This window comes from Lytechinus variegatus, chromosome 11 (assembly GCF_018143015.1).
Source record: "Lytechinus variegatus isolate NC3 chromosome 11, Lvar_3.0, whole genome shotgun sequence".
Lineage (NCBI taxonomy): Eukaryota > Metazoa > Echinodermata > Echinoidea > Temnopleuroida > Toxopneustidae > Lytechinus > Lytechinus variegatus.
The window spans coordinates 22,003,133-22,058,915 of NC_054750.1; the positions used below are offsets into that span (position 1 = coordinate 22,003,133).

At 36.3% G+C, this 55,783-nt stretch overlaps 2 protein-coding genes across 2 annotated transcripts; both read right to left on the reverse strand.

Annotated features, from left to right (window-relative positions):
- Positions 1-446: 446 nt before the first annotated feature.
- Positions 447-20,038, reverse strand: LOC121423903 (NADH dehydrogenase [ubiquinone] 1 alpha subcomplex assembly factor 2-like). Its single transcript, XM_041619437.1, has 5 exons — positions 19,859-20,038; positions 15,919-16,005; positions 14,966-15,081; positions 1,727-1,787; positions 447-1,100 (listed from the first exon to the last, which is right to left on the reverse strand). Exons 1-5 carry the CDS (start codon positions 19,971-19,973, stop codon positions 997-999), a joined length of 483 nt encoding a protein of 160 aa, XP_041475371.1. The 5' UTR covers positions 19,974-20,038; the 3' UTR covers positions 447-996.
- Positions 20,039-29,795: 9,757 nt separating this feature from the next.
- On the reverse strand, positions 29,796-45,542 carry LOC121423695 (splicing regulatory glutamine/lysine-rich protein 1-like). Its single transcript, XM_041619121.1, is given in 12 exon segments — positions 29,796-31,323; positions 32,076-32,300; positions 33,002-33,076; positions 34,005-34,323; positions 36,052-36,084; positions 36,522-36,652; positions 37,430-37,608; positions 38,654-38,827; positions 39,998-40,170; positions 42,505-42,638; positions 45,298-45,368; positions 45,371-45,542. Coding segments are annotated over 12 exon segments (1,890 nt in total). The 5' UTR covers positions 45,422-45,542; the 3' UTR covers positions 29,796-30,998.
- Between the last annotated feature and the right edge of the window lie 10,241 nt (positions 45,543-55,783).

Genomic DNA, 55,783 nt, shown 5'->3' on the forward strand with positions numbered 1-55,783 from the left:
GACTGATTTCTCTTTACTCAAATCCAGTTAGACTTGATCCTAGACAGCTCTCCAAAGTTAACAACAATATCCTTGTCATCTGTTCGAGTAGGCAAGTCACTATTGTTTAGTAGGAGGGTGGAATCCACAGTATGATAGAATCCTGTAATATTGTTTTCTTCAAAATGCACTTGGCGCTTTCATGTGGAGTGGATGATAATTAGCCAACACCAGACTTTATGGGAAGCTCTGGAAATATATGTGACATAGCTGTATCTTTCGGGTTCAGCCAAATAGCATTTCCCATCACAGACAGTCCTTAGCATGATCTCGGTATTGCTGGGCAAGACAAAGTGGGAATTTAACGATTTTACCATATTAGGTAATGGGTGGAGTCAATATAGAGCATAAAACAGGCACAAAATGGTCCTAAAACTGAATTCCCTCTAGATTTGCTCAAAGAGCCCTGGTGGGTGTTTCATAAAGCTGTTCGTAAGTTAAGAGCAACTTTAAGAACGACTGGTAATCTTTTCTTGTGGTAAATATGCACCATTCATTGTTCATTGGTGATAGCTTTTCGCGTATAAGGTTCAGCAGTCATTTTGAAAGTCGCTCTTAACTTACGAACAGCTTTATGAAACACCCTCCTGGAAAATAGAAAGATACGCAGAAAATCTCCATTCACTCCAATGTCAAAGCTTTCCAATGTTCCAAATTTAGGCAGTAGGTTGTGAAAAGTAGCCAGGCTCAATAATGAAACATTACTCTCCAGCCTCAGTGTTCTCTAGATGATGAACAACAGTTGTTTGTAACTGGGTAAATGGTGTCCAAATTCCAACGGGAGCTGATGCTGAAGACAATTTTAATCAGAATTTGATTCTTTCAACCTTTTCAACGTTCAGAAACAATTCCTTGCCATTTGTTCGAAGGTATTAATTCAGATAAAATCTCAGTCAAGAAGGTGTTCATGCAAACCCTTCCCTGTTCGAAGGTAGAAGCCAGATCATAGAATCTGGGTCAAGTTTTGGATGGCTTCCAAGCCGCTGGTTCAAACTCCTTACCGGTACTGACTGCCTCCGATCCAGAATCGATCTTCTCGTACACAGGCGCTGAGGCATGGCCTGATTTTTAAACAACCGAAAAAAATGGTGAAAGACATTGACAATACACATGTAACATCCATTTGTCCCTAAAAACTACAGTTTCAATGTCCTAGTGCAGTTGCTGCTATGAATATATATCACTAGCTCTAACACACTGAGACATGCCTGGGCCCATTGCATAAAAGTAACTTTGCTATTCAATCAATGCTAATTGATTATATGCTAATAATAACTTGCAAACTAAATCTACTTTTAGGGTATCCTTTAGTGGTATACCAGTAGCTCTCAGTAAGTAGAGATTTGATCTGCTTTGTTCATAAAATGAAAATATCATTAAATAAAGTTCCTAAACATGAATTGCTAATTTTCATTTCCTAAACAAGTATTTATTGGTTTCTGTCGCATTGCCAATGTAGTGTATGTAACGATAAGCTGTAGGTTAACTGCTTTAATTCAGTAAATGTGCCATATCAGGTCTGGCAATGACATCAGCAAAAGGAAAATGGAGATACAGTACGTCTATAGGTTTTGGACTGCTTTTCCTGGTTCAATGATACTAGAAGTTACAAACAGATAGGTAAAATATCAATCAAGTTCATTTTTATGCGTGTAGAAAGAAAGGAAAAAGTGTATACAATAGCTACCTTTAGCAGTAACTTGTACTGGCTTGGCAACCAACCCTTCTTCATACTCCTTTTCTTGTCTCTGCAAAAGAAAATGTGAAAGTAAGAATAAATAAGTATCGAAAATATGTGGATTCAAATTTCAGGCTTTCTATAATATTTGAGAATCTTTTCCCTACTGTGCCACAGCTGAACTTAAATACACCTTTATCTTAATTTGGGGTTTCTTTTCACTATTTCTACAGATTTTACGTCAAGCTTGTTACCAGACAAATATTTATATTTTATCCAGGGGCCTCGGCCATTGCCTTGCCATGGTTTCCTGTCCTTGGACGCAACACTGGAATGTGATAATTATTTTCTTTTCGGTCTTGACCTTTTCTTTTTTAACTCATCAGGGATATTCTTTTCAAGGGGGGCTACTGTTGGGGGCACATCACAATGCACAAAGTTAAAGGCATTTGACCCTTATACATGTATATAACTGAATAAAATTTTTCTTGGACTTTATTAGGTAACAGAATACAAAGAATAGAAATAACAGATTTTTGTGGCAAATTTAGGGTGAATTTGAAGAAAATGTTTTTTTTTAAAGATTTAAATATCTAAGGGCAATTCATGCTTTAAAGGCAATGACTAACGTTGTAGACATGTAATTTAAAAAAAATCAAGTGAGAGATGAAACATGTATATGAATGCCTTTCTATCAACCTAAAAACTCTGAAACCAACAAAAACATCGAAAGAAATGCTTTTGATAGGTTATAATTGAAGATTTTGTATAATTTCTATCGTGCCGATAATAATTCAAAACAGTTCCAACGGCTTAATTTAAAAATCGTTGTCTGTCTCCCTCTGTGTTAAGAGACCGTGTAGGTCTGCCAATCAAACTCGCAGTTCCGTCCATATATGGGCATGCATGATACATGCGATTGCGACGTGATCGCTCTGTGCCTGTGTGAAACTGTGGAACAGCTGCAGCACATGCAGTCAATGGATTACGCAACTATATACTGCCACGTTTATAGTACCGGCGTGTATTTGTACATAGTACATACAGTCTACCGTACGTGAGATGCGCTATAGTTGGTTCATTGGTTTGCTGCAGTGTTGTGTGCTCAACTCGAAAGGTAGAAAGTTAAAAAATAAACCCGAAATGGACGAAGGTAGGGAGAAGGGAGGTACCAGTCGCGGTCGTGGAAGACCTCGAAGCTACACAGAGTCCGCTAAAAAAAGACGGAAGAAGGAAGCAGACATGAAGTTTTTTTTTAAACCGAGTATAAAAGACGTAGAAACAACCATCTGATGTTTGTTTTTTTTGCATGGTCAGCCCCCCCCCCCCGGCCCCGCACTTTTTTTTTCTAGACGTAAAAAACCAATCTGACTCTTGGCATGGTCAGCCCCCCCCCCCCTCTCCACTTTCAAAACCATTCCACGGCCCCTGTATACAATTTGATGGTTATAATCAATACTATAAATGGTCTTCATTCATATGTCTAAAAGACCCCTTGGTGAATTACGTCGACCACTTGTTCAAATCACCGATTTGTCTATCATGCATGCAGTCTGAGTATTAGGTCGAATAAGAAATGAACAAAATGGTAGTTAATCCTCTAATGTAGAAAAAAAGGAAGGGTAATTTGATAGCATTGCAGACGAATGGAATTAGACCAATTGAAACAAGTCAAAGTGGGGTTGACCAAGTAGCAGCGCCCATGTAATTACATTCAACTTATTCTTCTAAAATTGAGTCCCGGAATTGAGTACAACTGTGCTTGTCGAAAACGTCTGATCAACACGGTTTAGATGCATGGACTCAGCTCTGCTCCATGTGTTGCTCCATTCTACTGTAATGCGCATGTTCCATCAATTATTTTGCTCTAATTGAATTATATAATAACAAGTGGAATGCCTCTGGCCGTCTCACCTGCATCACGCGGTTCAATATAGCAGCAGTGCTGACTTTGCATACTACTCTAACTCGCACAAGATGTTCAGTGATACATGGTTACTCTTATGTCCTCTTTTTATGAACTAGACCAATAAACTTACAGAGATATGATGGTTATTCAACAAAAAACCCCAACATGGCCAAAGTTCATTGACCTTACATGACCTTTGACCTTGATCATGTGACCTGAAACTGGAACAGGATGTTCAGTGATACTTGATTACTCTTATGTACAAGTTTCATGAATCAGATCCATAAACTTTCAAAGTTATGATGGTAATTCAACAGATACACCCAATTCGGCTAAAGTTCATTGACCTTTGACCTTGGACATGTGACCTGAAACACGCACAGGATGTTCAGTGATACTTGGTTACTCTAATGTCCAAGTTTAACGAACTAGACCAATAAACTTTCAAAGTTATGATGGTAATTCAACAGATACCCCCGATTCGGCCAAAGTTCATTGACCCTAAATGACCTTTGACCTTAATCATGAGACCTGAAACTTGCACAAAATGTTCAGTGATGCTTGATTACTATTATGTCCAAGTTTCATGAATCAGATCCATAAACTTTCAAAGTTATGATGGGAATTCAACAGATATCCCCAATTCGTCCAAAGTTCATTGACCCTAAATGACCTTTGACCTTGGTCATGTGACGTGAAACTCATGCAGGATGTTCAGTGATACTTGATTAACCTTATGTCCAAGTTTCATGAACTAGGTCCATATATTTTCTAAGTTATGATGACATTTCAAAAACTTAACCTCAGGTTAAGATTTCGATGTTGATTCCTCCAACATGGTCTAAGTTCATTGACCCTAAATGACCTTTGACCTTGGTCATGTGACATGAAACTCTAATAGGATGTTCAGTAATACTTGATTGACCTTATGGCCAAGTTTTATTGACTAGGTCCATATACTTTCTAAGTTATGATGTCATTTCAAAAACTTAACCTCAGGTTAAGATTTGATGTTGACGCCGCCGCCGCCGCCGCCGCCGTCGGAAAAGCGGCGCCTATAGTCTCACTTTGCTTCGCAGGTGAGACAAAAACGAGATAATTACCACCGCTTCATCTTCAGAGGGACAAAAATAACGAGGCAAATAAGCGTTGATCCCTTCTTCATCACTCGAACTTGAATCAAAGTCCATGATGTCCTGCTCCTCAAACTTTGAACGATGACGAAAAAAACTTTCTTTAGATGTGTGGTTTCATTGATCTGACCAATGCCACTGGAAGAAGGAAAGTGCCGCACAGATACTTCCGATAATGCACTTCAGATACCCTTCCTTATGTAAGCATGGCTATCCAAAAGACGCATGTTTCGCACTTTGGGACTGATAGGCATAGGCGGATCCAGGGGGGGGCCGAGGGGCCCGGGCCCCCCACCCCCCCCCCCCTATTGGCGGAGCAAAAAGAAGAAAAAAAGGGAAAAAGAAAGCAAAAAAGAGAAGGAAGGAAAAAGAGAGGAGAAAATAAGAAAGGCAAACATAAGAGGAGGAACATGATTGAATAAAATAACATGAGGGGAAGAATTTGAAAATATTTTTTTGAAAAATCTATTTGTTAGGATATAAAATTTTCGCTCGCGCTTCGCGCTCGCATTGTCTTTTAGGGGATTTGCATATTTTGCTCAATATGAAGCATGAAATATCAAACTTTGAAGTCAATATACAAAACATATTTCAGCTGGGAAATTGAACTCTCATTATTTTGTTTGATTTACGAATTGATTTTTAAAAAGTGCTCTGTAAAAATGTCTGTGTTATGGTCTGAATATTATCATTTTGATTTGTCAGGTACCTATTATTTTCCTGTATTCCATAAAGTTATCAAAATATCCCGCTGTTCAGGTCAGATTGTCAAAACGTATCAGCTAGCGCTGCACGCATTTTTAATTAGTGAGTTATGTACATCCCAAAGATAATTCTAAATCAAACTACTTTGATGACAGTTTATCAAAAATTTCGGCTCGCGATTTCCGCTAGCATTGATAGATATTGTCATGCATCTTATGCATAATTACAAAAGTGTTTTAAATGTCCAGTTTTCAGGCCATAATATTAACAGATTTCGCGCTCTCATGCTTAGGAGGAGAAATAGGAAGATAGTCATCATTTTCATGATGACATAATGCCCTTATAGAATATGTCCCGGTCCTACGTAAAAACTCAAAGTAATAATAATAAAATACATCAGCTCTTTTTTAACTGTGATCCATCACAATTCAAAATTTTCCCGCAAAGTGTTTGCAATACAGAGCTTAAATTGACCGTTTGTTAGATCGGAATATATATATTTTTAGCTCGCGCTTTGCGCTCGCTTTATTGATTTTCATGATAAGAAAAGTACTTAGAATACCCAAATTCTAGTTGGAAATCTAAAACACACGTTTATTCAGATACGCAGATTGTTCTCTCTTTAAATCATTATCCAGTTTCAGATCACGATATCAAAAAGTGTCTGCTCGCATTATTAATGTATGAAAATTGATAATAACTTATCCTTTTCATGATTTACAAAACATGATTAGAGTGTCCAGAATTTTTCCGCTCGCGCTTCGCGCTCGTATCAATAAAGTTTAGTTTATATACATAGAGTCCTTCCAAGATTACAAAAAGTGCTTAGAATTTCCATTATTTAGGTAAAAAAGGTCACAAATTTTCAGCTCGCGCTTCGCGCTCGCAATAAAAAGCAAGCAGTCCATAACAGGTACAATTTCAAGCAGTTCAAAACGTATACAAAAATTTTCTGCTCGCGCTCTGCGCTCGCATTATTAATGTAAGGAAGATCCCCACTTACTCATCCTTTTCATGATTTACAAAACTGTGGGCTTGGAATTTAAGAGTGTCTTGTTCATTAGATCTAAATATTGACATTTTTTGCTTACGCTTCGTGCTCGCATGTTTAATTATATACCTATTCTGTTAAGTTACAAAAAGTGCTAAGAATTCCCAATCCTTCGGTAAAAATGTCAAAAACTTTCGGCTCCCACTTCGCGCTCGCATTATTTGATTTTTAAAAATATGTAACGTCTTCATGGCTAATTGCAAGCAAGTATTTAACAGTACCTTTTCCATCACTTCATTTCTGCTCACTCTTTACGTTCGTATATGCATACACATTTTTTTTCCAGGAAAACAAACATTTCTGAGAATATTCAAAATTTTATGAAAAAGTACATAAGATTTCCCAAAAATTTAGCTCGCGCTTCTCGCTCGCATTATATAGATAAGGGTTATTGTATTACAAATTTATGTTTCATAAGAATAAAGCTAAAAAGTGACCATTAGGACTACCTCTTCAAAGAAACAAAAATCCCGCAAAAATCATATTCGAGCGGCCGATCAGGGAAAATAAGGCTGAAAAAATTCCGGGCCCCCCCCCCTATTGACGAAGGCTGGATCCGCCCCTGCTGATAGGTATGCAAATAAGGGATGCACATAATCCCTCCAATCCCCTAACCCTACCATACGCGCCGCGTTTAGGAGGGGGGGGGGTGTTGCCACTGTTTTTACAATATAGACCTACTACAATCTGGCTTTATTTGTCGATCGAACGAAATCACAATTATATTTCTTCAAAAGCATATTTACAAAATATGTTATAATTTCGGCCTCTGTTACAGCATTGTTTCCCTATTGTAGGTCTACATATTTTTGTGATTTTTTTTGTTCTGTAAACATTCATGGTAAAACTTGCCTGATACTTACAATCTGCAATTGTAATACATTTTATTTAGAGGGTACTTCAATCTGAAATTCATATGATTTGAAGAGATAAAGGAAAATCAGAAAAACAAAACACTGAAAATCTGATCAAAATCGGCCAGGACAAGGTATAACATACTTTACGACATTTTAAAGATTGCATTATCTGGTGAAACACATCTTCATTTATTTTGTATTTTATTGCATGTAATTATGTTTATTCACATTTTTCCCTCCAAGAACTAAAAGAAAATGGATTGCCAACTGATTTAGTATGCCATTAGATATTGCGGCAAGAAGAAAAGATCATAATAAAAGAGCAAGTGGGGATCTGACATGAGACCAGCTAATGCATATTCATGACGACTAGTTTCAAAAAATATTGCTAAACTTTCAAATTTAATAATTTTGCTGTTATCAGAATTTATAAAATTTTAGTGAATTCTACTGTAGAGATTTTCAGCCCGCTGTAACGTCTGCAGCCATAAAACTAATATCTATATCTGGTCGCTGCGTTTTCCTCCTTTTGACAAGCACTTTTTGGCACAAAAGCATATAAAGCCTTTTTTTTAAATATATGGTTTCATAAAGTCGTTCAGTGACGGGGTCTGATCACTAGGTGATGTAAGAATCTTCTCCTTTAAAATAGATATGTTAGACAACTCTTCGGTTGTGAAATCTATATAATATAGGCAGCAGGGGCGTCGATCCATTTTTCAGATTGGGGGGGGCGAAATCATTAATCAACGTTCCAAAGGCGCATCACACAAAACAAGCAAACTCACACCACACACACACACATATGCCTATATATATATGGTCATTTTCAAACAAAAGTGGACATGGGGGTGAAAATTAAAACTTGCTAGAAATCATTAGGCATCAATGTTTTTTTAAACTAGACATCTTAAAGTATATTTTTCCATTTCATTTACATAAAAGTATTAATTATGTCTTGAGATACAGTGAATTTTATGCAAGGGAAATTAAATGTTACAAAATGTTGATTTTTGCATTAAAATTCACATATTGCCTATCACAATATAAAATTTGTATTAGAAGCACATTTGTTGGCAAGATACAAGCTGTGTATTGTATCTAACTCCTAAATAGCAAAAAAAATTCTGTGAAGTGTTTTTCTGAAAAAAATTGGGTTTCGAAGTTTTCAAAACTGGTTGTCGTGTCACTCACGTTTTAAATGCAAAAAGTTTTCTAGAGCTGTGTATTCTGAAAATTAATTTATCCCAGTACTGGAGCAAATACAGTTTATCTGTACCTTATTGTATATAAAGTAACTTGGTCCAATGTGTTAAGGTAAAGCTAAAATTAACTGTTGAAGTTGTGTCGTGTCACTCACAATGTCGTGTCACTCACGAAATGTTGTGTCACTCACGGTATTATATTGTGTATAAAAAAGGACATCCAGTAATTTTTGAAGCGTTTTACCAGGGATACAGTCAAAATGTTGTTCCTGACATCATTTAGGCCTATTTTAGGCTAATAATTTCCTCCATCTTCCTAATTTTACTCCTTTTTATGGAAATATTGAATTTGACATTGAGTTCATCTATTTTCTCTCCTCTCCGTGGTTGCCTTGGTTTAAAAAATCCTAACAATTTTCCATTGGTTTGAAGACTCGGATCCTAATTCATATTTTGGTGAATGTACTGTGATTAAGAATATAACAACATAATCAATCAACACAAAATTATGAATGTATCAAGAGAAAAACCACTATACTTTAGCAATGGACATATTTACAATGCATAAAGGGTTGGTGATGGTGATGTTTCAAATCATACCTAGGTATTACTCGAACATTCACTGTCTCCATTTACAGAAATGAGCAGAAAGTTCACCTTTCTTTTGAGCAATGTTATTTCTTTGTTATACTCATAGAGCTTTAGAAAAGTCAGGGATCCTTTTTTGAAATTTGCAGAAATTTAGTGGTAAAGTAGTGTACATGAGATATAAGAGATCACCATGAACACCAAACATTTTTTCAAATTCAGAAAAGAAAATATTTTTCTTTTCCTTCTGATTGATTAAATCAACCTTTTCATTTGCCATCAAGCTTGTATTCCAGGACATGAAATAAACAAATTTGCAAGAAAACAAACATTTCAGGTGAGAATGTACTGAGATTTGATAGAACATTTTGGATATTGCTTGAAGCAGCTACATGCCAAGTTCAAAATCATTATTTGTTCGGCCACCATTCATACCGCTAGTGATTAACTACATGTAGGGTCTGAACAGCAAACTACCATAAGTGGGCCGATGTGTGTTCAGAGCAGATTTGCAGTTACACATATTCATAATTACAACAAAATGATGCATGTTCATGTAGGTCCCAACAAGTCCAAACCGAGACCGCATTTTGATTTGAGCAACTTTGGATGGGTTGCCATGTACCAGTAGATCAATTTTTGTTTTGGGGTACCCTGATTAGAACAGAGCTGGACCTCGAGGGGGAAAAGCTATTCAGGTATAAAGGGACCATGCCAGATGATGTTAGCGACTATTGAGAATACCTTTCTGACAAGGAAAAATTATTCCATCCGTTGTGGATGCTGAATTGTAGGAACCTGTAAACTTCATATACAGATAGGGAGAAAGAGTTAAAGTTTTGAATGATATCAGGCCACAAAAAGAATGTTTGAGTTGATGTCAATGCCAAGACCTTATAACACCTCCTTCAAGTGCCCCCTCCTCTAAAGAGGAGAGTGGTAGAAGCCCTAGTGTGACAATGTGGTATGGTATAGGGAATGTGAGTTGATGGGCAAATATGACCATAAACCAAGAATAAAACATCAGGATGACATATTATGAACTTTAAAGAAAGCAGTTATTATGTAATTAAGCTTGTTTTTTTATTAATGGTATTTTACTTTTCTAGATCATGCAAAAAATACTTTCAATGTTGAGATAAATGTTGTATTTTTGCACTTGTCGTGTCACTCACGTTTTGGATGTCGTGTCACTCACGGTATATAGGAGGGTACCATTTTCCATAGAGAAGGTTTGATTGATTTTGACTATATGTGTTAGATAGGTACACTATTTATGTCCATTTACTGGTACTCACAGTACTCCATGACAATTACTTGGGCACGAATCCAACCATATGTGTTAGTGGTCAGAAACCCATGTCCAAAATTTGTCGTGTCACTCACGCACCGTTTTTTAATCATATCTACTAAACAAATTGTTGAATTCAAATCAAACTCGCAGTGGCCCATGCCAGTCCTACATTGTATATAATATAGTAGTCATGATTGATTCATAACCTTTAAGTTTGAAGATATGAGCCCTTAAACCTCTCCGATTGTCGTGTCACTCACGTTTGAAAATGACCATATATATATATATATGTATATATATATATATGTATATATATATATATATATATATATAATTATATGTATAATTATATATACATGTATGAGAAAGAGACACATATCTCACCAACAAATTAATGCGAGTGCGAAGCGCGAGCTGAAATACTATACTGACCTGAAAACAGGAAAAGGGTACCTGTTTAGGACTGTTTTTAGTAACTCATGAGGATCCAAATCTCACTACACAGATAATGCGAGTGCCGAGAGCGAGCTGAATTTTTTTATATATTCTGAAGAGCATTTTTGGTACCAATGATTAAGGTGGGTATCTAAAATAACAATAGATGCGAGCCGAAAAAAAATGATATTTTGATCTGAAAAAAAAATGAAAGTTTAATGGACGTTTTTGATAAATAACAGGATTGATATCCAACAAAAGATTATTGCAAATCGAAGCGGGAGTTCTTTTGAGGTTTAGAACTGAAAACGAGACATTCTTTTCACCTATTTAATCATGAAAAGTATGGGTTTTTGCTACAGAAATGATGCGAGCGCGAAGTGCGAGCTGAAAATTTTTAAATTCCAATCTGAATAGAGGACATTCTGAGCACGATTTTAAATAAAATACGAGTTGTGTATCTCAATATCGCTTGCTGATTTCTGTATAACATATTACAATCTTATTTTATTTTTGCACATGCGGAATTATTGGGGGGGGGCAAAACGATATGTTTGCCCCCCCCCCAATATTTTCATTGGTGGGGCGATCACCCCCCCCCTTCCCCCCCCATGATCGACGCCTCTGATAGGCAGTGGCGTACCGTGGGTCACGGCATTGGGGGGCACCAGCAAAATTTTTGAGTCACTAAGTGAGCGCGCTTCGCTAAGTTGCTTAAAGCTTTAAACGGATATATATGTCACTGATCAAATAATGCGAGCGTGAAGCGCGAGCTGAAAACTTTTGATATTCAGACCTAAAAAAGGACATTATAAGCAAATTTTTGGAATCATGAGACATAACTGCCTCGCTAAACCAACAATGCGAGCACGAATCGCGAGCTGAAATTTTTGCCAAAATTGAACCCAAACATAGACATTTTAAGGGCTATATTTTAGTAATCCATTAAGAGTATACATATCTCACCAAGGTCATCTAATGCGAGTGCCAAGCGCTTGCTGATTTTGTTAGAATTATATCTAAGCACATGAAGCACTTGAAGTGATAATGATCATGATTAACATACGCATCTCACTAATCCAATGTTGCGAGCGCGAAGCGCGAGCTGAAAATGTAGGAAATTCAGATCTGAAGAGCGGCATTCTAAGGCTTGTTTGTAGGAATTCACTAAGACCGTATAGGTATAATTTCACTAACCAAATGATGCGAGCGCGAGCTAAAATTTTTTTATATTCAGATCAGAAAAAGAGATTTTCGAAATTCATGAAGAGCAGACGTATATAGCAACTAATCTACTAATGCGAACGTAAGCACGGACAGGAAATGTTTTATATCAAAACCTTAAAATTGCGCAATCACTTTTAAGTAGTCATGAAAAAGAAGCATATGTCATTACTTAAATTAAAACAAGAATAACACTAAGTGCGAGGAAATCATTTGGTGTATAATGACTTGAAACCCAGAGGTTTTGGTACAACAGGATTATATATCTCGTTAAACAGACAATGTGAGCACCGGAACAATGAAGACATATATTGTAGGCCCTGAGCAAATTATGTTTCATAAAGTTATGAAAAAAACTTCTCTTATGTAATATAACATAATTATAATTAAAACTATAATGAACAATGATTTCTTCTTTCCCACTGCGTCTCTATTCTTTCTCCCTCTTTTTCTCCTTTTCCCCGTTTTTTTTGCCAGCTGATGGGGGCACGCACGTGCCCCCCCCCCCCCCCCCCGTAGTTACGCCACTGAATATAGGCTAGGCCTGTAAATCATGTCAAGTGCGCTGGGCAAGACTATATACCTAACACCCCAGAAAAAAGTTGTTTGATAGAGAAATCAAACAAACAAAACTAACGCTGAAAACTTCATCAAAATCGGATGTAAAATAAGAAATTTATGACTAAAAAAAAAGTTATATGCTCAATACTATGATATGCAAAATGAGAGTCAATTATGTCACTCACTAATTTCATTTTTTTTGTTTTTATTGCTTGAATTATATATCATTTTAGCTTTTACAGATTTGAAAATTAGGACCCTATATTGTTTGAACCAGATAATGATAAAACAATATAGTAGGAGAGCAACTTTATTTCAAATGAAAATGGGGAGAAAATGAGAATATTTCATATTTCATAATAATAAAGTATATAGTGACTGGTTTGTGTCATCAGTCACCCCATTTGCATGCCAACTAAGATGTGCATAAAACTGTTTTGTGAAATTTAGCGAAACTTTAAAGTATCATAATTATGTTAGCTCCGATTTTGCTGAACTTTTTTAGTGATATGCTTGTTTGATTTTTCTCTTTCTAATCAATCAGTTTTTTGTTTGGGTGGACTTGTTCTTGAACGGTGCATGGCTCAGGGGAAGTTTGCACACTTGGGATATAATTACATACCATTTTGATAGGGGTGCATGGGCACGGGCAAGATGTGCCCCCTGGATCCGCCAGTGATTCGTAAGCTCCAACCACAATATAATAAATCACACACAAACCAGAATAGGGGTACAAAATTCAATCAACATTATAGGATTACACAATTCATAAAATGAAAGATGTAATCCAAGGCTATAATGAATACTATTGTAGACTCATAAGTAGACCTAAGCTGTAAGCCCATGAAAAACTACCGCGTCTTGTCGTATAAGCGAAAAAAAATCATAAGCATAAAACAAAGTCATAATTACATAAATTACAATTGTTTGGACAATAAAAGGCCTAGGCATAGGCCTATACAAACTATAACAGTCCCGTTGAGTAAACAAATTCAATTGCAAATTTTACACTTCTAACATGCAGGGGCCGCGGAACCGAGTTGGCGTCATCACATCAGCCCCCCCTTCCAAAACCGTGTACAAATACGTAAAATTGACCATAATATTGTCATTATGATTGTGATTTCTAGCCAATGATGGTCAGCCCCCCCCACAAGTTGTCTCAGCTAGCCACCCCCCCCCTTTGAAAAACGTTCTGCGGCCCCTGGTACTTTGATTGTTGCAAAAATACTTGGGGATTTCAGAATCATTCATTTTGGTCTTATCATGGACCTAAAAACATGCAAACATAATAAAAAACAAAGTCATCATTACAAAAAAGTTCTGTTTGTTTTACATAAATTTACAGTTGGTATACTAAAAAATAACCATTACCGTTTGTAACAATTTTGTAGAATAAATACTCGAGAGCAAACCAAAGAACTCACACTCCGCACCCACCCCCCCCCCCCTTCATCAGTTTGAGTATATAGCCAAAAAAAAGAGTAGAAAACGATACATGGAGCAGCGACACGGCATGAGAAAAAGCATTGACCTACAGTGTACATAGGTTATGCACGGAGGGAGTTAGAACATGCAGGCATGCTACGTAATAAATCCAAATGGTGTTGGGATTTCTATAAATAGTCACACAGACACACTAGACTGGCCTTTGACCTCTGCGACCACATGACCGTATCATAACACAATCAGCGCTCATTATCAGTGCGAGGACATGGCGGCAGTGGAAACGTGGGGATTCTTTGTAAACACAAGACACGCTGGTCGGCCGAACTGCAACGGCACTTCGCAAACGCCGATGTGTATATGGGAACGTACTTCCTAGAAGCAAAACACTTGTTCCTCATCGCTCGTTGCCCCGCCTCCACACATCAGTGCACCAATCAACGATCATGTATGAGCATTGCACACTCTCATCGAAAGAGGGCGCTACTAATAAATACATGGCACAATTTTGAAATGCAACGAACTCTCTGTAACAACGGACTCCTGCAACTGAAAGAAGGTCACTTATATTTCATATCTTTATAATACATCCAATGATTTTTGTGTTGTGAGATTTTCATGACGGCATTTTAATACTGTAACTTTTATATCCATACTATTTTCAGGTATCAACATTGATTTTTTTTAAACAGGGAGCGATGTTTTGTTTTGCCTTTAATAAGTACATATGGTAATTGGGGCAAAACTGCCTGTCAAAGGGGGATATCTAGTATTCTGACAGCTACATGTAGGCTGCAATGATATCTCTTTGTCCCTTTGGATAGCATGTTTCAAACATACCTCTTTATCCTTGAGTTCCACATCTGCTGCCCTGAGTTTGATAATCCGAGTCTGTTCTTCTCTCCTTGCAATTTCTTCTGCAGTCGGGGGTAACTCCCTTTTCCCTCTCACCCAAGCTACAATTGGCAACAACAACAAAGAAAAGTACCGATTAATTTGCATTATTCCAGTGAAACAGTTCTTGGCATGTCTTCATGAATACTACATTAGGTGGGCTGATGATGTCATGTCCCCACTTGTTCTTTTGTATTTTATTATATGAGAATAGGTTTATTCCATATTTTTCTATCAATAACTAAAACAATGGGATTGACAACTGATTAGGTGCATTGGTTATATTTTTCTGCAACTTATTTCATCATAAGGGAGACACATCATTTACATATGTATGAAAGAATGAAACAATAAAGATTTCATGTAATAACATATAAAGGAAAAGGAATGTGACAACATCAGCCCACCTAATGAATAATGATGATGACTTGCATAATTATAACTGTTTTCACAAATATTGCTAAACTTTAAAATTTGATAACTTTATTTGTTATACGATTTTGATGAAATTTTTAACATTTTTCTCTGTGAATTTTACTCTGTTTTACATGTATTCAAATACAAATAATTTCAGCCTGGAGTACCCCTTTAAGTACAAGAAAGGCGTTACTATAAAAAGTTGGAGAATGTGAATTATGCATGCCAGGTGAACAAATGAATGAATGGAAATATGAATTGATAGATGGAATTATGTGTAATTGATGAATGAAAGGACAAATACAAAATTCAATAAATAAATGTGCAAATAAATAAATATAATTCAAGAAATACATAATGAATTATTAGATATAAAAACAATTACTAATATTCATATGATACATAAATTAATGAATGGATAAATGAATATAATAAATAAACTACTCCAGTCATAAATGAGTAAATAAACAAGTGCACCTTACCTTCCCATTCAATGGGTACCATTCCTGCTTCGTACTCATAATGACTAACAACTGCTTCCACACTTCTCTTGGGTTTGATTACTCGACCTGAAATAAATGTAGTGTAGAAGGGATAAAGAATGACCCATAAATTCTTTGAGCGTAGAGGCTTGTCAAGCTTTAATGTAACCCCTGATACTCATTCTAGGGAGTTCGGTTAAAATGCCACTTTCATAATTTTTATCTGTCTGTGCACCCTTGTATAAAACAAGTATGAAGCCATTAGAGAAGGAAAAACCCTATACAAACCTATATCATGAGAAACTTTGAAGTTTTATGAATAAAATGATGTACAGTTCAAGGGCATGCCTTGCCTCGCATAGCAGCGCATTACACAGTGCCATTCATTGCATTTTTGGTAAGTTATGAAAATCTACTTTTGCGGTAAAAAAAAATCTGCACATTCTCCCCTTTAAAAAGAAAATTTTTGTCAACATTTGACATCATGAGTTGATTTGCACCATTCTTTTTCTTATTTCACAAGCTTTCCAATAGTACCAAATTTGTTGGGATTCCTTCAAGATTTCAAAAAGCAACTGTCTCCCCCACTCAAACAAGCCTTTAATATTTATTTTGGACAGAACAAACTCTGCATATTTTTCCCTGTAAATTGGAATATCTCTGTCAATATATCAGACAATGACTTGATTGAAGCACCATTAATTTTCTATTTCACAAGCTTTCCAATGATACCAAATTTGTTGGGATTCTTCAAGATTTCAAAAAGTCATCGAACTCCCTACTCATTCATATCATTTCCATTCGAATCACAAATTTGAATATTAGTTGGTCTCAAACTATTATAAGACACATACAGGTAAGTTGGCACACTCAACTCCTTTGGACTTTCTACACACACACAAAGCGAGCACACACTTGAGAAAAGTGAAAAATTTCAAAAGGCAGATAGTCCAGACACTTCTCTTTTTCAATTAAAAGCATAATGAAGTGTGACTGTGTCTAAAATAATTCTCAAGCACAGAGTCAGTATTATTGCCCAGTTCCAACTACTAATAAAACTGTTCTAAACTGATCAAAACACACACATTACACAATTTAAATTAACATTTCAATAAATATGATATTGACAAATTATATAAATGAATGTTAATATCAATTATGGGATTTCCCTTTCATAGATATTTGTACTTTTTTGCAGCCTTAGGCAATAAAGTCATATGAAAGAGCCTTAAATAAAAAAAAAGTTCACAACTCAAGAATGAAAAGCTTCAGTCTCTGTTTCTTTCTATGAAGACTTGATATTAGGAAAAAGTTTTAAAGGGAAAGGTCACTGTGAAGAAAAGTTCATTGTAAAAATAGCAGAAAAAATAATTAAAAAAAATATTGAAGGTGTATCTTAAGGAAAATCCATTAAAAGATTAAGAAAGTTATTAGATTTTGAAGTTTTCGATTTCCACAAATCAGTGGAATATTTTCCCTAACTCTTAGAATATTTCTGGTATTTTCTGAGCCATCCAATATATAAATATTCATACTATTTACCTGCGACCGATCGATGCAATGTTTTGAAATCGGCCTTGTATACATGTATTTTAGGAAACTCTCCTAACGGGTTGAATACTAGTGCCCTTACGGTAGTTCTGCGGAACAACCAAAACAGAGACCTAAGCTTTTGGTCTACCTAGTAGACTAGTACTACTACTACAGTGCGTATAAAAAAAAACGGGACAAATTTGAAAAGTCTATAAAATTTTAGTTTCAAATTATTATGTCTATATTTTGGTGTTAATAGGTGCTCTGAGGTCTTGTCTTTCCAATGCTATTAAAAAAAAATTAGTTTTGTTCATGCTTGAGCGAACAAGGGACGTTTTCGTTGGGGGTTCAAAAAGAGGCTTGCGCCAGAATTGCAGAATATGAGTAATATGATGATCAGACTTCTTGCTAATTAGCAGACTTCCTCTTAACCTTTTCATCATCTTTGCAATAATTTTCAAACCATGCGGTCAAAATTCATTTTCAGATATATTTATTTGCTTGAATTATTCTTTTATTTCTTTTTTATATGCTCTCTGTTAGCTTTGAATATTCCTTCAAGCTAAAATAATTTTTTTCAACCGAATTATGGGAGAGCATGGATTTTTTGTTCAAATCCTTTCATTATGTGCTACAAAGGTTATGGTGCCTTTTGAACAAAGCCACACAGATGGGCGGGCGCTCGGGTTGCTCCCCCCCCCCTCAATTAAAAAAAATCATGACCAAGAAAAAAAGTGGACGGGAAATAAAAGGAAAGATAGAAAGTAAAATATGATATTATTTTCTGAATATTATGTCAAAATCTATCACAAAATTTGATATTGTAATTAAAAAAAGTGGGAATATTTGCGTGCTCACTTCGCTCGCTCACCACTTTTTAATACATTTTACCCGATCTGCCATAACTAGCTCCTTCAAAATTGACTCAATACACCATTGTCATTGAAAGACATGAATCCCTTCCTGTGTTTCATGTCAAGCAATTAAACTTGGTCAAGGAATTAATGACCCATTGAAAAATAGATTCATGTCTTTTAAAGGTACGTTACATAATTTGTTTCGCATAATAAAACGATTTGAATAATCACAAGTTTTCCCAATTAATAATTCAAATCTTCTTGCTTGGCTGGGTTGACAAAAAAATCTTCTTTTCTCAGTTACTTATGAAGGAAAATTAAAAGGTAAGAGAAGTTTAAATGAAAAAACAAAATAATTCAATTAAATAAATAACTTTGTAAATGAAATTTGACAGCATATACTAATTCGAAAATTGTGGCACAGATAATGAAAAGGTCTAGAGGAAGTCTCCAAAGGCCGATTGCACGAAAGGGTCTTTCCAAGGACCGTCTTTCGTGTCGCCCATATTTTATGATACGCTATAAGCGAGGTGTTTCTGAAATTTATGATAAAGAATAAGATTCGTTAGCTTGCTTTTAAATCAAATTTTATAATTATACAATTTCAGGATATATCACATCATTTTAATATAAAAAAATAATTCATTTTAATGGACGAATGAAATATGTTTGCAGATGATTTATTCAAAATGCAATTTACATGGCGGCTGCAAAGACCCTTTCGTGCAATCGCCCCCTGATTAGCAAGAAGTCTGATCATTGTATTAATACACATATTCTTCAATTCTGGCGCAAGCCTCTTTTTGAACCCCCAACAAAAACGTCCTGTGTTCGCTCAAGCATGAATAAAGTTTATTTTTTTTAATTGCATTTCAAAGATAAGACCTTAGAGCATCTATTAACACCAAAATATACACATCATTATTTGAAACAAAAATTTTATAGACTTTTCAAATCTGTCCCGTTTTTTTATTTGATACGCACTGTACCGGTACATGACGATATGCACAGGTCCGCCCGTAGACCAAAAGCTTCGGTCTCTGTTTTGTTGGTTGTTCAGCTGAACTCCGTTGGCTTCACTCACCAAATACAGAGACCGAAGTTCTAGCGCGATCTGTACAGGGGACTCAATGGCCATATGTTTATGTACTTAAGATCGGATAAAACGGGAAAGTGAATTTGCGCGACAGCCGAGGTAAGTCACTGTTTTTGTTCCTTTCAACTTCATTTTTCTCCGTTTTGGGGCAATTAATGCCAAGAGGGAATATAAATTTGCATTTTGGTCGCGTTAATTTTCAAAATTTTTATTCATTAAAGACAAAAATTGAAGAGCCCCGACGGGGGGATTTTGCATTGCAAGTCCCCTAATGGTGGCTGCACGATAGCGAGCCGTCTGTGTACGAGGAGAATTAAAAAAAATTGTTAAAAAACTCCTCGAAACAGACGGCTGCCAGCTGTCTAAAGCGCCTGCTGTGACAGTGAGTCGAGTGTGAGCTGTCGGTGATCACCTTAGGCTTTACACAACATCATCAGTTACCGGTAATATTCACCTTGTTTATTTGTGTGTCCAGGTATTTCATAATACTTATTTCCCAAATCATCAGTACCAACAAGCACTCTACGGATTTGTTTCGAAGATCTGAAAAGTCCACGGAGAAAACTCATTTTCCTGTGAGGAGGGTCGGTAGAGCCGAGGATCGTCGTCGAGATCGCGTACGTACGTGAGTCGAGCTAGCGCACATCGGCACAATTCACGAATGAACGTAGATGGCGTAAACACCTCTCTAACTTTTCAGAGCGTGTAGGGCACACATAAGTATTACAGACCCCCATTCACTCACGTGTTTCATAGCTCATCAAAAAACCATTAAAAATCAATCCCTCGATAGATTTTGCTTTAAATCACTGACATTAGTCACAATTAACAGTACATTAAGACTTGATATGTTAATCAGGTACTTGCCCAGCTCAATCAAAAGTTAAATGGCCTGAAATAAGACTAACCATAATTTCGGCCAGGCGTTGTGGCGTGCGCCTGTAATCCAAGCTGTGGGGAAGTTACAAATTGATGCAGAGGTTCGAGCCCTGGTCACGTCTTTCGGATGGTGACGTTAAAGGTCGGTCCCAGACGTAAATAATCATATCTGATTGATACACGTCTGACAAAACTCAAATACATACATACATACATACAGTACCAGTTCTTTGCCAGAAAAACCAGAACTGCATTGTGGGTAATAATAATTAAAATGAAATACAAAAATGCAGTCTAGCCTCCCCAAACACCTTAATTATGAAAGAGTATGAACGTAGCATTTTCTCTATCGTTTTTCTTTTGATATACAAACATTTAATCTATTTTTAATGAATTATTTTAATCAATAAAGTCATGTGATCTTTACTTACGCCTGTCCGGCATGCTTTGCGCGCAGATGAATTAATCTCGTGTGCCCTATACTGAGGGTCAAATGACAAAAAGTCAAAAATGTTGGTCTCAAAAGAAAGAGTGTGTTCTCCTGAAGAGATTTCATGATACCTTGCATTCAATACCTTATCTGACTAAACGTGTTAAAAGAAAATGAAACGTCTCATTAGACACCTCTCATTTTAATGTAAGAATGCAGTGTTCCATTCATATATTTTGTGCACTTCCTAATCCTATGGTATTGCAGCTACAAGTTCTACTTGCTTGATGTCCATCAATGGGCTAAATATGTATTGTGTGGATTTACAACTTTTTGTTTACATGTTTAATTTCGTTCAAGGTGATTTATTACCTATGTATTCGCATAAGAATAAACAAAGTAAATAAAAGAAAATTGATAACAAAGAGTGTAAGCATTTCTTTTGCTCATTTCTTCTCTCTTCCCTATTATAACCGTTAATTTGGAGGAAGAAGGGGGGGTGTCATAGGCATCAACCCCGCCCTTCTTATACGCCAGGATGGGAGTATGTACCCCGACTCAGCACCACCCCCCCCCTCCTGTAGCTTTCAACGAAGTGAATAGTAATTAAGTGCGCAATCTATGATGTTTTACATCTGACTGAGACAAGTTTATGTATTTTAATGTTTTGTTCATCTTTCTTTCTCTGCGTGCTCTATATATTGAAAATAGGAATCCTGATGATAATTAGATGTTATTTATCATTTTGAAGTTCCTACTTGTTTCATTTCACACTCTCAAACCAACCAGATCTGATCTCCTATTGGCAGTAGAAACTCGCATTTCTGCATGATAAATGATAATAAGCATTGAATATACATTTGAAAGCGTCATTTCAGCATCGTAGTCGATAAATGCACTAAATGCCGAGTTACATACTCATCAAATGTTGTTAAACATAACCTATCACTTTGCATGAAACTGTTTGAAGCATTCTCACCACCGATTTCTAGCAGTCGACGCCCAGCCATAGCAACGACAGTGTAGAAGTGTAGTAGCGCTATAGGGCACACATGAGTATTACAGACCCCCATTCACTCACGTGTTATATCATAGCTCATCAAAAAATCATTAAAAATCAATCCCTCGATAGATTTTGCTTTAATTCACTGACATTAGTTACAATTAACAGTACATTAAGACTTGATATGTTAATCAGGTACTTGCCCAGCTCAATCAAAAGTTAAATGGCCTGAAATAAGACTAACCATAATTTCGGCCAGTTCGTTTGAGATCACTAATACTATGGAGATTTCGGGAGGAAATTATTATTATTATTATTTATTATTACTTATCATTTGTACTGCGCTTTTCCCATTAGGCCCAAAGCGCTTACAATGTAATATTTCAAAAACTACAAAGTATTAAACAGATAAGTTTTTAATGACTTTTTGAAGATTGCTAATGATGGAGACTGTCTAATTATTAGTGGCAGGTTGTTCCAGGATTTTGAAGCCGACACTGTAAAAGTTCTGTCACCAGCTAATGTACGAGTCATTGAATATGTGAGGCGAAGGTGATCACTGGCCGATCTAAGAGCTCTAGTTGGTGTATACAGATTCAAGCAGTTACTTAAATACTGTGGAGCCTGTTTATTCAGTGTTTTGTAGACAATCACGAGTAATTTGAACGTAATTCTCTGTTTGAAAGGAAGCCAGTGAAGAGAGTTAAAGAGTGGTTGGGAAGGATGATCCCGGGAAACCTGTAAAATTAATCGTGCTGCCCAATTTTGTAGTCGTTGAACACGGGCTAATTGATTAGAGGGAATTGTAGAAAGGAGCCCATTGCAATAATCAATACGAGACAGAACCAATGAACGAACAGCATTGTGACAGGCAGACTGGTCAATATACCTTCTGATTCTAGAAATGTTCCTTAAATAAAAAGTGACTGTGCTACAGATATGAGAGATATGGTACGTCATTGACATGCGGGAATCAAATATGACACCAAGGTTTCGTATTTTTTCTGATGGTCTAATGAGTGTACCATCAACATCAAGTTGAACATTTGGAAGATTGCGCAAGTTATAAGTAGAGGCAACAACAAAAAATTCAGTTTTATTATCATTAAGTTTTAGTTTATTCACTATCATCCACTGTCTTATATCTGATATACAATTCTGGAGTTTAACCAGTGCATTATTGAGAGCTCCAGGAGTCTTCGGATCAAAAGAAACATATAACTGTATGTCATCAGCATAAAAATGATAATTGATACAGTGATTTCGGATGATATCACCAACTGGAAGAGTATATATTGAATAGCCTATGGGTCCGACTATTGACCCCTGAGGGAGTCCAAATTCTAGAGTTATGGGATTTGACAATGTGCCATCAATATCAACTTGCGAAGTCCATCCAGACAGGTATGATTGAAACCAGGATAAGACTGTGGACCTAATGCCTATTCTATTGAATAACCGGGATATGAAAATGTTATGATCTATTGTATCAAACGCGGCAGATAAATCTAACAGCACCATGAAAACTACATTATTAGAGTCGAGAGAAAACATGATATCATTTTTTACTTTGATCAGAGCAGACTCGGTGCTATGACCTGGCCTATAGGCAGATTGGAGAGGATCAAGAATATTATTAGATTCAATATGATCAGCTAGTTGAGTACATGCCGCCTTCTCGATGAGTTTACCTAGAAATGATAAGTTTGAGACCGGTCTATAATTACTGATATCATTTACGTCCAACCCTGATTTCTTCAAAAAAGGTTTGATGATTGCTGAATGTGCTTGATCAGGGAAAATACCTGTGGAAAGAGATTGATTGATTAAATTTGTGAGCAATGGTAATAAATGAACGATGTTTTCTTTCAAAATCCATGTAGGAATGGGGTCAAGACGTGAGGATTTAGTAGCAGAAGACATAATGATTCTGGATACATTTGACTGAGAAAGCACCTGAAATTCTGTGAAAAGTGGAATAGTTTGGTTTTCAATATCAGTAAAATGAATGTTAACAGGTACAGTACATGCATCAAGTTCAGCTCTTATTCTCCTTATCTTGTTAACAAAAAACGAAGAGAATTGATGAGCTAATCTGGCTGCAGATTCATATAAGGGAAGTTGATTCGACTTCTTGTTCAAAAGTGAATGAATGATCTGATATACCTCCTTGACAGAACACGAGCCTAACTTATCTTTCAAAAAATCTTCTTTAGCGGTATCAATGATTTGGCATACATTCCTATTAGCTTCTATGAACAATGTGCGATCTGAGTCTAGTCGTGTTTTACGCCATTTACGTTCTGCTTTACGTCGGTGCTGGCGAGCAACAAGTACAGACTGATTAAACCAGGGTCTACGTCGCTTCAGAGGGCGGGAATTGGCAACTTGGTAAGTAAATTATGACAAGGGGAAAGGACAACTTTCCCATAGGCCATGTACTTTATCATCAGGGATTTGTGGTTTTCTCCTGAGTACCCATTCCCCTGGGGCAGCAATCTAAATATAACCCAGGTAGTTTATTGTTTTATGTCCTCATAAATAAAAATATCATTTGAAATAATACTTTTAGGAAAAATGACATTTTAGCTATGACATGTATTGGAGTACATGGAAGAGTAGTCCTTGCCTTACATCACTATGACATCCCATATGCGGCCAATTTGAAGTCTCCATGGGTATAGTGGTTACCAATATTTACAACTTTTAAAAATTCATAACTTTCTTGTTGTTTGTCCAATATTGTTCAAACTTTCACCTATCAACTTTCCTGATTTTTCTTTTCCTTTTAAAAACAAGTTTTTATTTGGGTTGGATTCCCCTTTAAAATACAGTTTTGTGGATCACAGAATGAAGCTTGGTTTTGAGGTTTGTGTGGGCAGATTCCTTACTTTTGTTTGGAATGTCTTTTCGCATTGCGCAAGGTTGGCAGATCCGATTATTTATCATTCATCGTTTCATGTTCAAAATTTAGCATTTTGTTATGCTTAAATCAATTAGAGTCATTCTCTTTTAATAATAAATGAAGAATATTGTTTCAACAGGTCAAAAGAAAAAAAACATCACCCTGGATGGTCATAGCTCTAATACTTTATTGTATTAGCATTCCTTCTTCATTGTAACAATAGAAGTATGAATTTGTATTCCCTAGGTCAACTGAGCTCTGAGGATATGTACACTGATGGCACAACCAAGAAAAGAAGATTGACATATGAGAGGGTGCCAGGATCTAAAGGAGGACAGACCAGACTAGCTTTTTTGTAGATCACCAGGATGTGAAAGTCACTGTGATACCTCAACAAGAGCAAGCCAAGTCTTGCTGATTGTCAGGGAAAATCTTAGAATATCTACACTGATTGCCCTATCAAGAGAAGAAGACTCGATATATGGAGTTCCAGGATCTGAAGGAAGACAGACATGAATTGCTGTCAGGTAGAAATAGCGTGTGAAAATCACTTTGATACCTCAACCAGAGCAACTGATTATTGGGGATCATCAGACCTTGCCAGTTATTCAATAATGATAATAATAATTGGCATTTATATAGTGCTTTATCAATCTACGACTGTTCAAAGCGCTTCACAATTATTATTACCCGGTCACTGGATTCATAGCATTTCAAGCAGCCTGTTAGGCGCAAACATGCTAAACCAACCACAATGACTGTTGTTTCCTACCGGTACCCAATTAGCACCTGGGTGAGAGTGACAATGTGTGGATTGACGCCTTGCCAAAGGTCGCTAGGCCATGGTGGGATTCGAACACACGACCCTCTGATTACAAGGCGAGAGTCAGAACCGCTACACCACGGCGCTTCCACACATATTCAATGATTTCAGGGTGACAAAATATGCAGAATGTTTAACTGGTTGCCTAGTGGAACCAAATAGTCCCTCTACAAGGCATATGAAATTTGTTAATTGGTTGTCACAGGGTTAAAATATCTCCTTAATGGAGATTTATCTAAAATTTATTTCCAAAATGTAATTATTGAAATTGGCAGTGCAGTTCTGTCTCAAAGCAATTTGTACTTTATCTTGTCTGAGCGAGGGAGGTTGGATTGACCTGCTGCATACAGCCAATAGTATAGGGGGCCGGGAGGGAATGCTGCAAGAACTGTGTGTGCGTGAGAGGTAGCGAGATAATATACATTTTGCTGTAAAAGATACATGTACATTACCTGTATAACATATAGAATGTTTTTAATGATAAAAAGATCATTTCATATGTTCTCTGTGGAAACCACAGAATGAGCTTGGAGCCATTTCATAAAGTTGTTTGTAAGTGACGCAAAACTTCATGCACAACAGGTAAACCCTTCTTATGCTACATTGTAAATAAGATACACAAAGTTTCCTGTTTCATCCAAATAAGAGTGCACTTTACATTTCAATCAAAATGTGAAAAATATTGAATTTTCCACTCAGATGATTTCAATCTACAAAATTAATTTTCCAGCCTAAGCTGATGGGGATTAAAATGATTGAGTCTGATTTACCACCCAAAAATGAGTCGCCTGTCACGTATAAAGTATTTGTAAAGTCATGAAGAACTTTCGAAAATAGCTTTATGAAATGCCATGTTTGAGAGTGTTTTATGAACATTATCAGTACAATTTATTTACTTCTAGTAACTTGTAGTTGAATTTAAAAAATAATCCTTTAGTCATTGGTCAAACTGGTTTCACAAAGTTATATCTTGATGAGTATCTTTACAAGTGTTCTGAGAATTACATGAGTTAGGTTGTCATAGTTTGTTATTCATATCTATGCAATTCAAAGAAAAAATCAGTGTCTAACAAGATAAATTGAAAATAACTAATACTTGCCAGATATCATATCATTGTTGATATTTTTTAATATTAAAAATGTACATTTATTCAATAGTACAATTAAATATAACTGCTGATCTTATTCATCTACTTATCTCATGAAAATTCTCTACTCTTGTATTATTATGAACTGTACATGTAATGCATTTCATGTACATAATGGGCAGTTGGTAATCAAAGCATCAAAGAACTATCATTTTCAATTTGTTTTTGTGTGGATTCAGCGTTTTATTGAATCATCAAATATGTATTGCAGTCTGGCAAATGTTACACACTACATGTATATGAAAATTATGCCAAAATACACTACCTCAGATCCTGCTGTATGATAGTACCTATTAAGGTAATGTTGTCATCCAATTATAACTGCTGTGGCAACAGTGTTCAACAGCCCATCAGAATCAAGGATGTCATTAAAGATACCATTTGGATGGAAAAGTTTATACAATAGTAACTTGTATGCAATGAAAATTATTATGGTAACAAACCTTGATTACGATTAGCTGCTGAGCCCTGTTAACATGGACAGAAGCTATATGAGAAAGTTGACTATAGTTGAAACTCTGTATGAAACAGGCCAATGATTATCTTTTAACCCTAAATAGACTGGGCTATTTCGACGCCTAAAAAGACTGGGGGGGGGCTGATTCAGCCCCCCCTTATGATCTCGGCCGTTGATCGCGCGATCACGACGAAAATTGGCACACGCATTACCCATGGCATTATCTACAAAACTATAACATCAAATTCGGCAAAAAATCTCATGTCTCATTAATTATGCTAATTTATGCGTAAAATCATAAGTTTGCTCTAATTAATAAAATAATGCCCCTGAAATGCTAATTTTTGTTTCACATACTCTAGATAGGCATCTGATCAAATTGATTTTAAAAAAATTTCAAAATCAAATTTATTTTCTTATGTATTCTATTGTTTTCTAAATTTCTTATGTATTTCTTTGTTTTTCGACTTTTTGTTTTTTATTGTTTTTTCAATGGAAATTGTCGGGGACTTTATTTTGACCATAAACAAGATAAAATTAATTGATTTTAAGCAGTAAAAGGAAAAATAATGAAACATTTATGAATTTTGGCTAAGAACACTATTTGCATTGGATTTGTACACAAATTCACGTTTTTGAGTAATTTTGGGTCTGCATGCACTTACAAAATGTTGCGTAATTTTGGAACCACGTACCCGGGGGTCACAATTTTAGTCTTAAAAGTTGCGCGAGACTTGAAAGTAAAAAGTCAGTGAGCGACGCAGTCAAAAAATTTTGCGCAGCGGATTTATCGCGAAAAATGTCGAGGGGGGCTGAATCAGCCCCCCCCCCCAGTCTTTTTAGGGTTAAACAATTGGTAATCACTTGTTAAAGGAAAAGTTCACCCTGAAGAAAAGTTTGTGGTTAAATAGCAGAAAAAAAAAATATTGGCGAAGGTTTGAGGAAAATCCATCAGAGATTATTAAAGGAAGTTATAAGAATTTTAAGTTAAGGATTTATGACGCCATAAACGAGCAGTAGCCCCATATGTTATATGCATACATTTCTATTTTTTTAATGGTTCATGAATAATTTTTTAATATTTTCCTTTTAGGAATGGGTGAGAAAAGATTTGTCTATTGATATACCGAATGTACAGTAAAACCATTTTCAATTTTCTGAGAAAATGATGTCATTGAGTTTGTACCATTCAATATGTAGGAAAGCTGCTCACATATTGACTTCACAAATCAAATAATTGAAATTCTTATGACTTAAAAAAAAAATTGATGAATTTTCTCAAACTTTCAGCAATATTTTTTATGCTATTTCAACAATAAACTTTTTGTCAGGGTAAACTTCCCCTTTAAAGTTAAAATTTTGCCTGAGTTGAACAGATTTCCATGGCTCCAAGATAATTTGACTTCAGTATTTTGAAGGCAGTTTGGTAAACAAGTGAGAAATAACATTGAAAATTGTATATACCCATTTGTATTTTACTTGGCTTGGCACCGAAAACGAAGTAATAAATAATCCTACTTTGCTTGCACATCTTGCCTGTTTCCTTCAATCTACGCTCAAGTGACCATTGAAAGCTCTTAACATCACTCAACAATTCAATACAATGGATATGTATGTTTGGTGAAGATTAGGTTTACAGATTACTGAAAACGGTGTACTGAACTGCATATTGCTATGAAATAATCACTTTCAGAAACTTGTAGCATGCCGATATGTAGCACTCCCTCTTTCTCATCAAATTCTCTCTTTTTCCTACTCTCAATTCAGGGTTCCCAGCCCATCAGGGAATATTATTTTACTTCTTTTTTCCAGGCAGGGAAAAACCAGGGAATTAGATAAAAGAAACCTCAAATCAGGGAAAAATACATCAAATAAGGGAAAAATCAGGGAATTTTGAATGGCCCAAAAGTCGAAAACACATTAGTTAGTCAGACTCCTTGTTATATGTTTTCATTGATTGACTGGTTATGGGGGATTTTTGGTGTGTGTGTTTTTTTTACATGTAATTCCCTGCAACAACTTGGAAAACATGCACTGGGAATGGGTTTAAATAATTATCAGGGAATTTTTATATTTCATCAGGAAATTTTGTTTTCTTGAAAAGCTGGGAACCCTGTAATTTCCTCTCTCCCTCTTCCATCTTTCCTTCTGCTGTTACAGATCTTAATTTAAAATCCTAGAAATATAGTAATGAATATTCCATGATTGTTCAGTGAGTGTCATTAATGAGGATTCTTGTAACGAAAGGCATTTGAAATACTAAGCTAAAATGCTTGTATAAAAAAAATTAGGTGTCCGAAACCACCGCCTATTCACTCAAACCTTTGTATAATTGTGAGCGACCGGAAAAATATGACAAATCTGAAAAATTATTGCTGAAAATTTGAAAAATAGCACATTCAAGTGAATACATTTTCATAGTCCCATTCAGAGTTTCCTAACGAAACTAATTATCCTTTACAAGCAAAACAATTTTCTTGAATCCCAAAATATTATTTTTCTGAGCCACTAATATGAATTCAATTACAATTACATTAGAAAAAGTAAGAAAAGACAAACAACTAACACATTTTTTTTTCAAAAGTTTATTAATAAGGAAACAAAATGGATGAACAAATGCCATTTGTTATGACAAGCATTATGGATAAAAAATAAGTACACAGATCATTACTAGGTCTAATACTACAAAGATTTAGAAAGGGGTCTATAAAGACGTAATTGAGGCTCAGGATTTTTGTTTAATGACTACTCTTCTTTCCATTCTTAAAGAAATTTTAGAACGGCTTTCAGCATTTTCACACTTAATTAAACAGAAGTTGCATTACATATTTGCTTTTTATCAAAGAGCAAAGAGAAATCAACTATATGTATTTTATTAAGAAAATTGGGGTTATGTTGCAAATGGGCACTTTATGTCTCATAAATTTGTCCTCGCAATCATACAGCTTCAAAAAAAAGAAAATGATGAAATTATTAAAGACCAATCATTTCCCCCAACAAGACAGAAACCGCTTAATATGGGTAAAAGAAACATACATGTTTATTATGGCACTTAGACAAAGCAGTAAAGCTGGAAAAAAATTGATTGATTGGTTTCTCTGCTTTCAAGAAAGAAAATTGACAACTACGATATAGCTTTTATTTCTTACATCCATGTATATTCTAAAACTAGGGAGAGTTTCACAAAATTCACAGATGAAATGTGCGAATCACGATTTCAAGAACATTTTGGACTGCATACATCCCTAACCTAATGTTTTTTGCCTGATAAAGCACTTCCTTGCCTCATGTTAATTTATCTGATTCTTTACAGATAGAGCAGATAAAGATTTATGTCATTCTCTTATTACAACAAAATCAGATCAGGGCTCTGTAACATAAGCCTAGTGATATATCATGGGATTGATTTTTATGACTAATCATTGAAATTAATCATAGAAATATGCTTTCTATCAATCGCTAAGCTCTATATTGTAGAGTCCACCATATTACATGCAGCTAGTTGGAATCATTGAACTGACTGTTACTGTGGTAACTGTCAGAGACCTGCGCTGGTCATTAAATGCCCATCCGATCTATTTCAGTAGCTGAAAACAGCTTTCAGTGAAAAATTACTTTACATTTCATGATATCCCCCCCCCCTGGTTTGATGCTAATCTTCTTTGCAGGTAAAGTGAACATACTGTACACTGTCTGCCCTATTAAGACTAGGATTAAAGCCTTATCATTTTTGCTCCATACTTCAATCTGTAAACAAATTTGCTTAATTTTTTACCCCATCCTATATTGACATTGACCTAACTACTCAAAGTAATTCTTTACCACAGGTCAATTTTCATCCTTCAATTTTGCAGACTTGTGCAAGAATAATCCCTAAAATACACCCTAAAAATATGCTTTGAGATTCATTTTAATTTAATTTCTAATCAGTCAAGTGGACTGACCTCTTTTAATCCGAGTCCATGTCCATGTCTACATTCTGTATGTCTGCATCTGCGTCATAGCCTTTCCCCTTCCCTTCCCCACCGGCATCACCCTCTTCCTTATCACTGTTAAACCCCTTCTCTTCCTCATCATAATCCCGTTTCACCTTAGAAGGTTTGCCACTCTTGGAGGGATCCTCATCCTTGCTCTTTCTCTCGGAGGATCTGTCCCTCTCCTTGTCCTTCTCCTTCTCTCTCTCCTTGTCCTTGTCTTTGTCCTTCTTGTGCTTGCGGCTGCTACTGCTGCGCTCCTTGCTGCGACTACGACGGTTCTTCTTCTCCTTCTTATGCCTGAAGACAGAGGGGAAGGTAAAATGAGATAGAACAGTGTTGTATTGTTGAGGTGAAATGGAAAATGCAGTTCATTATACATGTAGTTTGGTCATAAAATCTACACTATTGCAAACTATTGGGAAAACCATATGAAGGGTTAAATGAATCAATTGATGTCCATTTGATTGATGAAAATACTCCTCTCATTGGCCTTGGAGATTTGCAATTTTAACGACTTTTCCACTTGTGCTACAATACAGAAATGCACCACATCAAATACTGACTTTGCCTTAAAAATATTGACATCTACTGCCTGCATTAATGACCAGCAAAATGGTCAAATTTTATAGTTTGGTATGCTTCTGTGATGTTTTTCTTCCTGCTTGGCTGAACAGGAGACTCAAAGCCTGGCACACACTACACGATTCGACAGCAATCCATTATTTGACAAATTTGCAAAAGCATTTGATACAGGAATGTCCCAACCTGTATCGATCAAAGTTCTAAATGCGAATGGTGATATGAATATCAAAATAAAAATTCCAGGCTATTGCGAGCCTTCTTTTGGGAATAAAAGTGAATTTAATTCCAATATTAGCAAGTTTGCCATGGGCTATGATTTGAAGCCCATTTGGCCTTTACTAGCATTAATATTGGCCTTTTAATAAATATTACTAGTCAGACCGATCAGTGAAATATGTACTAACACATCAATTTGATTGGGAACTTCAATAAAGATGATGTATATTAATATAGACATCTTAACTCACTTTCTTGGAGGTGACCTTGAGCCCGATCTTGACCTTCTCTTGGGAGGTGATATTGACCTGCTTGGAGAATGGCGTCGCCGGATGGGAATCGGTGACCTGGATCTGCTGCGTCTTTTGGACCGGATCGGTGGGGATCTAGTACGACTACGTCGACGTGGGGGAGGTGGAGGGGACCTACTGGGGCTTCGGCGTCGGCGAATAGGTGAATGAGAGCGACTGCGGTCACTGTATGAGAGGATAGATCAAGGAACTTTTTATAATAATCATTAAACCTACAGAAATGGGAGAGCACAATGATGTAACTCAAACAACACTGAATTAAAATAACATACGATTGTGATTTATATTCATCATCATCATCAAAACTATGAGCAATGTCTGCGGTCAGGGAACTACTTCTCACAAATCTTTTTACAAATTTTTCCAGTGGTTTCTGTTTTTCTATAATACACATAATTTGTCATCCTTGCACATAATTTAAAGCTAAATGATAGTAGTTGCAGTAATACACTAATTTCATGAGAAAGTCTGTAAACCAAGGTTAATTATGACTATATTATCGTGGATCTAGATCTGGTACTTTACATAAATTGAACTTTGTGAAATCATAAAATCTAAGCTGAAATACGATCACACTGAAGATCGCCAACACAGATAGGCACACGTGGGACAATGTATTATTATTGCTGGAATAAAGACCCGACGGAAGTGACCGAATCCGCGCTTATTTTGCTCATTTCTCAGTAATTACACAATTTCTTCCAGAATCCTTTGGCACGTATTTTTTATTCATACAGACACTTGGGTGGTCATTATATTAGATTATGTAAAAAGTCATTTTGAGATCGTTACCAGAACTGGAATTTATCTTTAAACAATCTTTTTGTGCTGAGAAAATGAATAAATTGAAGTTAATAATGACTCACCGGCTCTTGCTCCTGCTTCGACGTCGAGAGCTGTAGCTTCTGGGAGGAGTCCTTGATTTAGGTCTGCGTCTATCCCTGGATTAATTAAAGGATAATCCCAAAGAATGAACAAGGATGGGGTTTTGTTATGAATGCTCCAAGCAAATCATCACAAGCAGTGATATTAAAATAATTAAAAAAATACACAATCAGCATACTAAACAGAAAGTCAACAATGAAAACAAATGAACAACACTTGAAAGATAATGGCACAATAGAATCTAAATGAAAATTCACAGGAAATAAACCACAATCTCTTTTTTTTATTACTCCAAGCCGAGTACTGATGTGGAAAATTATGTTAAAAGTATCAAACATTCCATCTGAATTTAGATTGGATGTAAATGTTTTCCTGAATAAGCAGGAAAAGCACAAATTGCCAAACAAGAGGCAAACAAAGGAATCACATAAATATCAATGAATTTGTATTTTCTGAGCAACAGGAAAAACAAAATGTCTTAATTCAGTTGAATGTAGTCACATCATTCTCATGATGAATCAGAGATTTAAGGACATTTGGAAGCCAAATAAAACCCCATTCTAGGTTCGCAATGTGTAAATTGTTCCTAACCATCAGAGAGCTGACGGGACCTGAAAAAGCAATAAACTTGTATTGTTGCAATGAATAGCAGATTTAGCTCTGTAATGATTGATAGATGCATCATGGAGTAGCAGTTACAAATTTTGTCTTTTTATCAAAGGGTGGTGTGGTCATATCCTACTCTAGGTGTTGGTTTCTTTCAACTTCATTCATTGATAATGTGTTTACATTCAACCCAGGTGTAGTCAATGAGTTCATGCTAAGGTTTGTATCTAATCTGCTTGAGTGCCAATAATGGCAGCTCAACTTAGCCGGGATAATAATATCATGCACCGAAAGTCCATGTAAGTGTAAGGCCTAAATAGGCCAAAAGATTATGCAGCATTCTCTTATAGTAATACCCAGTACTCAAAATTTATTTACCTTGACCTTGAGCGTCTATCTCTGCTCTTTGACCTTGACCTTCTACGTCTTGGTGGTGGTGACCTTGTCCGTGACCTTCGTCTCCGGGGAGGTGTCCGTGATCGTCTAGGAGGTGTTCTTGATCTCCTTCTCCGTGGGGATCGTGATCGCCGTCGAGGGGGAGGTGTCCACGAACGCGACCGCCGTCTAGAGTGGGAACGACGGGGAGACCGTGAACGGGAACGTCTCCTAGAGCGAGATCGTGATCTTCTTCGTCGGCTGGGTGATGGGCTTCGTTTCTTGTCTTTCTTTTCATCCTTCTCCTCAGCTGCCACAACAGCTACACGAGAGATTGGGGAATAAAGAGAAACTCCATTTTAAATAATGTCATAATAAAAGTTATCTCATGATAGTAGATTTTCTGCGTGATTTCTTTTGTGGAGCAATCATCAACAAACCATTGATATAACAATATTTAAGCCACCCCCCAGACTATACAACCACTATATGAAAAGTGATTTTACTATTCAACAAACTGCAATATCAAATCTAAGCATTTTGACTCATTTATAAATCAACATTTTGACTTTTTCTTAAGTCTTAACATCATGTCAACCCTCAAAAGGACTTGGCTATTTCTATTTGAGACATATTAAGGACGGGGGGCATCATTGCCCCCCCCCCCCTCTGATCTCGGCCGCAGTTGGCAAGATCGCGCCGAAATTTGGCAGGCACATTCTTTATGGCATAAACTACAAGCCAGCATAAAAAAATGCTGAAAATAATCATTTTTTTTATTTTGAATAAAATATACAATAGTGGAAACCATTATTTGCACATTTAACACCCTATTTCACTTAAATTTTTCTCTTTTTTTTCCAGATGTCATCTTTGTAAACTAATTCAAAGGTTTCCACAAAGAAAAATTGCGAAAACCAATTTTTTTCCTTATGTATTTCTTTTTTTTTCAAAGGAAATTATTACAGCTATATTAAACCCTGAATTAATTAAGCTGACCAATTAGAAAGAAACTTAATCATTCTTTCGTGAATTTCGTCCCCCATAGACTGCACACAAAGTATAAAAATGAGCCATTTTCGGCATGAAATTGTTTCGTAAAAAGTCACATATTGTTGTGATGCTATACCTGTATGTCGCGAATTTGGTCTCAAAAGTTGAGCGAGACTCAAAGAAAAGTCATAAAATTTTGCGGGGCTACCTTTTTGCCTTTAGGAAATATTGTGCAAAGCATTGAGGGGGCCATGATGGCCCCCAGTCCTATTAGGGTTAAGCAGGGCCGCAAGGGAACAGTTTTTATTTTTTGAAATAGAAGTGGCCACCATGGGTGAAATATGACTCAAATATTTAAGGATTTGGGCAAGTTTAAACTTTCATCTGGAAAACATGCTACATGTAGTTGACTTACAAAATAAGTGATTACAAGTTACATCTATCACCTACAGTTTCAGAACATATGAAGCTGTCTTTTTTTCTCTCTAAGAAGGCTTATGAAGCCTAATTTTCATTTCATTATCCCTAAAGTGAGACTAATTTGGGATGAGTGTAGTAGTACAAGAACACTGGTGATTTATTTCCAAAATCACATCACTGGGATAGCACAATGTGAAGCTGATTTTGATCACAATATTCCACTGCAATCAATAAGCCACAGTGACACCAACAATACCGACTCTCAAACAATTCATGGGTATTTGAAATAAAGCAATAGCTTTGAGTGGTCTTGAGTCAGCTTTGTTCACTTTGGCATTCCTTTAATGGGCAGATGTAAAATGCTAATGTGGCAATTAATCGAAACTGAAGACATTATCTTTTCCAGCAGTATGGACACATGCAAATGCCTGTGTCAAAAAATAGCTTTCTTGAAGCCATTACCCTCAATTTCTACATAATAAGAACGGGTCATTTCCAAAAGTTTGTTTCTTTTAAAAATCAACTATACTGTGCTCAACTACATGTACATTTATTTATCATTATTGCAATGATACTCATAGTATTGAAGTATAAGTGTACATGTGTTTTGGCACTTGATACAGATTGCATTTTTTACCTTTCACTTTGTCTTTTACTTCAGGTTGTAATGCTGAAAAGAAAGAGAACGTGATAAATTCCACCTGCCCAAAATATTATTCTTCACACGTAAAATGCGCATATTTAAGCACAATGATATTCAGACATTTTGTACACAGCCTAAAAGGTACATGTAAGTTATGTAAAGACCGTATTCTGATTGAATGTCTCACTTTAACATTTTTAATAAATTTTCATGTGCAAATTATGTAAGTGCATACATGTTACCTTTTTTTCTTAACTTAGGGTCAGTGATAGCTTGTTATTCAAGTGGAGAAGGGGGGGGAAAAAATAAGAAGAGGAAGATAGAAAGGAGAGGAAGGGAGAAGAAAAGCAAGAGAAAGAGAGCAGTGAAACAGAGGGGAAATGGGAAGAATGGACATGGAACCACCATCATTATCACCAACATCATTCTTTTAGTTTGGACTCTAAATGTAAGTGAATAATTACCTGGATCGATAGCTGCTTGGATGAGTGCCTGGGCATCTCTAACTTGTTTCATGGTCTCTGCCAACTCTCTCTGGATAGCTTCTTGAGTCTTACCAGGGGGCTTCACGATCGCATTGTTGGAATGGTTAATCCTACAAACAGATAAGAATCAAACACTGGTGAAATAAATCAAAGAAAACCCCACAACTTGATAAGCCATAAACTGAGATAAAAAAACAAAAGTCCTTTTGAGAAACAAACTGAATGCCAATATAACAGCAAAGTGGCATATGTTGCAGTGCACAATGAATGTCATATTACCCGGTGGCTGTATTTTCTATGATTGATATATATACTCTCATGTACATCATCAAGTGATTTTTAAAAATATCCTTTTTGGAATCGGTTGTTGAATATTTAGTTTTCAAATGAAGAAGTGTTTAATTTAGCAGAAGAAGTGCCTCACAATGCCTTCTAAACATATGAAAAGCATGGCAAAAAGAATAGGAGATTGGGAGGGTCCGTGTGAAATCAATCTTAAGGCAAAATATCTAAAGTATATAACACAAGCCCTTTTTTTCTAGGTCCCTAAAGGAGCGATCTCATATTGTCATTTTAGATCTTTTTCACAACAGTTTGTAGCTGAAGTTGGATGCAATCAGACCTATAAATCATAGAGTTTGTCTAATTCATTTTAAGTGGGTTACACCAAGTTTTGCACTTTCTCTTGATTTGCACTTCCCTAACAAAGCAATATGCACCATGTTATAACCAGTTGAAAACGAAATGGCCAAACTCTGTAATAAAGGGCTCTGATGATATCTTACTTCAGAGGGGAAACCGCTGTGAACCAACATCTAAAACAGTGATGTGTGATTGCCCCTTCAAAAAGCAAGGTAATAAAACCAACATTTTTTTTTTTTACTTACTTGATTGGGCGTCCGGCAAACATCACTCCATTGTGAGTGAGTGCCTTTGCCACAGAGGCCTGGTCTGTGAACTCTACAAAAGCAAACCTTGTTGGTTGGGTCTCATCTCCGGCCATTCGCACATACTTAACCTCTCCGACTTGCTGGAAGAAGGTCAACAGCTGCTCGGCCAGGACGGTCTGAAGTTGTTAGAGTGGAAAAAATGTGGATCATCAACTTAAGAATGTTATTAAAATAAGGGTTGCATAGTCAGCTCTTGCATTATGAACTGGGTCTACTACAAATGCAGAATCATATCAATAATGAAGTTGTAAAACCGCAAATTACATTCATCATTATGAAAAAAAAAAATTTAATATGAAGAGAAAAACAACGGAAATGAACATTTCCATTACGACATGGTTTTAATCCTGAAATACTACATTGTGCGTATCATGACCAAAGAAGGGGCAGATTCAAGCAACTGATCAATCTCATAACGATACACTATGTTCAGTTTAGTAGTCATCTGTGTCTTCTTGTTATTACAGTGTGATGAAGGCTAGTACATGTACACCATCACAGTGGCAAACCATACAGCAATTTTGGTTTGAGTCAAATTTTTCATTTACCAGGAAATCACACACACTGCACTATTATGATATCATCAGTAATTTCTCTCACTTTTGGTCCCCTTTCCTATTAAGGCCATCGCACATCTTACGACCCGGCTGGTCTACGACTGGCTTGCAACTGAGTGGGGGAGATGTGACGTCACAGATCTTGTCCAGCTTGAGAGTCGCAGGCCGGTTTAAGACAAATTGCAAGGAAAATTGTAAGGATTTGGCATATATTGAATCCTTACAACTGGATTGCAAGCTCAGTCCAACATCCAGCTAATCAGAAAGCAGAGTTGTGATGCGTACATTATACGCAACTCGCATACGTGTTATTCTCTCAGTTGCTATGGCAAAAAGCGCATGCTTGAGTAGCAGACAGCAGGGCAGTTAGATCGCAAGGTGTGCGGTGTCGAGGCTTATGACCTTCCTTGCGATTCATCCCCCCTTACTCGGTCGCAGACAAGTTGGGTCGTGAGGTGTACGGTGGCCTTAAATCAGGGATGCAAATCAATTATTTGTGACTAGGAATAAGAAGCCAAAACACACCTTTAAAACGGAAGGTTGTCAGGGTCTGAAATAAAACAAGAAGCCAGAGGACTGGCACCTCTGTTATTATAATACTCACAGCTGAATCCAAATTGCCGACATATATGGTCCTCCTTATCTCCTCAACCTTTGATGGGTCTACGTTGTTAAGTGGTGGTGGCTGTGGTACTCCCAAGGCAGAGAAACTATCACTAAGGAGAGAGAGATTATCCCCAGCTCCAACAGCAGCGGCAGCAGCCAGGGCCGCAGGTGGCTGAATGGTCAACAAAAATCAGAGGAAATCAAATTTAATTCACATCCCTAAACTGAATCTTCAATAAAGATTGTAATTTAATCCGTTGAATTTTCACCCAGTCGTCTCATACATTCCATTCCATGGAAATATCTTGGCTTGCGATATATGTGTATTTTACCTGTATTTATTGTTTGAATTCAACATAAAAAATATGTAAAACACAACTTACGAAAGGTGATATTTCTTGGTCAATGGTGGGTATTATGTACACAATCATTTGGCAACTACATAAACATGTGTTGTGTTCTATTTCTCTATTATTTAAGTGCAATATAAATTTCATATTAGGGTAAGTATTTATGTAAGTATTGTATTGTTATTGTAAGTATTTATTCAATACTACATGTACTAACACGTCAGTTTGAAATAAATACATTGTATGTACGTTGGAACTACCCCTTATCGACCACCTAATCTTCTAAGCATCGTATCTGCGAAAATATTCACCAATTTTACCCAGTTTTCGTCTCATTTGTGCAGAAAATTGAGCAGATCAGATTTCCATGTTTCGCTCGGCGACTCCGATTCAATCCGCGTATATATCGACGAACAACGAATGCGACGATTTTACATTTGCTCATTTGCAGCCGTCTTTTGAAACCGACCACCAGCGATACACTAAGTTTACGGTCGATTCTTGTCGCGGTGGCGAAATATTTTTATTCTTTCAAATCAGTTACATGACGTCAACATGCTAAATGATCGCCTCACTACTTCCACTGCGATCTCCGGCGCATGATTCGACGATTGACGACGGATATTTGTTCTAAAGCCGTTTCCTATCGTATTTCTTGGTTTTTCAGCGGGGATTGGGTTGAGTCAATACAATTTTGATTAATTCTACTAGATTTCTACTTTTTGTTGCTTCTTTTTTTTCGTAAAATCGATTTTTACCGTTTCTATGGACACTGCGCCTACTCTCCCGCGCGTATCGTTTGTAATACGCAACAACTTTAACGCGCGCAAGGTGGTCGGTTTCAAAAGAGGTGGTCGATATGTGGTAGTCTCACCATACATGTACGCAGAGACAATATATTGTATGAATACATGCAACAGTATTACATCAAACAATAAAAATAAACTTTGGTGGAAGTATGAAATTGACACCGAAACATTGCACAAGTTTACCTGAGTGATTTGTGACATGAGAGGCTGGGGTGGGGTGGGTAGGAGTCCAGCCCCACTAGCTGCTGCAGCAGTTGATGCTGTAGTATTGGGTACCAGACTAGGTATAGATCCCCCAAGGCCACCGGTTAGACTAGCCACCATCTGCAGTGCCTTGCTCTCCTCTGGCATTGAACCTACAATGGGTGGAAAAAAGAAATGGTGGCACACTTTAAAATCAAGAATCTACTGCAGTAATACATTAGTATTTAGTGAATTATAATTGAAATTATTAATACAATAACTAATAATATGTCCATTCAAATACATGTAGCGCAATTACTATGGGCATGTACATGTACTCAACTGCGCATTGATACTTGGTATCATATTATTACCCCGGCTGTAGCTGAGCCGCCATATTAATTGGCGCTAAAGCGTTCAAGGAATAAATCCTATCGGGTACCTGATTCACCTCACCTGGGTCGAGTGCGGCACAATGTGGATAAATTTCTTGCAGAAGGAAATTACGCCATGGCTGGGATTCGAACCCACGACCCTCTGTTTCAGAGTCTGAAGACTAATCCACTTGGCTACAACGCTCCAACGCTAGTTGTAATAAATCACAATTATTACAGGGCAAGTCCAAGAAAAGGTCACCCAAGAAGGCAAAATTTCATCTTTAATTTAAGAAGTTATCTTTGGTGGGGTAAGAAAGCCCAAATGTTGAATTTTAAAATTTCATTAAGAAAAATTTGATAATATGCATATTTATGCTAATTTGGGGCACCTAATTTGCATAATTGGTAAAATGGGTGTTACGTATGGGACAATTATAAAAACTCATAGAAAATGAAAAGAAAACTTGTGAGATTTAGTCATAGGTGGGACATGGACCCCCTAACATCTTATTACTTTTTTGGGGAAAAAAGTGGTGTCATCTAATTAATTATGCAAATTAGGTCTTGTCCAAGGATGGAATGTCCCATACGTAACATTTTGAGGACGTTTTTTAAAGTTATTTCTCATAATAGAATATTTGTATTGTTGCATCTCTGGGAAGTTCTAATTTATAAAGTATGAAAATGTTATACCCAAAAAAGTTTCAAAAATAGAGTTCACCTTTTAATTAAAAGTTAACTAAAAAATTGTTACGTATGGGACAACATGTTACGTATGGGACATTTACACACAATGTCAATGGGGAGATTTGTGTACAAAGTGAATGGAGAAAAACAAATTTCAAGAGTGCTCTAAAAAGTGATTATTTACCTTTTCTTTAGTTTTTAAAGACTGATTTGTTATGAATACTGATTAATGAAAGCAATTGAAACAAAAAATTTGTGAAAATGGAAAAATATGAAAGAACTAAAAACAAAAGAAATACATAAGAAATTCATGAAACCATGAAAAACAAGAAAAAAAAAGGTTGAAATGGCTAATTTCCTCTTCAGTCATATCAAATATGTCTCATAGAACATTTTAAAAGACTGAAACTCTTTTGTTATTTCCATATTTTAAATTATTTCAATTTTTTGAATTATGGGGAAAATTGTGTACGTTCTCTATGGGGACAAAATGTCCCATACGTAACTGTCCCATACGTAACATGTCATTAATTTCTTTAATTAGAGTCTGTAATTAGAGGGATTTCGCTTATGACATGAAACTTGCCTTAGATATACTAGAGTATTGTGACTTTTATCACAGTAAGTTACAAGTTGTCAAATGAAATACTTTCAGAGAATTCTCAACTTGAAAAAAATGTTTCAAAAATTGTCTTTTTTCTGCGTCCCATACGTAACAGCCCATCTTTTCCCTCTAAAAGGTCAAGGTCAAGGTCAAATGTCACCATTTTTTGCATGATTATTCTTTTCCTAGATGTCTACCATCATGAGGGTATTCAATCTAATCAACGTCATTTAACACTATTTTTCAGGTCATTAAAGCCTCTGAAATGTCCCATATGTAACGCGCACAAATTCTTGGACTTGCCCCACAACAAAAAGGGGGATTATTCAATTTATAAAACATGCCTACAGATGGCATGACTAGATTTTGAGGAATAGGGGTGAAACACATACCCAGTATGCCAGAGGTTATTTGATAGGATGAAAAATGTACAATCTTTCTTGCAAAACTGAGCTACCACTTGTATTATGGCAGTTAATTTCATTGATTTTCTTTCATACATACCACAGAAAAAATAATTAAAACATACCACTTGTAGTAACTCAGTATATTAATGAACAATTTGGCAGTTAATTTCATTGATTTTCCTTTATACATACCACATGAAAAAATATAAGAATTACAATTACATGTACATTAATGATTTCATCTAGTGATACCTATCCTAGTTTTATTTTCTTGTCAGATTTTTGAGGAGGGAATCACAATTCTATATTTTGGAACCACAGAAATGTATAAATTAAACATGTTTGCAAAATGGTCTGATAAATCCTTTGACTTTAAGGTGATTATTTGAACGAAAGGTTGACTCAATAGGCAGAGTTTACTATATTTCATACCTTCAGCAAATGGTGAAACTTGCAGAGGCCTATCTATAAAGACCGTGTTGGTCAGGTGTTGGGCCATCCCAACACTGGTTGGATCTTCGAACAGAATAAAACATATTCTGGCGGTTACCGGCAGGACAGAGTCTCTGTAAAATTGAAGAGAAAAAAATGTGATGAAACTGAAAGGTAAACTGAAAGGTAAAATGTAAGCCCTACCATAAATCAGCTTTATTGGTGCTTATCAATTCTATTTTCGTATTCAGCCGGAATCAAGTTTTGGCATTATTTTGAGTTTATTTACGTTTCAAACATGACAATATTCAACAAACGGCAATCTTGTATTTTAGGGGTCTAAATTATTTTAGGTTAGTAACTTCAGGCAACAGCTCCACGACCGTTAACGGTAGTTCAGTAGTGCGTAGGTACGTGCCGTTAATGCCATTATTATAGGACTACTAGTAATACAGCTACACGCCTATGTAGTAGATGTAAAGTTGTATTTACCGATGGGGTATCAATCATGCGATATATAGGGGCCGGGGGGGGGGGGGGTGGTTTACCCATAAGTTCTCAGATGTACCCCCTATTGAAGTATTATGCCCCAAATAATAAAACCCCCTAAAACCAAGGCGTGCTGCATGGCATTATATTTTTTCATTGCGTACCCCCCGGCCATTACTAGTCCCGGGTCATGTGACACCCCGACGGCTTTAGGTATACCGTTATTCTATTTCTATTCTACCCCCCCGCCCCTATATATCGCATGATACCCCATTGGTAAATACAACTTTACACCTACTACATTAACCCAGGGAGCGCCGGCCCCAGAGATGCCAAGTTAAAAAAAATGTTATGCGTGAGATTTTCATGATTCGGCGTCTCTGCGCGCGCGTGGCCAGTACTTACACTCATACGTTGCGAAAAGACGCGCGCGCATGATATCGATCCACTACCAAACCATGCGATGCACGCACACGATTCATCGTATCACGTACTAGCTGTGCGCCGACTGCACTCTCGATTCGTCTCGCGTGCCGGGCTAGACGCGAAGGCGGTCGGCCAGTCGTATAATCTAGCGAATAATGCTACTTTTTCTCTTTTTTTTTTCTGTTGGGTCCCGATGCGTGAGAAAAATGGGTGCCATGCGTGAGATTGTGAGACAGACCCTGAATGCGTGAGTCTCACGCACAATGCGTGAGACTTGGTAGCTCTGCGGCCCGCGTAGCGGTCCGGCGCCCAGGAGCTCATGTATTGACCCATACTCACGGGACAAGGGTAGATTATGGACGGTCAAAATATCTAGCAAGATAAATTATGCACTTACCACGATTATATGGATGAAGGTCTAACGAGTGGCAGTTTTCCTGACATCTGGGCACAGGCTGGAACCTCAAAAAACGAAAAGTTCTCTCCTTCTACCCCCGTTTCGATAGGCCATTTTGTTACAATTCATAACAAAAATGGCCGATCGAGACGGGGGTAGAAGGAGAAACTTTTCGTTTTTTAGAGGTTCCAGTCTGTGCCCAGATGTCAGAAAAACTGCCACTCGTTAGACCATCATCCATATAATCGTGGTAAGTGCATAATTTCTGTTTTCATAATTTATCTTGCTAGATATTTTGACCATAATCTACCCTTGTCCCGTGAGTATGGTCAATTACACGGTAAGCTCCTGGGCTCCCGCGTGTGACCATACTCACGGGACAAGGGTAGATTATGGTCAAAATATCTAGCAAGATAACTTATGAAAACAGAAAACGTAGCGGGCGGGAGTTCCCTGGTTACATAGGCGTGTAGGACCTAGCTGTATATTACTAGTAGTCCTATAATAATGGCATTCACGGCCGGCCATACCCGGCACATATGTACGCTCGTGCACTACTGAACTACCGTTAACACAGCAGTCGTGGAGCTGTTGTCTGAAGTTAGCAACCTAGATCTAAATTAATTTAGCCACCTACAGAGCTACCAAGTCTCTACATAGGCGTGTAGGACCTAGCTGTATATTACTAGTAGTAGTCCTATAATAATGGCATTCACGGCCGGCCATACCCGGCACATATGTACGCTCGTGCACTACTGAACTACCGTTAACACAGCAGTCGTGGAGCTGTTGTCTGAAGTTAGCAACCTAGATCTAAATTAATTTAGCCACCTACAGTCTACAGAGCTACCAAGTCTCTACATAGGCGTGTAGGACCTAGCTGTATATTACTAGTAGTCCTATAATAATGGCATACACGGCCGGCCATACCCGGCACATATGTACGCTCGTGCACTACTGAACTACCGTTAACACAGCAGTCGTGGAGCTGTTGTCTGAAGTTAGCAACCTAGATCTAAATTGATTTAGCCACCTACAGAGCTACCAAGTCTCACGCATTATGCGTGAGACTCAAGCATTTTGGACTCTTGTCGTGCTTGTTCATCCCCTCAAATCTCTGTCTCACGCAACTATCACAGCCTATCCCCATATACATTGTACACAACGTCTGTGATCTCACTCAGATTCACAGAAAATCTCACGCATAGCTGGTCTTTGAACTTGGCATCTCTGCACCTAAATTCATACACAGGATTGCCCAACAAACATTGAATTTTGAAATTCATCATGTTCATTTTGTGATTCTTTTAAATTTTTTATATCATATATGTTTAAATATTGCAGAAAAGCAACTTTACATGCAATGATGCAAATTGTGGGAAGCAAAGATATTCCTTATAATCATGTTAGAATTAAAATGAGCACAGTAGCAGTGCCATAAACTCAGCTGCATAAAACCTGCATTGCAGCAGTGGACTCACTCTTTTGGAAAAAGTCGAATGTCTTCAATCTTGCCGAGAAAGCTGAAAAGGGACCGCACTTGATCCAACGTCTTGATGCAGTTGATGAAACATTATTCACTTGGGCAACTTTGGTCACCACCATTTTGAGCCTTTTTCAACAATAACCAAAGGCCGGAAAAGGTAGTTCTGTGAATATAATAAACGTCAATAAAGGGTCATTTTAGCAGAGATCGAGAAAGAGATACGTTAACCAAACGTGGGATTACAAACAATGACCGCGTGTGAACGTAGAGGTCGCGTAAACATCCGTCGAAACTAATCGTCGGACGGTCAGAGAAAACGGGAGGGGGGGGGGGGGGTATGGGCGTGTGCATGCAATGCATAACTGAAAAAAAAGTCCTTGTTAGAACAGCATTGCGGAATGTCGATAGTTCAGGAACGTGACCTTCATCAGATTTTGACACACGGGTACTTTTGGCGGAGTTGTTGCAGGCTTAAGCCGGACCGTCGAGATTTGTGAAGAGGCAACAGCTACATGCAGCCTATCTTAGTAGTAACAATTTTTTATTATTTATTTATTTCATTTATTTATTTATTTATTCATTTGTCTATTCATTTATTTATTGTTATCTATCTATATATATATATATATACATATATATATATATATATATTTTTTTTTTTTTGGGGGGGGGTTGTTTGTTTAACAGGGGCCACAGAACGATCTAAAAGGGTTGGGGCTGGGCTCACCCTGCAAAAAGAAAAAACACAATCAGATGGTAATTTTTTTTTCGTTTTTGTACACGGTTTGAAAAAAAAGTGTGCAGGGGGATTAAAAACGTCCTTAAGAATAAACTCTAATGTTAAAAAGTCATGAAAATGTGTTTCAAAATATCTAAACCAAGGCTATTTTGAAAAATAATGTTTCCAAAGTGTATTAGAAACATATTTATTTTGACGTTTTTGTGAGTATCATTACAACATTCTTAGAGAAACGCTGTAGCATTTTACTGACATCTTTAAAATATTATATCTTGGATGTAAAAAAATGAAAAAGTAGTTAGAACAGATGACAATAGCATCAAACGAACTTGATTTTTTTTGTTTTTTGTTTTTAATTCATAATATTTTAAATACGTGTTATCATTAATGTATTATCATTTCTCATGTTACCTTGACTGGATCTCTAGGAAGAACAGAGCCATTATATCAATGACTGAATAGAGTGATCCATCCGTATATTTTTTATGTGCATGTTTATATAGTAATATCATTTCTTGTGCAATGTATTTATTGTGATTTTTATACGGTAAATAAAACCAAACCAAAATGAAGCTATTTTCAAATAAACGCTTTGAAAATTGTTTACCTAATATTTTTTAAAACGTTACTGAAATGAATTTTAAACATATTTCCCGATGTTTTTAAGATATGATTTTTACTCTTTTTTTTAGAAACTTATTATATTTTACCAACATTTTTATAAAGGTATATATCTGATGAAAAACTAACATCTTAAAATGTTGTTAAAATATCAGAACAATAACATCAACCGTTATGGAAGCGTAATAAAAATATGTTGTTTTTTGTAATAGTTCAACAATACATAAACAAAACTATTCCAAATATTTGCCCAAAATATTTCAAAATGTATGAGAATCATCCTTACTTTAGTGTCTTTATAATACACTTTTAACATTTTTAAAACTTTACTATCATCTTATGGGATCTAACGATATTTGTAAAGGTTGTTGAAACATTAAAGCGATAACATCACACATTCTTAAATTTCACTAAAAAGGAGAAAAATATTGTGTAATACATACATTTTGATAAAAATCGTTCATATCATTTTATACACTCTGTGAAAAACTTAAAAAATATGTTGTTAGAATATGATGATTATAAAAAAAAACATTCTCGAAAGGTCATTATAATATGTTTCTCAAATGTTTAAAAAAAAAATTAAAACTCTATAAGAAACAAAATTATTTAACTTTTTAAATATTATTTTAACCTTGTTTTACGAAAACACCACTTATAATGTCATGCATTGGATGTGACACTATAACAACAAAAGATCTCTAAGGATTATGAAAATATGTTGTTAAAAGAATAAACATTTTTGAAAAAGAAATTGTTTTGTAATGTTTCCCAAAGTGCTAATGAAATGTACAACAAAGTAACATCGTTATTTTGATGCTTTTATGATATCATAATTGTTGTCAGAAACAAAATACTTTTCTATAACATCTCTATAATATTACGATAAATGAATTTGATATAAAAATACCATTTTAAAACATTATCAAAAATTTAATGATATTATTAAAGGTTGTAGAAAAATTATGAAAATATACTCTCAAAATATTTTAGCTAAAATAATATTCTTTTCCCCAAACATTAGCAAACATATTTTTTCCCCAAAATTAGCAAAAATCTAATTAAAACACATTTATAATACCATATTAGTGGGATTTTTCGGAAATGAAACACTTCTAAAATGTTATCAGAATATTACTTCTATGACGTTCTAGAAAGGTAACGAGAAAGAATTTAAACGATATTACAATGAAAACCATCTTAAATATATATATCTTTTTACGTTTTTCAAAACCCGGGCCCGTATTTTGAAGTCGGGTTTAACTTAAACTCAGGTTTAAAGTTGTGGTTTAAGTATGGATAGCCAATTGTTACATAAATCACTAACAGTAGAGATATACATATATAATTCGGCTCAATTGGCTCTCAAATCATTCACAATTGTCTAGGAAGTATAAATAAACGATTGTCTTCATGTGCACCATCGATGAATCAGGAATGAGCACATTAAACATAAGAAACATGCAACTTAATAAAAATTGGATACTTTTGGCTTCCCATACTTACACCACAACTTTAAACCTGAGTTTAGGTTAAACCTGACTTCAGAATACGGGCCTATATATACATAAGAAGACTATAGCATCGTCATTTTTAATGCGATTATGATGCCTTTTTTCCCCATATACCTCAACCATTTCATAAAAATATATATCCTGGAGAGAACGGTGAGGGAGACAGCCAGACAGGCCGTGGGTAGGCCATTTCCAATGCAAATCATCGCAATAAAACATATCAGCATCATCTCTCTCCTAATTAGAGTTTGACATTGGTCTTGTCAAATCACGGTCCATAAAACCACTTAACATATCTATCAATCACGATTAGCCTCCAGCAAGCTTCTCATATTATCCATTAAACCCGGTTATTAACAATTATCTTACGTCTTAATGCCACATCATCGCTCGTTTTTGTTAATCATATCCACATGAATGAGAGGACTTGTTGAATAACGTAAATGTGCCATCATATTAGGGTATATTAATCAGAGCTACATTAGGCAGTGTTAGGGGTTGGTATTCTTAGCTGAAAAAATCCATTCTTTTTTCAATAATGAAAGCAGAGAGAGGAGGGGGGGGGGGGGATGTTGCATCGTATTAGCGCACACATATCATACTCTACACATTAAATTTGTCTTGTTTACGGTCTTACCACTTTGCCCCTGGATTTATGCAATATAGCCGTGGGCCTATATCATTCATATAGGCGGTGCCAAATAAAGTTGGACCGACTGCATCCAATGACACACCCTTGGTCTGTCGAATAACCATTAAATGTGACTGTATGTGACTGATGGGCGTTTGATATGAATGAAAGTTCTCAAGATTCATTTTTAGTACATGTTGATCTACTCTTTTGCTTTCGGAAAATGACCATTCCACAAAATTTATCGGTATAACGATTATCTTAAAATAATCATACTCACAATTTCGCAAATCTGAAAGGTAGATAGTCAGACATCAATCATTGATTCGTCTGTGTCATTAACTTAATGTCGAAGATGATAATTATGTTGAAAGTTCGAGATGTTTAGAATATCTGATCAGCAATCAAGTCGTGAATACCGGAGGCAATTTCCCGACAAATATCCGACCCAATGATATTGGCATAATACTGCCCCCACAAGCTGTGCTCTATAATTCAATAATTCTAAGCCCATAATTAAAAAATCACCGGATTTAATCTGATTTGTCCTATATTTCTGTTATTATCACGGGATATGATCACTTAATTAGAGGAAATCGTTCTTATCATTATTTCTGTCTGATCAAACACCCTTATGTTGTCCGCATATTGCTGATAATAATTCTCTTTTCGAAGTTCACGGCTGTATTTAAGTGGGACAAAAAGGTGCGAGCATCCTAGTTTTCCAAGTACTAAACAATTTTGAAAGATTTAGAAATAATATGAGACAGTGACTGGTCTCAACTCGGCTAGAGAGAAGGAAAGTTGACCGGCGAGATTAAGACCGGAGAGATGAGGAGCCCTCAGTGCCCCCCTCTCGTACGCCAAATTGTTGAAAAACTCCCGGGGCTGTTCATAAAGCTGTTCGTAAGTTGAAAGCGACTTTATAAGAATGACTGGTGTCATATTTTACGCGCTAAATAATCAGCAATGAACATTTAAAGGTAAATAATTATGATTTACCCATTGGCGGCGGAAGCCAAAAATTTTAGGAGGGGACAACCAAAAAATTTTTGACAAGCAAAAAAAAAAAAAAAAAAAAAGGTCATCAACAACAAATTTAGGGGGGGGGACTGTCCCCCCTCCTCAAATCTAGGGGGGGGGGGACACGTCCCCCCCGCTTCCGCCGCCTGTGGATTTACCACAAGAAAGGATCACCAGTTGTTCTTAAATTCACCCCTCCTGTTTATAAAATATTAGACCTTATCTAAATTTAAAGTAATGGGAAATCCACTTATTTTTTTCTTTTGTTTATGTGTCGCTTTATTGGCACGCCTCGTATTAAGTATTGCGTTTTGGAGAATATTTTTGAGAATAAATCAACGCTGACAATCTAGTAAATTCATTTTGCCATTGTCAGACAAGTTTTTAGTTTGTTGTTTTAAATTGAAATATGTATTTTTATTTAAATATTGGTTTAGGGATAATTCTAAATAGATATTTTGTTCATGTGCTTCTTCAGCATCATCATCATAGTCATCAGCAATTTCATCATCATCACAATCATTAACGCAATTATATATCATCATCACAAACATCATTACCACCACCATCATCACTCTTTACGGCGCTACCACCACTGCCAGTTCCACCACCAGCAGCATCAACATCCTCTTCGTCATATCATCATCATCATCATCATCACCACCATCATCATCTTCATCATCACCATCATCATCATCATCATCATCATCTTCATCATCATCATCATCATCATCACCATCATCATCTTCATCATCATCATCATCATCATCATCATCATCATCATCATCATCATCATCATCGCCATCATCATTTTCATCTTCATCATCATCATCACCATCATCATCATCATCATCATCACCATCATCATCATCATCACCATCATCATCTTCATCATCATCACCATCATCATCACCATCATCATCATCATCACCATCATCATCTTCATCATCATCATCATCATCACCACCATCATCATCTTCATCATCATCATCACCATCATCATCTTCATCATCATCATCATCATCACCACCATCATCATCTTCATCATCATCATCATCATCATCACCACCATCATCATCTTCATCATCATCACTACCACCACCATCATCATGATGATAATCATGATGACGATGATCTTCATGATCATGATCATCATCATCATCATGATCATGATCATATCTTCATCATCATCATCATCACTAGAACCACCAACATCATCGAAACAATCACCATCATCACAACAATCACAAACACAATCACTATATTGATCACTACCACCCCTACCACCCCATGTTATCATTTTCGTGCTTATCTTTATCAACTTCATCCTTATCATTATCGTCTACTGTCGTCATCTTTTTCATCATCACTTTAAGCTGGAAAACAAAATAATGGAATTGTCCCCTAGACCATACAGCAACAATTACATCAACAAAAAGGAAGCAGAATGCAGTTCTTAAAATAGAAATGTTAAATATATTTTACAACTCGTTCCGTATTAGACTACGCCTGGGATACAGTCGCATTGAAACAGATACAATTCTTTTTGCACGTTTTCACGTAAAATTTGTGCAGTTTTGTTGTACATCAGAGACGTGTGAGGACGGTATGCATGCCTGTTTAAGAGCCAGTAATTTTGAATATTTAACTTATTAGGATGTCTATTCACTGATACACCAACAAAATTAAGCAAAGCGTTTCATGAAGCTTGTCAAACAAATTAATATAAATCTTTCTAGAAATTCTTTCTAATTTGAAATGATTTGAAATACCCAAAGGACCATCGCATTTTTTTTTTTCACCACACAAAATAAAACCCCCCATCATCTGCGGGCCCGTGAAAACTGATTATTTACCTGACTCAGATACAAATCAAGACATACTTTCTCCTCATTGATCATGTTGATGGCATGATTGCAAAGTGCAAAAGTCGATATGAAACTGTAAATAATGAGCTTTATGTACAGAAATCACGGTTAATTTCAAATTGTAAATTGCATTGATATACACAATATTGTTAATCCAGATTTTGATCGAATTCAACACATCTAAAAAATTGCAATGTACCACATCATTGAGGTAATGTACAGACCTTGAAAGGATCTAATTAGATAGTTAAATGGAATTTCCAGAGACCCACAAAATTCTCCTTGAAGTGCAGATTTCACGTGAGCCGCGAACAATGTCGAAACGTGTAGCTAGGGTTGCACCAAAAGCGAATCCCCCCGAATAAATTCGGACTGATTCTGCCCGAATATGGCCCGATTCGGATGAATTCGGTAAATTCGGAAACTATTTGTCTCTGATTCGGGGAGGTTTGGGGCACAAGCCCACCCCCATTCTTCATGACGCAGAAGGCGCCGCTAAACACAAAAGGGGGGGGGGTGGAAAAAAGGGAAAAGGCAAGGGAAAAAAGTGCGAGAGAGAAAGAGAGAAAGGAAATGGAGCAATATAAAAGAGAAAGGGAAAAAGAAATAGAAAGTTATTGTGATAAAATAAAGTAAAAAATATTTCGAAAACATGTGCCACCGGCCAAGACTTACAATGGGTCCCGCTTGATTCTAACATCGATGTCGGGGGGGGGGGGGTAATTTTCCGGGGGATAAATTATTGTCCAGGGTGTAATTGTCCTTTCGGATGGATGTCCTAGGGGTAAATGACCTCGGGAGTAACCATACTCTGGGAATTGTCAGGGGGAGGGATTGTCCTCGGGCCAAGACTTATAATGGCTCCCGCTTGATTCTTACATCGATGCCGGGGGGGGGGGGGGTAGTTTCCGGGGGTGATTTTCCTTCGGGATAGTTGTCCGAGGGGTAATTGTTTTGGGATAATTGTCCCGCGTGTAATCGTCCTCTGGGGTAATTGTCCTAGGGGTAAATGATCTCGGGGGTAACCATACTCGGGAAATTGTCCTCGGGGTGATTGTCCATTGTCCGGGGGTAATTGTCCGGGGGGGGGGGGTAGTTGTCCTCAGTAAGAAATTGTCCGGGGAAATTATCATCCGAGGGTGATTGTCCAGGGAGTAATTGTCCTAGAACCACGGTGATACATGTATGAATTTTATTTAACAGAAATTTTAAACGATTTTTTTTTGAACGAGCATCCTCAAATTAACGTTACTTGATGATCGCAAAAAATAATAAAAATATCATCTCCAACTATCAACAGACTGTTACAGAACGATGCAATATGTAATTAATCAAACTTGCACATTATCATTTACCAAACGTGTTATTCCGTGTTAATCAATTTATAGTAAATTGAGACTTTGACTAATCGTCTCGGTGGTTTACTGATGTTAATAACACAAGTTCGTTTTCACACAAGAATTGTGGATAATTGTTTTTAGCATGTTTATGGTCGTAGATTAAATAATTTAGGCAATAATGAATATTATCGTTGCACAAACAAAGTAACAAACATGTTAGATATGACTATATTTACATGCTGCGTGCAGCAATGAAAGACACTCAAAACATTTAGAATATAAAAATATATGTACAACAGATTTATCAATATATCAATAAATAAATCAATTAAGATTAATCACGAACTATAAAGATAATATGCCTTTTCAACATGTTCAAGATGAGTGTGGGTTATATGATATCATTTCAATTTTCCTGGATTGTCTTATCTCATATCTTTCCCAGTTGTTTGAGCGCTTCCTTGACGTGAAAAAAAAATTGTTTTTAAATAACTTGATCATATTAAGTGGAGCGTTGTGGCCCAGTGGATTCGTCTTTTGACTTCGAAACGGAATTTCGTGGGCTCGAATCCCAGCCATGGCGTAATTTACTTCAGCAAGAAATTCATCGAAAATGTGCTGCACTCAACCCAGGTGAGGTGAATGGCAGGAATTTATTCCTTGAAATGCCACCGCGCTGTAAAAGGCTGCGGGGCCAAACCAGGGTAATAATATCCAAGTCCTTTGGAAGTGCATATACGTTATCACATTATTATTATTAAGTATGACGTGAATAGTCCAGGATAGGCCCCATAGAAAATTGACCAAACCTTGTTTTTTTATATATACAATATTTTTTTATGGTTTCTTGTCAATTCGAGGGTGCTGATTACGAATCTGGATGATGCCACTCGCGTAACCTTGAGCATTTTCCGCAAATTGGCAAAATCCAATATGGCCGCCAAAATATGCAAATTACCCATGAAAACCAGAAAATTGTCCACATATTGGCTGTGAAATGCATGAAATTGCATGTCAGGAGTTAAATACAATCTTAAAAAATATTTTTTGACAAAATATTTATTTTCCTGATATTCAAAATGGCCGCCATAGGCCATTGTATACACTATCATGTACAATACGAATAGGGAAAACTGATTTTCACAAAAATTAGCACTAAACTGCAAAAATGCGATGTATGAACGAAGTAATATATGCAAATCATCATTACTAATGAGATATATGATTTATTATGATAAATATGAAAACATTGCTGTATTTTTATATCTAAAATAGCCGCCACTGGCCCAAAGAGTATTATGTACAATGGCAATGGCCGGGGCCAAAGAAATGACAAGAATGAGCATTAAAATGCATATTATTAAGATAAACAAGTGGAATACTGAAAAAAACACAATTGTATATGCTATTTATGTGATAAATGCTGTATTTTGAAATTAAAAATGGCCGCCATAGCCCCTATATTCATCATGTACAATGCGAATGGAGAAACTAATTTTCACACGAGTAAGAAACATAAAATGCCATGTAATTGTGATCTAATAGTAAAAATTATCGTCTGACAACATGTTTTATAGCAAGACATATCATTTATTTTGTCATGCATGAGGTAAATACTGTATTATGAAATTCAAAATGGCCCCTATAGGCCCTATTAATATTATCTACAATGTGAATTGGGCTGGAATTGGGACATATAATCTTGTAAGAATTTGGATTTACTTGATTTTGACATCCATATAATCCTGCTGTATGAGTAAAACGTTATTTGAAAACATTTTTTTAATCATCGCATTTCTTCCATATAGGTTATACTGTATTTTGACATTCAAAACAACCTCTACAAGCCACTAAATTATGTAACATGCGAACATGGAAACTAATTTTCACAAGAGTGAGAATCATAAAATGCATATAATTGTGATGTACGAGTAAAGATATTGTCTTAAAAATTATTTCTAACTAAATACATCACATATTGGTTGTGGACATGGTGGAGCTAATAAATGCTGTACTTTGAAATCCAAAATGGCTGCCATAGGTCCTAAAAGTATTGTGTACATTGTACTATGCATGGGGCATATAGTTTTGACAGAATTTGGCTTTTCTTGACTCTAAATATTGCATGTAATTGTGAATTGTGATGTAAGGGTGAATTATTGTCTAAAACCATAATGTTGTGTAATTAAGGTGATAAATGCTGCATTTTTAAAATTGAAAATGGCCACCATAGGCACTTATCGTATAATACATGTATACAATTTGGGTGGAGACAAATAATGTTAAAAAGGGCATATGGCAGCCACTTTGAATTTTGAAATACAGTATTTATCACCTAAATTGCATAGAATATGATATATTTTGTTATAAATCATGTTTTCAGGCAATATTCCACTCATACATCACCATTTGACCAAGCAAAGCCAAATTCTGTTGAAATGATTTGTTCCCATTCATATTGTGGATAATACCGTAAGGGACTGTAGCGGCCATTTTGATTTTAAAATAACCGTATTTATCACTTAACTGGCAGAATAAATGATATATCTTAATAGAAATTATGCTTTCAGACAATATTTTACTCACCATGCTCATAGATCAGTATTACGTGCATTTATGGTGCTCACTCCTGTGAATATAGGTTTCCCACTTTGCATTGTACATAATACTGTTAATGTCGATGGCGGCCATTTTGAAAGTCGAAATACATTATTTAACACAAACTTGAAACCTGAATGATATAAT

Bases quoted from the DNA above. Each gene is read 5' to 3' on its own strand.
- LOC121423903 (XM_041619437.1), bottom strand. From the start codon at position 19,973: ATGAGTTTTCTCCGTGGACTTTTCAGATCTTCGAAACAAATCCGTAGA. The intron at 15,082-15,918 runs GTAAGGTGCACT...TGCCAATTGTAG, and splicing joins GGTACCCATTGAATGGGAAG to CTTGGGTGAGAGGGAAAAGG. The intron at 1,101-1,726 runs GTAGCTATTGTA...TTTAAAAATCAG, and splicing joins AGTACAAGTTACTGCTAAAG to GCCATGCCTCAGCGCCTGTG.